The sequence below is a fragment of the Nannobrachium achirus genome (assembly GCF_963921795.1).
Source record: "Nannobrachium achirus genome assembly, chromosome: 17".
Classification (NCBI taxonomy): domain Eukaryota; kingdom Metazoa; phylum Chordata; class Actinopteri; order Myctophiformes; family Myctophidae; genus Nannobrachium; species Nannobrachium achirus.
Genome location: NC_137824.1, coordinates 9,619,921 through 9,692,009, shown reverse-complemented (window position 1 = coordinate 9,692,009; position 72,089 = coordinate 9,619,921). Strand labels below are relative to the sequence as shown.

The window sequence follows — 72,089 nt, the reverse complement described above, 5'->3', positions numbered from 1 at the left end:
GATTACACACAGACGGCGACTAACTAACTATAGATGTTGGATCGTGGTCGTGATAAACATTAGGCCTATTAGGCTACTGTCGCTATTTTCAGCTGTCGGCTATTTTTGCAGTTGTCTGCTATTTTCACAACGCAGCGCGACGCGTTGTGAGCTTGTAGATCGGCTATTTTCACAACCCACCGCGACGCGTTGTGAGCTTGTTGATCGGCTATTTTCACAACGCAACGCGACGCGTTGTGAGCTTGTAGATCGGCTATTTTCACAACACACCGCGAGCTTGTAGATCGGCTATTTTCACAATGCACCGCGACGCGTTGTGAGCCTACAGATCGGCTATTTATTTTTTCAAATAGCTACGGTATAAAATAGGGCTAAAGTTAGCAAGTAAATGTACTTAATAGTTACTTTACACCACTGAACTGATGTTTAAAAAGCAATTAAATTGTTCATTAAGGTACAGTGTGAGTATGAGCTCAAAGCCTATTATCATAGTGGCATAAAATGAAGGGGGGAAAAAAGACGATATATTCGTCAATCGGCGATTATTTGTATGACAATTAATCGTCTGGAGAAAATCCTAATCGTGACAGCCCTAATCCTAGTACAATGTAGCTTGAGGGGGGCTTTTAACGATACAGTGAGTTATAGTAAAGATTACCAAAAATGTTCATACACATTCTGTAACATTTATTTAATACAGTACATCTTGTTCACGTCTTGTTCTCATGTTTTGTAACATAGATTTGTATTTCTATTGACCAGAAATACTGAATGTTATTTAGATAGCATGTTGATTGATTGCTTGATTGCTTGATTGATTGATTGATTGAAGATTGTATTAGAAGCTTGCATAGGAAAAGATACATCAATCAATCAATCAATCAATCAACTTTATTGTCACAACACAATTACAAGTAAAGGTGAGGTGAAATGCTTGTTTATGCAGGCTTCCACATTTGCAGCTCAGAGCAAGAAGAAAAATGAAGTAAAGCAATAAGAATGTGAAGCCTAGTAAGTAAAATCAGTATATTGTAAAGGAGGACCTAAAATAAAGTGCAATCAGTATAGTGTAAAATCAGTATCATGTTAAAAAGCAAAACAGTTAAAGTGGAAGACCACCCATTTTCAATATTGAAAATGGGTGGCAGTGGATGGAACAGTCTGTGGCTGGGGTCCTTGATGTAGCTGAGCTGTGGTCAAATGGACTTCCTGTCTGACCTTGTAAAGGTGTTCTTTGCACGGATTGATTGCATGTAAAACGGCACATCATGTCTCTGTCCGTACGGCCGTGTACGCTTTTTTATGGTCTAAGGCAGGGGTCGGCAATTAGATTTGGCCTCGGGCCAATCTTTTTCGGGTCAATTAGATGGCGGGCCAGAACATTAAATGAAAAAATGAAAGGCTATTTTAAGAAGGTCATAGTTAAACAATACTGGAACTCCAAGACAGACTGCCTTATACATAGGCATCTGTGATTAAAGAATAAAAATAAAAATATATAGACCTATATGTGGAAAAACAAGCTGTTTTCCCCTCTTTCTATTTGCAAATAGGACTGATTAGTGGAGCCTATAATAATTTTAATGATTACATACTTTTATTTATGTTCATAACTATTATTCCCCTCTTCTCTGCTGCCAGTAGGCTACAACATTACATACACATATGCATGATTCATAATAAATCACTTTGCACATCTCACAACGCTGTGCAGCACGACGCCTTGTGAGTTAAATAATGTGCGCATTCTGCGCGACACCGCTGCACGTTGGATCAAACATTGGTCGTTAGTGTGAATTGAGTGCAGCTGCAACTTGCAAGCCTACTTGTGCAGAAAGACAGACAGCTAGACAACGCGAAACATTCAGCCTTATCTGCTTCTAGTTGGCAAGAGAAATGACAAATGAACACAATCCAAAGGCATGAAGAAAGAGGAGTAGGCTAAACAGTGAAAGGGGGCGTTTAAAGAGGAATACGGACAGCAAACTTTGTGTTTATCCTACCTACCTGGTCTCATCTACGCAAAGCCATTTGATAAGCACCACAGCTTTGCCGTGACAGTTTTGGCTGCTTGCAAGGATTTTAGACACAGCACCAAAGATAAAGCATGGATATGGCACCAGTTAGTTTTCACCCAAGACAGAAGCAGTTTGACCACAGGTAGCCTACAACGGTACAAGCTCACAGCAGCAGCACCACTCCCCTGCTGCTGCGTGGTGCATGACTCTGCGGACTGTGTGTGTGTGTGGGTGGGTGGGTGAGTGTGAGAGAGTGAGAGAGAGAGAGAGAGAGAGAGAGAGAGAGAGAGAGAGAGAGAGACGGTCCGCGTTTGCTCGCTCGTAGTGCTACCAATCTAGTGGGACTGTCAGTATTGTTTAAATAAAAAGTAAAATAAAAATGAATAAATCTCAAAATAATCTGAGGGGCCAGAAATAATTTCCGAGGGGCCAGTTTTGGCCCGCGGGCCGCCTATTCCCGACCCCTGGTCTAAGGGTTTGCCACTCTGACATCATGCTCTGACATCACTGTGATGTCAGGGGAACCACACTAACAGAATCCCTTTAATATATGGAGATCCGTGATGTCATCAATATTAAGCCCATATCTAACAAGACTTCATATGGGAATGCCCATATATGGAGGCCACATCGGCCACATACCACACTAACAGGATCCATATATGGCCAAGACAGATGGCCAAGACAGCTCATATCTGTGTGGATGGTTCTACAGACAGGGATTTCCATATATGGGCATAAAAGGTTTTGTATGTATGATATCAGATGTCATACAGGTAGACGCCATAGGACTTTCACGTAACGAATAACTGTTGGGGTCTCACAGCATATCTCCATAAGGAGATCTCCATAAATGGGGACCAGGGGTCTCCATATATGGGTAACTGGTCCCATATACATCACTGGCCAGATGGCCAAGACATGCTTGTCGCCCTTAGGCGTCTTACTGATATTTCTGTCCTAGTTCCAGTAAAGTGAAGCATTTCTGCATTTTTAGAGTGATTCCTCTTTCACTATTGATCACCCCATGATATGTCTGTGGTGTAGCTGAACTGTGGTCAAATGGACTCCATTCCTGTCTGAGTAAAACACTGGAAGGATGGTTGTCTCTGACGTTTAGGAGTTCAGGTAGGATTCAATGTTACAATTCATTCATCCTGGAAACTACTGTTCATTATGACTTGTCCACACTATATGTTATATAATTGGGAAGATGTCCTTTGTTAAAGGGTTGAACCAGTCAAAGTTTCAGTTTCTAGCTCTTAACATTCTTTATTTATATAAGCGTATGCAGTGGACACTTTAGTACAGGGGTCTGCAATCTATTTGACGAATGAAGTGCCATGTTTTAATTTTCTTGATAGACAGTGTGCCACATCATACAATTTGTCCATATACATAACAACCTTTATTTTATGTGTATTTTAAATCAGGATGATCAGTGGCAATAACCCACCTATCTCCCAGACTCCGTCTCCAGTCAGAGTTAGGAGTTTGAATGAATGTAGAATTATGTGCGGGATGCATTTTCATATAGATGTGAGGGGACCTAATGTAACTATTTATTTTGAACATTTCATCTTAAAAGAGGGAGAGAAAGAAAACCTCTCCCCCACACTTATGCCAGTGTGCCAATGATCACCCTCCCCTGTGCCAATGTTGGCATCCGTGCCTAAGGTCGCCTACCCCGATTTAGTAGATCCCGTCATTCACAGGCAATCATATAAAAAAAGCCACTACATAATCAAAAATTACTGTAGTGTTATCCTAGTACAATGTAGCTTGAGGAGGGCTTTTAACGATACAGTGAGTTATAGTAAAGATTACCAAAAATGTTCATACACATTCTGTAACATTTATTTAATACAGTACATCTTGTTCACGTCTTGTTCTCATGTTTTGTAACATAGATTTGTATTTCTATTGACCAGAAATACTGAATGTTATTTAGATAGCATGTTGATTGATTGCTTGCTTGCTTGCTTGCTTGCTTGCTTGATTGATTGATTGACTGAAGAATTTATTTGAAGTTTGCAATAGGAAAAAAGTAGACCGTTTCATGACAGCACAAATCACTGGTGAACTAAAGGTCAACTGAAAGGAGATCCTAGTAAGCTTTACAGCGTATTTACACAGGAACTGCTTTATGTACAGTATATCATAACATTGAAAGACAGACGGATAGAACAGAGTACTTTGTGTAGAGGGTTCAGAAAATGCCTCTATTTATAGTTTACATTAAAACAGTCACCCCCCATTTTTTAAGAGCTATTCTCAACATTATCTGACACTTTTGTATGGGATTTCCCATCTTATTAGACTTCCCAGTCAGTAGATGGCGCTCCGGCGCTGCTGTGAATGACCTAAGGAAACACTATGAAGCTTGGCTCCACGCATGCGCAGTCAGTAATAAAACGCTGCTAGCTGAGCAAAGCAACATGTTATACCTGCGTCTGTTCCTCGTCATTTACAGGTATTAATTGAACCTTTATAAACATTCACAAAGATGTTTAAAACTACTGTGAACTGTCAGTGACATGTTTGGTGACGTTTTGAGTGTACAAGAAGTGAGTTTGGACCAGTAGTTTTATTGTTTTGTGATTTGTTTGATAATGGCTGCTGCCAGGTAGAGTTCGCCACTCTACTCCTACACAGGGAGCACCTTCTTATTATAACTCTATGGGGAGCACACGTGTGTCACGTGCACATGCGCGTGCCGATGAGAACGTTGTGTTCTAATTGTTTTCACTGAGAATTTGAGCTAATGATATGAATGTAATGAAAGAGTATAGATTTGGGAACTGTATTATTGTTTTGTTTATGGAAGCTGATGACTGTAACTACAGTATTAAGTTTGTTTATGGGAGAAAGGATTCACACACACACACACACACACACACACACACACACACACACCAGGTTTATTGTTTTGCACTTTATTTTCGTTTTATGAAGAGAATGTACAAGGTTTGGGTTACTGTAATTTGGAGATATGGTGAACTTAAAGGAGCACTACCTTTTTTGCAAGTATTGTGTTTTTTTGACCAAATGTGAACTAAAAGAGTCTGTTGGACTGTTACACTGTATTTTGATATTTGGGAAACCTGAAATGACATATTATGGTGATATTATTGAGATTTTGAAATGATTATTGAATATTTTGATACCTGTTGAGTGAGTAATAAAACGCTGCTAGCTGAGCAAAGCAACACGTTATAACTGCGTCTGTTCCTCGTCATTTACAGATCCACAGTGCATCTTGCCTGTGCATCGCTTGTACCGTCCCAGATTCCCCTAGGTCTGAGGCCGGTAACATTTGCATAACATCAATTACAAAACAGAACAAACAACAACAACAGAAGGGGGCTTAAGCCCCATTCACATAGAGAGCAGCAAAGCTAATGGTAGGCTTGGTAATTCAATACTATCTCTATGCAAACCAGCTTTTAATATTTCCATTCCATGCTTTTGGGGTGGGGGGTTATTATTATTTTAAACTAGTATATAGATCAGGGGTCCTCAATAGGCGGTCCATGTCCGGACCACGGCCGGTCGCTCTACGGACCCCGGGCATTTAGTCAAATATCTCGACTCCACGTTTTCACTTCTCCATTGTTGTATTATCGTCACTGCATGCGCTGAAGAGTGTATGTGGACTGTGTGTGTGTGTGTGTGTGTACTGTGTATGTGTCGGTCGTCCGCGGCAGCTTTCACTTTTGTTTTTGCAGAAGCAACGCTGTCCGTTCGCTTGATGCTTGTGGTCGTACCGAAAATGATACGACACCGCCAAAGGGAACTCGTATAGCTCGGTGGCGTTCCCCACTACTGTCCCTTGCATTGGATTGGATGTTTATTTTGCTGCACTTTGTCCGCTCTGGCCGTGGGCAAAGGGAACGGGTCCAAAGGGACTCTGTCTCATCTGCCCAGGGACAGGAGCAGTTGTGCGGGGAGAGGCTATGAGAACGCATGAGAACTGAGTGTGTGTGCAAGGAATGTGTGTTTTTCTCACACACACACACACACACACACACACACACACACACACACACACACACACACACACACACACACACACAGCAGCAGCGACGGTGACTGTCTGGTGACAGAGCCCGTCGGCCGGTCTCCCAGGCCACAGGCAGCGGTACCGACCAAAACGTCTTGTGAAGTTATTTAACAGCTTGTTTGAATGTTCTATTATTAAGTGTGCCTGCCATGCAACGCAATGCCAAAACACTTATTGTAATCCGCCATACTTAATTAAGTGTGCCTGCCATGCAACGCAATGGCAAAACACTTATTGTAATCCGCCATACTTAAGTAATTAAGTTCCTTGCAAATTTCGGCACGTAATAACTGCCGCACGACTTACACCACCGCCGCAATATATACATCAAAACGTGCGGCTCGGCCGGGAATGGTGTGTATTACTTTTCTTTCCGATCCGCGTTACCATTGCGACGTAATTCGCAAAAAACGATGCGCAAAAACCCCATTGACTTAGAATGGGGGAAATTTCGGCACGTAATAACTACCACACGAATTACGCCACCCCCGCAATATATACATCAAAATGTGCGGCTCGGCCGGGAATGGTGTGCTATTACTTTTCTTTTCTGCGTTACCATGGCAACATAATTCGTAAAAAACGATGCGCTAAAACCCCCATTGACTTTGAATGGAGGACTCGGAAAAAAAACAGAACTCATAAACTCTGCCATACTTTTGCCTAGCAACGTGATTTAAACTTTAAAATGCACACACAACTTTGGTATTTTTCCGGCCAATAGGGATGAGCTGTAATTGATTAAGCCCCGCCCCCTCTGTATTCCTATTGGCTGGGCTTTAAACAGCCACTACTCCAGTTCACAGCATCATACCGTCTTGAAACTTGGTGTCTGGACTTAAACGGCCAATAGGGACTTAATACTTCAGCCCCGCCCCCTATTAAGCCCCGCCCCTATCTTCCTATTGGCTGAGCTTTCAACAGCTATATCTCCAGTTTGCAGCATGGTACCGTCTCGAAACTCGCTGTGTACTTACATGGTCGCTGTGTGTACTTAAATGGCCAATAGGAATTATCTGTAATTGCTTAAGCCCCGCCCCCTCTGCCTTCCTATTGGCTGGGCTTTAAAAAGTCATTTCTCCATGATGCTAATGGTAACAAATGTTAATGCTAACACATGCTAATGCTAACAAATGCTAATGCTAACACATGCTAATGCTAATGCTAACAAATGTTAATGCTAACACATGCTAATGCTAACAAATATTAATGCTAACACATGCTAATACTAACAAATGCTAATCCTAACAAATGCTAATGCTAATGTTAACAAATGCTAATGCTAACACATGCTAATGCTAACAACTGCTAACGCTAACACATGCTAATGCAAATAAATGCTAATGCTAACACATGCTAACAAATGCTAATGCTAATGTTAACACATGCTAATGCTAACAAATGCTAATGTTAATGCTAACACATGCTGATGCTAACAAATGCTAATGATAACAAATGCTAATGCTAACACATGCTAATATTAACAAATGCTAATGCTAAGATATGCTAATGCTAACAAATGCTAATGCAAACAAATGCTAATAAATGCTGATGCAAACAAATGCTAATGCTAACACATGTTAATGCTAACAAATGTTAATATGCTAATGCTAACAAATGCTAATGCTAACAAATGCTAATCCAAACAAATGCTAATGCTAACACATGTTAATGCTAACACATGCTAATGCTAACAAATGCTAATGTTAATAAAAAATGTCAATGTTAAAGGAGTCATCCAGACCAAAACACATATAGGGTTAAATCTGCCTTTTATCATACCCCTTCATACCTGCTTTAGTCGATTTTTTTCATAGCTGCCCCTGTTGCTAGATTTCGTCTGCCCCTGTTGCTAGATTTCGCAGGCTCTCTCATAACTAACACAGTGGATTGTCCTTAGGCTAGTGCGGTCATTTATTTAGCTTCAAAGTTAGTATTTTTTTATTGGATTGTGTTTACACAACGTCCTGAGACGAACCACACCGCTGTTTTGACCTCACAGGCACCCTTACTTGTCAAACGGCTTCTGCTCTGCACCAGAGCAGGGAGAGGAGAGGCTAGAAAGGGAGGGAGGGAGGGGTCTGTTTGACAAGTAAGGGTGCCTGTGAGGTCAAAACAGCGGTGTGGTTCGTCTCAGGACGTTGTGTAAACACAATCCAATAAAAAAATACCAACTTTGAAGCTCAAGAAATGACCGCACTAGCCTAAGGACAATCCACTGTGTTAGTTATGAGAGAGCCCGCGAAATCTAGCAACAGGGGCAGCCGAAATCTAGCAACAGGGGCAGCTATGAAAAAAATCGACTAAAGCAGGTATGAAGGGGTATGATAAAAGGCAGATTTAACCCTATATGTGTTTTGGTCTGGATGTCTCCTTTAAAACTAATGATAAAAATGCTTTTGTAAAAAATTCTAATAATGATGTTAATGTTAATGCAAAATGCTAACACCAACTGCTATACAAGGTTGCACACACTTAGCGAGCTGCAGGCTCTTTTCTAGTAATAATAATGATCCCACAAATTTGGAGCCGTAATAACTGCCGCATGATTTACGCCACCGCCGCAATATATGCATCAAAACATGCGGCTCGGCCGGGAATGGTTTGCTATTACTTTTCTTCCCGATACCCAAAAACCCCATTGACTTAGAATGGGGGAAATTTAGGCACGTAATAACTGCCGCACGATTTACGCCAACCCCCGCAATATATACATCAAAATGTGCGGCTCGGACGGGAATGGTGTGCTATATACATCAAAATGTGCGGCTCGGACGGGAATGGTGTGCTATTACTTATCTTTCCGATCCGCGTTACCATGGCAACGTAATTTGTAAACTAGAAAAGAACATTTCTAAGAAATTTTAAGTGTGCCTGCAGCTCGCTAAGTCTGTGCAACCTTGTGTAGCGGTTGGTGTTAGCATTAGCGTTACATTTTTTTAACATTAGCATTTTTTGCATAAGCTTTAACATTATCGTTTTCATATGACACTACCCACATGTCTGTACGACAAACGGTTCATGAGATATAAGGTCACTTCCTGTTTGGTGAGGGGCAATTCCTGTTTGGCGAAATAGAACCCAATTAAGGTTAAGGACTCTTAATCAAGTCATATGGGGCCACCCACGCGTCTGTACGACAAACGGTTCAAGAGATAAACGGTCACTTCCTGTTTGGTGAGGGGCACTTCCTGTTTGGTGAAATAGGCCCCAAATAAGGTTAAGGACTCTTAACTCATTTAATGCCACCCGTTCACCACTAGAGGGCGCCCCAGGTGCCACAGACAATCCCATAGAGATATGCTGGTATATGCAGAAGCCCTGCAGCCATGACTTGCCTAAACACTTTCCTTTGTGCATGTACAGGAAGAGGATGAAGTTAGCTTGAAGTTAGCTATTGGCTACCAAGCATTTTAAAAGCCTTATTTTCGTCAACTTAGCCATGATTAAACCTTGCACACCTCATGCATGGGAAAAAAACAGAGAAGAATGAGCTCTAAAAAATCCAATGCAATCCTGGATTGCATTGTTGTGGGTTTGTGCAGTTTGTTCACAGCTTTCAAACAAAAAAATCCGATTGGAAATCCGTTCAGGCATTCTTGAGATAATAGCCATTATGTTTTACACTGTTGTGAGCTTGGAGGTCTGCTACCTGAGTTGTATGGGGGTTGTATGGGGGTTAAACATGCAAAATCGCGATTGAAATCATGTTCACTAGTTTTGATGGGGTCCAAAAAAAAAATTTCAAAAAAATTTTTTCAAAAAAAAAAATTTTTTTTTTTTTTTTTTTTTTTTGAATCACGTGTATATACGTGATTGGCACTGTGGGATGCGCTAATATATCACGTGTATACGCGTGATTGGCACAGAATGAGTTAATCAAGTCATTTGAAGACACCCACGCTTCTGTACGACAAACGGTTCACGAGATGAAGGGTCACTTCCTGTTTGGTGAGGGGCACTTCCTGTTTGGTGAAATGGGCCCCAATTAAGGTTAAGGACTCTTAATCAAGTCATTTGATGCCAACCACGCGTCTGTACGACAAACGGTTCACGAGATATAGGGTCACTTCCTGTTTGGTGAGGGGCACTTCCTGTTTGGCGAAATAGGCCCCAATTAAGGTTAAGGACTCTTAATCAAGTCATTTGACGCCACCCACGCGTCTGTACGACAAACGGTTCACGAGTTGAAGTGTCACTTCCCGTTTGGTGAGGGGCACTTCCTGTTTGGCGAAATGGGCCCCAATTAAGGTTAAGGACTCTTAATCAAGTCATTTGACGCCAACCACGCGTCTGTACGACAAACGGTTCACGAGATATAGGGTCACTTCCTGTTTGGTGAGGGGCACTTCCTGTTACAGAGGGGGCGGGGCTTAATCAATTACAGCTCATCCCTATTGGCCGGAAAAAGACCAAAGTTGTGTGTGCATTTTGTGACGTTGCTAGGCAAAAGTATGTCAGAGTAATGTTGGGCCAAAGTTTCTGGGGTTTTTTCAGAGTCCCCCATTCAAAGTCAATGGGGTTTTTTGAGCGTAGTTTTTTACGAATTACGTTGCCATGGTAACGCGGTTCGGAAAGAAAAGTCATAGCCAACCATTCCCGGCCGAGCCGCACATTTTGATGTATATATTGCGGGGGTGGCGTAAATTGTGCGGCAGTTATTACGTGCCGAAATTTCCCCCATTCTAAGTCCATGGGGTTTTTTGGCGTCGTTTTTTGTGAATTACGTCGCAATGGTAACGCGGATCGGAAAGAAAAGTAATAGCAACCTATTCCCGGCCGAGCCGCACGTTTTGATGTATATATTGCGGCGGTGGTGTAAGTCGTGCGGCAGTTATTACGTGCAGAAATTTGCAAGAACATTACCGACCGACTTACTTAAGTATGGCGGATTACAATAAGTGTTTTGCCATTGCATTGCATGGCAGGCACACTTAAAAACTACGCTCAAAAACCCCCATTGACTTTGCATGGGGGACTCTGAAAAAAACCCAGAAACTTTGGCGCCACATAACTCTGCCATACTTTTGCCTAGCAACGTGATTTAAACTTTAAAATGCACACACAACTTTGGTCTTTTTCCGGCCAATAGGGATGAGCTGTAATTGATTAAGCCCCGCCCCCTCTGTAACAGGAAGTGTCCTTTGCCAAACAGGAAGTGCCTCTACATCTCATGAACCGTTTGTCGTACAGATGCGTGGATGGCGTCAAATGACTTGATTAAGAGTCCTTAACCTTAATTAGGGCCTATTTAGCCAAGCAGGAAGTGCCCCTAGCCAAACAGGAAGTGACCCTATATCTCATGAACCGTTTGTCGTACAGACTCGTGGGTGGCGTCAAATGACTTGATTAATAGTCCTTAACCTTAATTGGGGCCTATTTCGCCAAAAAGGAAGTGACCCTATATCTCATGAACCGTTTGTCGTACAGACTCGTGGGTGGCGTCAAATGACTTGATTAAGAGTCCTTAACCTTAATTGGGGCCTATTTCGCTAAACAGGAAGTGCCCCTTGCCAAACAGGAAGTGACCCTATATCTCGTGAACCGTTTGTCGTACAGACTTGTGGGTGGCGTCAAATGACTTGATTAAGAGTCCTTAACCTTAATTGGGGCCTATTTCGCCAAAAAGGAAGTGCCCCTAGCCAAACATGAAGTGACCCTATATCTCATGAACCGTTTGTCGTACAGACTCGTGGGTGGCGTCGAATGACTTGATTAAGAGTCCTTAACCTTAATAGGGGCCTATTTCACCAAACAGGAAGTGACCCTCGCCAAACAGGAAGTGACCCTATATCTCATGAACCGTTTGTCGTACAGACTCGTGGGTGGCGTCAAATTACTTGATTAATAGTCCTTAACCTTAATTGGGGCCTATTTCACCAAACAGGAAGTGCCCCTCGCCAAACAGGAAGTGACCCTATATCTCATGAACCGTTTGTCGTACAGACGCATGGGTGGTATCATACGACTTGATTAAGAGTCCTTAACCTTAATTGGTGCTTCCTTCGCCAAACAGGAAGTGCCCTTTGCCAAACAAGAAGTGCCTGTATATCTCATAAACCGTTTGTCGTACATTCGATAATGTTAAAGCTAATAAAAAATTGGTAATGTAAAAAAATCTAATGCTAATCTAACGCTAATGCTAACACACAAAAAAATCTAACACTAATGCTAACACCAACCGCTACACAAGGTTGCACACACTTAGCGAGCAGCAGGCACACTTAACATTTCTTAGAAATTTTCTTTTCTAGTTGTTTTTTTTATCCACTTAACTTGGAGGTGTAGTGTATCTTGTACACCAGTATTTAGTCAGGTAGATGGGTATCTTGGAGGTGTAGTGTATGTTGTACACCAGTATTTAGTCAGGTAGATGGGTATCCTGGAGGTGTAGTGTATCTTGTACACCAGTATTTAGTCAGGTATCTTGTACACCAGGCCCATTGCAAGATGCTGTACTCTGTTAGCTACTGTGAGCCACCCCACACTTATTTAGTGATAAGCGGTAAGGTGGGCCGGAGAAGGAAGACCAAGCACGACCCTGATCAGTTTATTCTGGGCTGTTTGGAGCTTCTTGGTACAAGTTCAACTAAAAGGATATATCCAAGAAAGCCTTTGGCTTGTTTCAATTGAGGTCCTTTTTTAACTCATATAAAAAGCATGTTGTTTACACAGATGCTAGGGGAATTGTTGAATAATAATGATACTACTACTACTACTACTACGACTAATAATAATAATAACTAGAAAAGAAAATTTCTAAGAAATTTTAAGTGTGCCTGCAGTTCGCTAAGTGTGTGCAACCTTGTATGTGTTAACATTAGCATATTTGTTAGCATTAGCATTTGTTAGCATTAGCATGTGTTAGCATTAGCATTTGTTAGCATTAGCATTTGTTAGCATTAGCATTAGCGGTTACGTTTTGCACGTTTGTGGTGCCCCCTATGGGTCGAAGTGGAAATGCTTTTGGGTATATGTTCAGTATAGCGCCCCCCACTTGTGGTTAAAATTTGGTGTTGACTGGATGTTTCGTTTGTGATTTATGGCTACTTCTTACAAAACGGGCTCCTCCCGCTAACTTTGGAACCCTGTTACGGAAGAACGGTATGGACTATCAAAATATCGTTTAAATATGTTTATCGCATGAGTCCATAGATTGTGTGTATCGATTTTTGTGACATTTGGAAAAAATATGTAGGAAAAGGAGCAAAAAGTGTGTTTTGAAGAAAATTCAAAATGGCGGAAAATCTATCCTGACGCAAATGGGCGTGGCCTATATGAGGAGATGCGTCATGACCCAAGGAATCCAGGGAAAAACAATTTTAATTTTCCGACCCATGGTTCAAGAGTTACAGGCCGAAAGGTAAAGTGGACTGTTATAGCGCCACCATGAGACCAACTGACGAAATTATTTTTTATTTAATCCTTGATATCATTATAAATCTCCTCTCCAAGTTTTGAAACTGTAGCCCTTATGGTTTGCGAGAAAAAAAATATTGAATGTGAGTTTTTGCGATTCCCATTATAAGTCAATGGGTAAATTTAATTCACTAATAAATTAATATCAAGGGGGTAATATCGAGGGGTGGAAAAACCCCACTAGATGCGCCCCTGAGCAAACAGAGTCCGTTTTGGTATTGCAGCTGGAGAGCTTCATTATAGCAGAGCTAGAAGAAACAAAAGGAATGGTCAGAGTGTTTGTTGAGGGTTAAAACCTGTCTAAGACTCAATTTTGAGCATATATGTATACAAAAAATAGAGTTTTAAAAGCATGGTGTAGGTCCTTTAAAGGGGAATACCGCTCATTTTAAACACTGAACCATGTCATGATATACCTTAGAGCTGTTGTGAAAATAAGAAAGAAAACTGAACTGGAATTGATTGTTGGGGTCATGTGATCACAGAAGGGGGGAGGGGGGGACTTTTTCTTATTTCCACACAACAGCTCTAACTCCTCTAAGACAGGGGTTCCCAAACCTTTTTGGCTCGGGGCACCACTATAAATATATATATTTTTTTCATCCCAGGCACCCCTACATTATATTCCTAATTTTCACTCCAGTTTGGTTGGAACTGACTGAAAATAACTTTGTACTTCAAGTTTAAAATTAAACTCAAATTATGTCACGGCACCCCAGGGTGCCCCGTCACCCACTTTGAAAACCCCTGCTCTAAGGTATGGTTCAATGCTGAAAATCAGTGGTATTCACCTTTAACTTGATGACTGTCAGTGAAGTGAAAGAGGCTGAATGGAGAAGTTGACAGAGTTCTCTACAACCTTTTGAGAGTTGAGTACAGCTTCATTTGAAAGTTAACATGTTAATGTCCAACATTTTTACATCTTGTTCAGTTATTGTAAGTGAGTCCCAAATGACAATGACATGGGACAGGTCTGTCCACAGCACATGATAACATGAGACATGTGCAGTGCACCATTTACATGTGGAGTATAGACATAGATTCTATGTAGAGTTACAGATCAAATAAAAGCTTACATGTGTACTGTAACTGTTGTACTGTTGTATCCTCTTTAGATCATCAATGCTGAACAGTGTTGTCACCAACCAGTGTCCACAGCAGAATTACTCCACCAAAAGTACCTGACAGTTGACCCTGAAGACAGCCATGATGCTACAGACAGGAAGCTGCCATTGTTTCCCCTTCTTATTTCTGTTGTTCTCGCTTCATCTTAATCCCATACTGGCTTACTTCATGAAAGACTGCTCTATTCTTTACTCTGACAATGTCTCTGCTGGTGTTTCAGTGGAATGTGGGGGTTGTGGACTCGTTAGCATACCAGAAGACATTCCCAGAGACGTTATATCATTAGACCTAGGGGTCAATCACATCCAAAAGATAAACGGTACAGATTTTTACCATCTGTCAAATCTCACATATTTGGAGCTGAGTTGTAATTTAATAACTCATGTAGATGACAGGGCTTTTGTCAATTTGGTGCAACTTAAAGAGCTCTATATGGACAATAACATACTAACAACATTGACAGACAACATGTTTCAGGGACTGTCTAACCTCTTGATACTGAACTTGGATTATAACAATATCACATCTATCAAACCTGCTGCCTTCCAGTCACTCACCAGCTTACAGGAACTAAGTCTTGTAAACTGGTGGGGTTGGTCCGGCCACATTCATCAAATGACAGATATCATTACTGTCTTACAACTACCACGCTTAAAGCAGCTGAACATCTCAATTCATGAGTTAGAGTCTTTTCAGTCAAAAGATCTGCCATTAAACATGTCCTCTGAGCTCAGGGTGTTGGACATCATTTCAGGATCAATAAAAAGGTTTAGCATCACAACAGCTGTATTTCCACATCTTAAGACAATCAATCTGGGCTTCATGGATAATGATGGATGGGAGTGGGACATACCAGACAAGTATGTTCTAAGGAACATAACTACTGTGTCTTTGAGGGGTAATTACATGTCTCATGAATCCATCACAAAGGTTCTACAGAGCCTTGATTCACTGGAGAGCTTACAGGTGTATTTTAAGGATGTGTGGATTAGGGCTTTCACTTCAAGCATTTTTTACAGATCGACTAGTTGAAAGGGCTTGTAGTCGACTAGTCGACTAGTCGTTAACATATTATGTAATTAAAAAAAGACGCAGAGAGAAGAGTTTCAGGCAACAATGACAATTTGTATTTTTTAAACAGCAGCAATTCAAGCATTACATACATCTCTCACACACAATGTAGTAGTAAAGCCTCTGAACATAAAACCAAACAAAAAATAAATAAAATAAAACCTTTATATAGTACAGTAGTACAGTACACGCCGCTCTGACTGGGGCACATTTACAGCTGGCTGGCTGCTGCAGCTGCTACGCAGCTAGGTTGTCATGACAACATATAAACAACCGCACGTGTGTGACTGAATAGAACGCGCACAAACCAACAACAGGCTCAGAATTCCACAATCAACATCAATTTTAAGCTGCTACAACAATAAATGAAAAGTGCATGGACTCACCAAGATGTCTTGAATGTCTCCTCATGAAACAAAAAATAAACAACAATACATCCAACTGCTGCCTGTATAACACAAGACTGTAGGCTACTCGCTCTCACTGTCAGTGTCAGATTCATAGTCCTCCTCGTTTATTGTGTCCACCTTCCCTTCTCTTTGGTTCGCGTTCAGAAAGACCAGTTTGTCAACGTGGTCAGGGTGCAAACTTGACCGCTGTCGGCTGACCGTGTTCCCGGCCAGGGAAAAGACACGTTCACTCGGGGTGCTGGTGGCTGGAACAGCCAGGTAGCTTTTCGCAAGCTTGGCAAGACGGGGGAAACGCTCCTCATTTTTAGCCCACCACGCCAGGGGGTTTTCCATTGTAGGTAATGGGGGTAGTTGTGTGTAATCCCGCAGCTCATCTGCAGCAGTCGTGGCTCTCTTTTTGTCGGTGCTCTCGAAACTAGGTCCAAACAACTCCTCAAATTCACTCTCCATTCTAGTTTTCCCACGGGGAGTCACCCGCTCCGTTCCAACGCTGTCCTCGGTGTCATCATCATCTATATGGTGAAAATTAAGACACATTAATGGCGTTGTTTTTCTATTCTATTCAACTAGTATAATCATAGCCAAATCTACAAGCTCACACAACGTGACGCGCTGTTTCGCACGGCAAAATGAGCTTGTGGATCGGCTACAATTATTTAGTGAGCCAATATACGGGATTTACATTGTTATTCACAATATTATAGGGTTATTTATAATAGTTAAATTAAGTTAATGTTAATGGTTAGCACCTGTAGCTGTTGCTCCTGGTTGTTCCTCCTCGCCTCCGTCTTCCACCAGCTGTGTCAAGTGCGCCCAGGCCTCCGCTCTGGAACTTTCTGGGAGGCATTTTAGCTGCTTAAAGCGGGGATCCAGCAAGCATGCCGTGATGGGGATGGATTCAGCCAAACGATCACTATCCAACTTGAAGCGTGTTGTAAGCGCTGTCCTCACGGTGTCCTTGAACTTGCGGGTAGCAACCATATCAGACTCACTGGCTCTCAGCGTGTTGTTAACCAGGTTCAGTATTACGGGATAGATAAACGACAGCCCGACATGTGCCTGTCCACACATGATTTTTGTTGCCAAGGCTAGCGGCCTCAGTAAAGGGATCAGCTGCTCCATTAAATCCCACTGGCCGTTTTTAAGGGAGAGGGCCTTTTTCTGGGACGGCTTCGTTGTCTCCTCGTCGTTGAGAACTGCCAGCACCGGGATGCGCTGCTCATGCAGTCGTTCCAGCATGGTGAATGTGGAATTCCAGCGGGTCACGCAATCGTTCTGGAGCTTCTTTTTCTTCATGCCCAGGTTTTTCTGGCATTTCTTCAAAGCACAGTGTCCAACAGAGGACTTGCGGAAAAAGCTGACAAGACGCCTAGCAGCTGCTGTGGTCTTCTCAATCTCAGGTAAGTCTAACCCCGATTTTATGGCTAGTTGAAGGGTGTGCCCTGTGCACCCCAGGTCGTTGGGAAACTCCTCACAAAGCTCCATTGCCAGATTCATGTTGCTTGCATTGTCATGCACGGTGCAAAACACATGCAAGTTCCACGCCTCGATCGTTTCTGTCAGCCTTCGGGCAATATTTACAGCAGTGTGTCTCTCTGGCATGATGCTTGTTCGCAGCACTCTTGCTATTATCTTCCAGCCGTCTGTAATGAAGTGAGCGGTCACTGTAATATACGGATCCATAGTGCAAGACGTCCACAAGTCGGTAGTGAAAGAGACACTTTTATCTTTCATCTCAATGGTGATTTTGGCTCTCAGAGAATTGTACTGCAATGTGATTGTCTTCCAAGCTGTAGCATGGCACGGGATCGTATAGTTTGGCTCGAAGAATGTAATCAATTCCTTGAAGCCTTCTCCAGAAATGGCAGCGAGTGGCCGAACATCTTTGACAACCACGTTGAGAATTAATTCTGTTATCTTCTTTCGTCTTTGCTCTGTGAATGGGCGTGGGGCATAGTCTCCAATTGTTGTCTGCCGCTTTGCAACCTGTTTCCCGGCGGGGGCCTCGGCGGCGCTGCTGTCTGTTGGAAGCGGGTGTTTGCTAGCCAGATGGTTACTCATAGTAGACGTATTGCTGTTGAATTTAAGGGTAGTCTTACACAGTTTACACTCCACTGTTTTCTTCTCCACATCTTCTGTGAAATACTCCCATACAGCTGAGCGGCGAGCCCGTTTAGCTGGCGCTGGGCCACTTGTTGATGCTGCGTTGTTCGCAGCCATGCTTGTTTACTGACTGTCAGTGTGGGGGAAGCAGCGGTGTGTACCGGGTGATTAGGTATTGTGGGTAATCTGATTTATTGTATTTATAATTGTAAAAGGAAAACGTACAGTTATGATTAGTTGAGATTATAGCTTGTTATCTTTTAAGCAAAAAAAAAAAAAAAAGGGGAAAGGAAAAAAACTTTTTTTATAGACTTTTCGACTAGTAACTACGAGATCGACTAGTGGTTATACTAGTCGACTAGTCAATTAGTCGACTAGTCGGTGAAAGCCCTAGTGTGGATAGACAGAGATCTCTTAAATAATATCTGCAAAATACCCACACTGAGGACACTCACACTGAGGGGGGCTAACATCAATGACAGCCTTGGTAAAACACTGTCACCTTGTACTCAGCTTACCAACCTGGATCTATCACATAATGACCTGACTGAACTGTCTAAGGATTCAATAAAACAAATGAAACAACTGAGTCAGCTTAACCTCGCCGAGAACTACATTTCCAGAGTGCCAGATGATGTTAAGTATCTCTCCATGCTTCAAATCCTCGACCTGAGTAAGAATCATATTACTGATTTAAGCTGCTCAGACTTCTTACATTTATCCAGACTCACAGACCTTCATCTAGATCGCAACTACATCACTGAACTCAAACCATGTGTTTTTCAACATCTTAATGAGTTAAAGGTTCTAACTCTGAATGCAAATGCCATTGAGACGCTCAGCAAAGGGGTATTCAGTCTGAAATCACTCAAGCAATTAGACATGGAATATTTTGGTTTGATATGGAGAAACTACTTTTTGGAAGGACTTGATGAACTTGAAACACTCTATATTTTTATCATAGCACCGTTAAAATTACATCTTCACCTCCTCATGAGTTACAATGGCAAAACTATAATACCACATTACTGCAGAACCTGAAGAGTTTAACAGTACAGTACAGTACAGAACAGTTCATAGAACCATCTCATCCAGGTTATACATTTAGTGTATGGGACATACTCCCAGATATGACACATTTGGAACACGTGTCCATTGAACATAGTGAACAACCAGACCCAGACTCATTTAAACATGTACCACAGCTGAAGACTCTTTCCTTAATAAACTGTAATCTGACGTCCCTGGATTTCCTGGCACAGGCCAATCTGACTAGACTCTCCCGGCTGGACCTGAGACAGAATGAGTTGACAGTGATCAATGTCTCTGTGTTCAGTTTTCTCCCTGCTCTCAAGTATATTATCATGAATAAAAACCCTTTTGATTGTTGTGAATTGTCTAATGTTGGCTTTCTGCAGTGGATGCAGAACAACAACCAAACACAGGTAGTTTATGCTCACCGCTACACTTGTGCCTATCCTCTGGCTAAAAAGGGAACCAGGTTTCTGGACTTTGACTATCAATCCTGTTTTGTGGACACTAGCTTCATCTGCTTCATTTCCTCCACTTGTGTGATTGTGCTGACTCTGCTCACATCCTTCACCTACCACTTCCTGAGCTTGCATCTTCTCTATGCCTACTACCTCTTCCTGGCCTTCCTTTATGATGCCAAGCAAAGAAAGAGGGGGTCTCCTGAGCGCTACGATGCCTTCATCTCCTACAACGTTCACGATGAGCTCTGGGTTTGCAGAGAAATGCTTCCAGTGCTGGAGGGAGAGCAGGGCTGGAGACTCTGTCTGCACCACCGAGACTCCCTACCAGGTACAAACCTCTCTCTGTCTCTATAAATACTGTATTTATATAAATATGTCTCTTTGTGTCACTAACGGTTGTAAGCAGTTAGGGACCTCTCCTCTCTCTATCTCTCTCTTTCTCTCTCTCAAGAATTGTATGTTTAAATGTGTTTCCAGGTAAACCCATCATAGAGAACATTGCAGATGCCATCTATGGCAGCAGAAAGACCATCTGTGTGATCAGCCATCATTACCTGGAGAGTGAATGGCGCTCTAGAGAGTTCCAGATGGCCAGGTGGGGGCGCCATTTCTCTGATGTTTCACTGTAAATTCCATGAAAACATAATGAGGGACATTTGTATTTTTTATTATTTTTTTTTATTTTTTTAGGAAATATACCCTTTCAGACATTTATGTGGCAGTGTCACACTATAAACTTTATGTAAATATAGCATTAATTAATACATTAATAGAGCATTAATATATCATTATTTACAAAAAATTAAGTGAATGTTTTTTTTTTCTTTTTTTTATGCAAGTAGTTTGTCTCACTGTAAATACGTATACATGGTAACTGTCCTGTGGTCTCCTGTGTGCAGCTACCGTCTGTTTGATGAACAGAAGGACGTATTGATCCTGGTGTTTCTGGAGGACATTCCAGCCCACCAGTTGTCTCCCTACTATCACATGAGGAGGCTGGTGAAGAGACACACCTACCTGAGCTGGTCCCAGGCTGGACAGCACCCTGGACTGTTCTGGCAGAACCTACGCAGAGCTCTGGACACACCTGAGAATGAAACACAAAATTTGTGAATGATAAAGAATCTGGAGGGGATTTATTATTGTATTATTATATTAACAGACAGTGCTAGCGTTAGTTGTTACCTGCTGGTATATTTTATTCAAAGCACTTCGTAAGGCTCACCTCTTTAAAGCTGTTACCGTATGTCGTGCCCCAAAGTTTTACATTGTGATACAGTGTGTCACGTGGTCTCTCTGTAAACGCTCTGAAACAGTCAGAGAGTAGAGAGAGAGCAACGCCTCTTGGCTGACTCGGCTCGCACTGACCAGGAAATTGAGGAAGTGGCCTCAACATAAAATCTATTTTAATTATAATTCTGTGCATATACAATATAATATACCCGTTCGAATATCTTAGTTACATCGATATTGTTCATGTGAACTAGTTTGTTGAAGCGTTATCATTATAACTATCAAAATTGTGTCTGTCTTTAGCTCCCTCCTCTAGCCTTCAACCGCCCAGCGGTGGTAATCCACCAAACTCCATAGCGATTATTATCATTTCAACAAATAAGCTAAACAAACTACTTTACATGAACATTGTTTCTAAAACTAAGATATATGATAGGTAATATAAATGTTGTATCCACAGATTTAGTAATAAAATACATTTTCCCCTAAGGCGACTTCCTGGTTGTCATAGTGTGGGCAGGGGGAGACGGACCGGCCAGGCCCACAGACAGTGAAGTACAATGAGCAGTGGCGCGGGGTGACGTCATCAATAATATTAGCTAATTAGATAGCCTGATTTATTCTTGCGTGTCATAACAGCTTTTTTTCATTACTTAAACCTGTTTTTATTATTCTAATTCGATATTATGTTTTTAATTCACTTTATATTTGACGTTCTATTGGATTTTATAATTGTGTTTTATTTTGTAATTAATTTAAGTTAACTTTCATTTCCTGCATTTCTATATTTAGTAGGAATCATTTAGAATTCAAACAAGTTATTACAAATTATACATTACAGTCAATAGAGGCTGGTGAGATCATGACAGTGTGTAACCAATGTTTGGTGTAAATGGTGAAGGTGGAAGATGTGTTTTTATTGATTTATCAGAAAAAGTGGATTTAGTTCAAAGGTTGTTCTCCTGAATACAACCTCTCACTGAGGCTCTATTCTCCATAACTTTACATTTACGTCTTTCTTCATTGCTCATTACCATATTAATCAGCTTTGATATATGCATGCATTATATAGAATCTAGCTTAATAAATGGTATTCTACCACTTTTTCGAGTCACGTGTTCAAATACTGGATTCTGATTGGCTAAATTCCGGAGGTTATGAGAGGACAACTGCCGCAAAGTTGTGTGTCCGAGATCAATGCGCCTCAGTGTACATCCGGGGACTTCAGGAGGTAGTTCCCCCAACCAACAAATGAAGGTCGCAGCGGTCCTATGTTTACTAACGTGCGTACTATCGTCGCCGATTTATTTGGATCCAATGCAATCCGCCAACTTTAAAGCCCCTTTTCTCTGAACCTATGCCTTTCTGGAAGCGAACAGCCTCTATTTACGGCCGGAACGGTGCTTTTAACTGATGTTAGCTTAGCTGTAAGCTAGACGCATGGATTACTATGGAGTTGGCGCCATCTGTTGGTGAGTAGAAGATGTTGTTTGTGGAACTATCTGCTGTCTCGCGGAAGTTGTATAGGCAATAATGATTGTAACTTAAGATCCTTGCAAGTTACAACTATGTGTTTTCTTTCATGTATACGGGAAAAAGTGGTAGAAAAGCTATTTACCACTCGGGGTCGGACATTATGCTCTCATAATGTCCTGAGTGCGGGTGTTATCGGACTCGGCTGGCGCCTCGTCCGATAACACCCGCACTGCGGACATTATGAGAGCATAATGTCCTCTCACTCGGGGTAAATTGCTTACTTATTTGCTAATTTAAAACATTCATTTACATACAAGCTGCCATTGTGTCCCCATTGCCATTGTGTTCTTATTTATGTTGTTCACGTTTCAACTTAATCCCATGCTGATTTACTTCTTGAAATGCTGCACTGCACTTTACTCTGACAATGTCTCTGCTGGTGTTTCAGTGGATTGTTATCATTGTAATCTTGATAGCGTACCAGAAGACATTCCCAGAGACGTTATATCATTAACACCCAAGGGGCCAAACTCGTTCAGTAACGAGATAAGGCCACTAGAGGTCGCTCTGCCAAAAGGAGTTGTCTCATTCCTCAACGAGACAACAAAGGGTTAACTGTGCAGTGTGCTGCGCGCATGTTGTGTTCCCTGTGAATGACCCTAGTCCATACGTCACACCGTGGCTCGCAGAGAGAGAAAATGGCGCGACTACGCTGCATTGATTTCCATTCTACTGTAGGCTGAAACATAAAAAGGGCTTTATCTATGAATGAGGTGCAAAGAACACCAGGGAAGCAGAGATCTGATTGTTTTCACGGCGACACTTTACCGCGATGGTCGGCCCCAGTTTGGATTTTAGTTTCGCGAGCGTTTGTAAACAAATGGATTTTCTTCCTCAAAACAAAAGAGATCATCGTTGACTTTAGGAAGTCTTAAGTCAATCACAGTCCCTTAACCATAAATGGTTCACCTGTAGACATAGTGGACAGTTTCAAATTCCTGGGTGTTCACATAACAAACTCACTCACATGGTCTCTAAACAGCAAAGGTATCCTAAAGAAAGCGCAGCAGCGATTGTACTTTCTGAGGCGCCTCAGGAGATTTGGCCTGAGCACCAAGGCTCTTGTAAATTTCTATCGCTGTACCATAGAAAGTGTTTTGACAGGATGCATCACAGTGTGGTTTGGTAACGTGACTGTTCAAGACAGTAAACAGTTACAGAGAATTGTGAAGAGAGCTGCCAAAATCATTGGCACAGAATTACCACAGCTACACACAATCTATAACACACGCTGTAAGAAAAAGACAGAGAACATCTTAAAGGACAGCAGTCATCCCGCCCATTCCCTGTTCTATCTCCTCCCATCCAAAAAACGTTACCAGAGCATCTCATCGCACACCACCCGTCTCAGTAATAGTTTTTATGCTCAAGCAATCAGGTTGCTTAACGAAGAGATGAATGCGAGACGTAGGTAGTCATGTGCACTGTACGCAGTTTTTAAACTGTACACTGTTACACTGTATGGTTTTTGTTGTTTCTGGGTTGTCTTGGGTGACTTGTTGTTGTCTTGTTGTTGTGGGTTGATGTTTCTGTGTGTAATAAGGCACAAGCATTTCATTGTATGTCTGTACCTGTATGGATATGCATGTGACTAATAAACCTGAACCTGAACCTGAAGACAACATGTTTCAGGCCCTGTCTAACCTCATGGGGTTGGATGATAACATTATCAAATTCATCAACCCTGCTGCTTTCCAGTTACTCACCAGTTTACAGGAACTAAGTCTGACGTCCAATCAAATTACATATTATTATCACTGTCTTACAATTACCAAGTTTACAGGAGCTGGACAACTGATGAGTTAGAGTCTTTTCAGTCAAAAGATCTGTCATTAAACAAGTCCTCTGAGCTCAGGCAGTTGAGAGTGATTCCAGAGTCGATGAAAATGGTCAGCATCACAACAGCTGTATTTCCACATCTTAAGACAACGACCTGTCAAACTGTGTTTTTTAAAATGATTATATATACATTTTATTCCACAGATTTTGCACATAGTTATACATTTGCACATATTGATTACATTATACCTTAGACATTTACTTTTTTTTTTTATTACATGGATTGACTTTCTTAAATTGTCAAGGTCGGTCCATTAGGTTTTGTTTTTTTCTAATGACATCAGGTCCCGCAGCCAGGAAGTATTCGAAGGGGGTTGATGTTTTTTCCACAAGAGGAGGATTCGACGACGAGCAATTAAAGAGGCAAATATTCTTTGTCTGGTATTGATTCTGGTTCCCTCTTCAGGGACACCAAAAATGGCAATACGAGGTGATGGATCCACATTTAGTGCTATTATTTCTGAAGTTACCTTGAAAAAAGATCTCCAATATTCCGCCAGGCTTGGGCATGACCAAAACAAATGAGTCAGATCTTGAGAGCATCTATCACAGGTGTCAGAGAGATCTGAATATATTCGCAATAAGCTAGCTTAACTATAATGTATACTATGAAGTACTTTGAATTGAATGAGACCAAGTCTCTCACAGGATGATGAAGAGTTAACAGCACTTGATGCAGCGTTGCAAACTTGTCTGACATATAGTGATGCCCAGTTTGGTTTCCCACCCTACTTTCATCTTCAACAAATGCAGGAGGAGTCGCTGTCGATAATAGATTATATAGAAAAGAAATATGGCCTATTGACAGTTGCTTAACTGGTAAGATAAGGTCAATGCCCGAAGCCAGTGGAATCTGTGGAAATGATAAGGTATTATGTCTAGCAAAGTTAAGTCCAAATAAGTCGAAGTGTTTATGTCTAGGCTAACTGTGTGAAGCTGGCAAACGTGCTGTCTATGTAGAGGTCTCCCAGACAAGACAAAACTTGTGTCGACCAGATGAAAAATCTTCCATCTGTTTGGCTAGTTATTGGTTGTTAAATAACGGTATAGCTTGAGACCAGGATGTCCATCCAAAGTGTTGTCTAATTTGTTGCCAAATATTTAAAGAGGAAAATAAATAACAAGAGGACTAGAAGAACGTTGCCTAGAGGTTTGAGTGGGAGACTGACTGCCACATGCTAACGCTTTTAAGGACGAAGAGTGACAGGAGTTAGATTCCAATTGAACCCAGCTGTCCTCGGCCTCTGAGAGCCAGAGTGCAATTTTAAACATATTTGCTGCCCAATAATAACAGCATCACAGGTAAACCAAGTCCACCCTTTGATCTTTCCCTCTGAAGTAAAGGTTTACATATTCTTGGTGTTTTTTCCATATACATTTTTTAATTATTTAATTTAATTGTCGAAAGAATTGATTTGGTAGGAAGATAGGTAAGAATTGAAACAAATATAGGTATCTAGGGAGTATATTAATGTTGATGGCTGCTTGCAAGGGAAAGAGGTAATGTGTTCAATCGGTGCAGGTAGTTTTTCACCTTTGCTGTTAAAGCTGTAAGGTTTCCTTCATAAAGAGAAGGAATTGACCTATAGTGACAATAATTCCTAAATCAAATGTCAAACTGTCTTAATGATAATGGCTGGGTTTCCCAAAGCGATTTTAGCCCTTTGTAGCTCACACATGGTCGTAGAGAGTACTAGAGACCTAGCAGGTTTACATGGGTTTGGGCAGAGCGACTTATTTAGCCCTAAACCAACTACACAAACGTTCAGATTTCACAAACAAAGTGCTTAATAAAGTCTCACACCTGTCTAAATACGGTACAGCATTCTATAATTACCCGTATCCTCCGTTTTCTTTAATAAGAAGCCTTTTTCAATAATTCATATGGTGTTGGCCTGTAGGGTGTTGTTTACACTGTAGAATGATTATCATCCTGTTCATCCGCGCGGGAAGGGGGGGGGGGCTATGGGGGCTGGCGCCCACCCTGGTAGCGTCCCAGCCCCCCCTGGGCCGGGGGGGTGGGATTTTTGTTTTATAGAATAGAGTTATAGAATAGTAAATCTTCGTCCCCGCGACTTTCGGCACCTCCGTGCGGTCCAAGAGGATACAGTCAAGCGCTCCCAACCTCCTTGCCCACTGGCCCCCACCATTGTGCCTACGTTCCTCCCGGCCGGAAACAGTCTCCCAGTTTCAATGCAGAACCGCAAGGCTGCATGTAAACAACATTGCATTATGGTGGACTGTGTGTTTTGCTTCATTAATTTGCAACAAAGCACTTACCAAGGGATTATTGCATGACATCACGGACAGGCGCCCTGCGCCGGCCTCTATACCTCCGTGATGGAGGAAGTGCCCACTTTAGGCACTGACTAACAGTACAAGGCAGGGGGTCCCTGGAACCTCCAGAGCTCCAGGGACCACCCTCCACCCCTCAAGCCCGACTCGGGACACCCTCCCCCTTGGGATAATAAAGGTATCTATCTATCTAGTTTATTCGCTATCGGATAAAGGGAGGTTTTAACAAAGTAAGATTTACTTTATAGTGTACTTTATCTCTCTCTCCTTCCCCCTTTGAGAAATACATTTATTATAATGCTGCCGCTGTGAATGCAAAAAGTTTGACTTATTTGCAAAACTGTCTGCCGCCGTGCAGTTAATAATAGCCTATTGAATCTAACGTGGGAACAGAACAATCTTTTTAGTGTATGTGTGTGTGTGTGTGTGTGTGTGACGTGCGTGTGCGCTGTGTGCTAAAATAACTATTAACTGTGCAGCTGTTTGCTCCTTGCTATACCGTTGTGTGGGGAAAGATCACCCAAAACCCCCTTAAAACCGCAATAAAACCCAGGTTAAAACATTTTTTAAAAACCGCAAAATTTCGGGCGCGCGCATGGACTCCACGCGCGTGCGTGTCTCCCAAGCTCAGCCCCCCCTGGGATTTCATACTTCCCGCGTCACTGATCTGTTTCTATTGAAGTGAAGTAATTCCACATTTGCACAGAGCATGGTTTTGCACTTCTCTCCTCTATTGTCATTGAAGTGAAGTATTTCTGCATTGATAGTGTTTGGTTTTACACTTCTCTCCTCTATTGTGATCTGAGGTGCAGCTGAGCTGTGGTCAAAAGGACTTCCATGTCAGATGAACTCTAAAACGATCCTTCATTCTCCTCTGATCAACTCACTGGAAGGATGATCGTCACTGAGTTTTAGGAGTTCAGGTAGGATTCAATCTTTCAATTCCTTCCTCCTGCATGGAAACTACTTGTGGCTTTTCTGTTTTGTACACAGTATTGTTAGTTGTTTAAAAATAATGAATTCCTAGTTTCTTTCAGACACTATATACTGTACTAGTCACTATATAATAGTCTCTCTCTACAATCTATCAATCTATGTATGTGACTTAGAGTTCTCAAATTCTGCCCGAGCCCGAACCTACCCAACACGGCCCGACGTTGTCGGGTAGGGCCGAGCCTAAAATAAATGCTAATTGGTCGGGTCGGGCAGAGCCCCGGGCTCTGTTGCTCAGGCAATAGAGAACAGGCCATATTCCTGTCTGTCTGTCTGCTCCACGGCACTGAGGCCAGAGCAATGAATGGATCAAGGATAATCGGTGACGCAAAATTATGGAAGTAGAGCCTACTAGCAGACTGGTTGTAACTTGTTGGGATGACCTCACAAACATAACCTTTGGATATTCAGCCTCGTCAGTCAGAGTGTAGCAGCTCCGTGGTGGAGCAGCTGAAATGAAAGTTTTTATCTGCGAGATGTTAATTAAAAAGACAACATGCAGTTTCACACGTTTGTAAAAAGTTATAAATCCAAGAAAAGTATATTCATAGTGGAAAAAACCTGGATATTTTGACAAGGACTTGAGGAGGATTGTATTGCATCAACTTCAACATAAAAACACCACACGTTGACAACCTTACCTTATAGAGACAATCAGCTCGTCTGGTAAGATAAAATTAATTCCATAGGCATTCTGGTTAATGAAGTGTCCCTGTGATGCTGTGTGCATTTATATTACTAAAGGGTTTACAGCCGCGGCGGCCGAGACTCACTGAAGGCAGACGAGTCTGATTTGTATTGCATGTTGAAGCATGGCGGTGTCGCGCAACAAAACTAACAGATCTGCAAGCTCACAATGCAAGCCAAATTAACACGTTTTGGGTTTATATATCTGCTGTGTTTGGTGCATCACCATTGATTGCTTTGAAGGACAAAATATAAATCCTCCTCATGGAAACTACTTGTGACTTTTCTGTTTTGTATTGTTAATTTGTTTAGAAATAATGAATTCCTAGTTTCTTTCAGATACTATACACTGTTCTGAGTGTTCTCTCTCTGCACTCTACTTACAGTATGTGACTATTGACTGTTTGTTGACTAGACTTCATGCTTTCTCTGATTATTCCAATTTATATTGTGTACAGTAAATTGCTCAGGATAAGAGTCTTCAATGTTTTTTAATCCAAGGACCCCTTAGTTGAGAGAGAGATGAACTCCTCCTTGTGATAGTAGGACTCCCCACTCCATATTGTATACCATTATGTTGTAGATTTAACTTTTTCATAGATTTCATAGAATTGTTTTACAGCACTATCATCAGTGTTGTGTAAATTAAACATAATTACACATTATCTTTTCTATTAATATGTTGGATTCATGTTAAAGGGATATTTCACTTTTCAAAACAGACAGCACTGAATAACACCAAAAGTAGTACTTGCACGCCACTGGCACACAAGTAGGCCACTTAAGTGCACAAGACAGTGCACAAGTTGTATTTCTTGTACTTATTGGTAGTAATATTGCAGTTTCATAATAATACAGTAGATGCTGTTTCATAGCAATATAAAACCAACGCATCTCGCTTCAACATGTTGATAAAATGGCGCAGCAGCACTGCACTGAACATGTGCGCTTTCTCTATCTACATGTGTGTGTGTGTGTGTGTGTGTGTGTGTGTGTGTGTGTGTGTGTGTGTGTGTGTGTGTGTGTGTGTGTGTGTGTGTGTGTGTGTGTGTGCGCACACGTGCGTGCCGTGCATGCACGTGTGGTGAGAGATACAATTATTAGTGTCCTGCCTCACTATCATGCACATATGAATTAGAATACAAACAATATCCATGTTGTCTATGTAGTATATGTATTGGGTCTGGATAACATCCTGGTATATCTGGCGGCGATCAATCTTAATAGTGTGAAAACCACAACAATATGACAGCCGATTTCAAGAAAAACACTCTTATAATGTGAAATACTTTAATGATCTGACGAGTCGCTGACACTAAAGATCAAATAAAAGGTCACATGTGTACTGTAACTGTTTTACTGTTGTGTCCTCTTTAGATCATCAATGCTGAACAGTGTTGTCACCAACCAGTGTCCACAGCAGAATTACTCCACCAAAAGTACCTGACAGTTGACCCTGAAGACAGCCATGATGCTACAGACAGGAAGCTGCCATTGTTTCCCCTTCTTATTTCTGTTGTTCTCGCTTCATCTTAGTCCAATACTGGCTTACTTTGAGAAAGACTGTGCTGTTCTTTACTCAATGGACAATGTCTCTGCTGGTGTTTCAGTGGACTGTAGTTCATGTGATCTCTTTACCGTACCACATGACATTCCCAGAGACGTTATATCATTAACACTAAAAATCAATCAGATTCAAAAGATCCACAGGACAGATTTTTACCATCTGTCAAATCTCACAGAGTTAGAACTGAGTGATAATTCAATAACTCATGTAGATGACAGGGCTTTTTTTCCATTTGGTGCAACTTAAAGTGCTCCATATGGACCGTAACAAACTAACAACACTGACAGACAACATGTTTCAGGGACTGTCTAACCTCTTGATACTGAGCTTGTCTTATAATAATATCACACCCATCAACCCTGCTGCCTTCCAGTTACTCACCAGCCTACAGGAACTACATGTGGATTGTAATCAAATGACAGATATTATCCCAGTCTTAAAACTACCAAGCTTACAGGTGCTGAACATCACAGCTAATGAGTTAGAGTCTTTTCAGTCAAAAGATCTGCCATTAAACATGTCCTCTGAGCTCAGGCAGTTGGGTGTGATGTCAGGGTCTATAAAAAGGTTTAGCTTCACAACAGCTGTGTTTCCACATCTTAAGACAATCATTCTGGACTTCTGGGATAATGATGGATGGGAGTGGGACATACCAGACAAGCATTTTCTGAAGAATATAACTACTGTGTTTTTGGGGGGTTGTTGTCTTACTCCATCAGAAATGCTCTACAGAGCCTTGAATCAGTGGAGAATCTACGGCTGGAATGGTTTAATGTGTGGATAGACAGAGATATCTTAAATAATATCTGCAAAATACCCACACTGAGAACAATCTCTGTGCATGGTAACTTTAATTACAGCATTAGCAAAGCCATGTCACCTTGTACTCAGCTTACCAACCTGGATCTATCATGGAATGACCTGACTGAACTGTCCAAGGATTCAATAAAACAAATGAATCAACTGAGTCACCTGAACCTCGCCAATAACAAGCTTTCCAAAGTGCCAGACGATGTTAACAATCTCTCCATGCTTCAAATCCTTGACCTGCATCACAATCGTATTAAGGTTTTAAGCTGCTCAGACTTCTTACATTTAACCAGACTCACACACCTTTATCTACATAACAACAACATTCCTGGACTCAAACAGTGTGTTTTTCAACATCTTAGTCAGTTAAAGGTTCTAACTCTGAATACAAATATAATTGAGATAATCAGCAAAGGGGAATTCATGAGTCTGAAATCACTCAAGCAATTAGACATGGAATATTATGATAATTATCAATGGAACAGCAACTATTTGGAAGGACTAGATAAACTTGAAATATTTGGTCTACATTTTTATAATGACCCCTTAAAAAGGACATCTGCACCTCCTCATGAGTTACAAAGGCAAAACTATAATACCACCTTACTGCAGAACCTGAAGAGCTTAACAGTACAATTCAATCTAGAATACTCTTATCAATTTAATATCCATATCGTATGGGACATGCTCTCAGATATGAAACATTTGGAACACGTGTACGTTGAACATAGTTTACAACCAGACGGAGACTCATTTAAACATGTACCACAGCTGAAGACTCTTTCCTTAATAAACTGTAATCTGACATCCCTGGATTTCCTGGCACAAGCAAACCTGACTAGACTCTCCTGGTTGGACCTGAGCCACAATGAGCTGGCAGTGATCAATGTCTCTGTGTTCAGTTTTCTCCCTGCTCTCAAATATGTTAACATGGCTGGCAACGCTTTCACTTGTGATTGCTCTAATTATGACTTCCTGCAGTGGATGCTGAACAATAATCAGACACAGGTTGTTTTTGGTCACCGCTACACTTGTGCCTATCCTCTGGCTAAAAAAAGGAACCAGGTTTCTGGACTTTGACTATCATTCCTGTTTTGTGGACACTAGCTTCATCTGCTTCATTTCCTCCACTTGTGTGATTGTGCTGACTCTGCTCACATCCTTCACCTACCACTTCCTGAGCTTGCATCTTCTCTATGCCTACTACCTCTTCCTGGCCTTCCTTTATGATGCCAAGCAAAGAAAGAGGGGGTCTCCTGAGCGCTACGATGCCTTCATCTCCTACAACGTTCACGATGAGCTCTGGGTTTGCAGAGAAACTTCCAGTGCTGGAGGGAGAGCAGGGCTGGAGACTCTGTCTGCACCACCGAGACTTCCTACCAGGTACAAACCTCTCTCTGTCTCTAAATAATACTGTATTTATATAAATATGTCTCTTTGTGTCACTAATTAACGATTGTGAGCAGGTAGGGACCTCTTTCTGTCTAGGGATCATCTATCAGTCTCTCAAGAAGTGAAATAGTTTGAAACGTGGTTTGAATAATGTCTGTATGTTTTGTTTCCAGGTAAACCCATCATAGAGAACATTGCAGATGCCATCTATGGCAGCAGAAAGACCATCTGTGTGATCAGCCATCATTACCTGGAGAGTGAATGGTGCTCTAGAGAGTTCCAGATGGCCAGGTGGGGGCGCCATTTCTCTGATGTTTCACTGTAAATTCCATGAAAACATAACGAGGGACACATTTACAGAACAATGTATGTATTGTGCAAAATTGACTTACATCTGTATTTATTTTTCTATTTAATGTTTTGGCATGGAAAGGAAATATACCCTTTCACTTTTATGGGGCAGTGTCACACTATAAACTATGTAAATATAGAATTAATTAATACATTAATAGAGCATTAATTTAAAAAAAATGAAGTGATTTCTTTTTTTATGCAAGTAGTTTGTCTCACTGTAAATACGTATACATGGTAAATGTCCTGTGGTCTCCTGTGTGCAGCTACCGTCTGTTTGATGAACAGAAGGACGTATTGATCCTGGTGTTTCTGGAGGACATTCCAGCCCACCAGTTGTCTCCCTACTATCACATGAGGAGGCTGATGAAGAGACACACCTACCTGAGCTGGTCCCAGGCTGGACAGCACCCTGGACTGTTCTGGCAGAACCTACGCAGAGCTCTGGACACACCTCACACTGACCTGGACTTGAATCAATAATCTGCTGTTTCATGTAATTGTGTTATGGTGAATGTGAATGAAGGGAATCTGGTGGGGAATTTGTATTCATTTTAAAGGGGATGTATTATATTTGCATTATAATAACACTTAACTTCCCTTTCATTTCATGTATTGTTTATTTAGCAGGGATCAGGTAACAATTAAAGTAACAGAGGCTGGTGAGATCATGACAGTGATTTATTTTAAAGGTTGTTCTCCTGAATACAACCTCTCACTGAGGCTCTATTCTCTTTAACTTTACAGATACATTTATGTATGTATGCATGCATAATATATAGCTTTATTAATGCAAATATTTGCTCATTTAAACCATCGGTTGTTTTCATTATACTATACTACTTAGTTACTACTATATCTTACTTACTACTATATTTACTTATCATGTTGCTTCTTTACTCTACAAATTATATTGAATATATTACTTTGGTAATTAATGTCTTTGCTAAGATGGATGAACCCTTTATTTTTATTGTATTGATAACTTCTAATATTGTCAAAATACATATTTCACAAGCATGTGAGTACCGTAAGACTCATGATTCCTATTGATTTGCTAAGAGTGAATTTTAATCATTGGATTAATTGACTCCTATTAAAGTTATGCTTTAAGGCTGCATCTTCATCTGATGGCAAGACTTGTAGGCTATTAGTGTTCATGTGATTAATTATAGTTTAATTAATTATTTTGGTTAATAAATGAACTATTATAGTGATCAACACGTTTCATTAATTATTTAGGTTAATAACATGTCAATGTAAACAACATGAAAAACCTCATGGAGCAGCTCACATCACTGATTCAACAGACCACAGAGACTAGAAATGTTGGTGTCTACAGGATGTGTAGATCTGCTATATCTTTCAGAGATATATAATGAACAAAGTGGTTTCAACCTACAGCTTTAGTTTCAGTTTGCAGTTTACAGGTAAATGGTGCATTTATATAGCGCTTTATATAGTGCTTTTATCCAAGGTGCTTTACATACATGTGCATTACATTCACCCATTCACACAAACACGGCAGAGGAAACCATGCAAGGCACCAACCTGCTCATCGGGAGCAACTAGGGGTTCAGTCTTGCTCAAGGACTCTGCAGCCCGGGATCGAACTGGGAACCCTCCGGGTTCTATTGATGGTTTCTCTACCCCTGAACCACTGCTGCCCCGACGGGCTGTTTTTGGAGCGGTGAAAGCGCTCCCAATAGACAGGTATGTCCGTGGGTATGTGGCTGGGTGGCTGGCTGGGTGGCTGGCTGGGTGACTGGCTGGCCGTGTCCGTAGCCTGGCAATACCTTGAGTGGCCACACACAACACACTAGTTAAAGGAGGGGCGCTGTTTTGTGCAGGCCAGGCACACTCACCACTCACTCACAGGCACAGTTTACAGTTTACAGTTTAGGCATTTAGCAAGCTGCTCAGATTCACCGCTCCACTTCGAACCGAGGTTTGATTTTTTCTATTAGCTTAGAATCCCCACTGATGATGTCACTGGTACAGTAGGCATGTTCCTGAAGTCTCTGCCATCTGAATAATGAGAATTAGTAAGGACCATGTATAACATAAGGTTGAAACGTGCTCCTTTAACTGTTAGTGTCTTAATTGGAGTTGACATTTTGATGGTATCCCTACCCTCCTTTAAAACCACTCTGACAAGTCACTTACAGGTGGCTTCAACTCCAAACTGGTAAAAGAAAGTCAGAGCATATTCATACCTCCCCTGGCATGTTTTGCATATTTCACAATTTCCTGAAATTTCACCAAATAAAATCTATTGAAAAATCTGCATTGCTGAAAGTTATCAATCCTGTACAACTCTGTAGATGTGAGGCAGATCTGCCTCAGCCTAGTGCTACCGTTGTCACAAGCTACCACAATAACCACAGGTTTCCCAGTGAGCTTACAGGGGTAAAGGGTGTGTGTTAATGTGTGCTCCACTTCCTCCACACAGCTGATTCAAATCACTTAACAAAGCACCATGTAATCAGCATGCAGATATGCAGGTGTAACAGCCACACACCCACAGCCACAACACCAGAGGGAGCGCACACAACGATCTGATGATACAATTCCATATAACAAATATGCGTAAATTCTCCTTCTACAACACTGCCACCCAGGTGTGGAATTCCTTGACTACCTCCCTTAATACATGTAGTTCGCTGGCCTCCTTCAAAACTGCCCTCACCTTTCAGGAGGCCAGAGGTGGAGGTAGTTATCACTTTTACCACAGACAGGCGAGAAGTGAGCACCCCCCCCCCCCCCCCCTTACCTTAGCCCACCCCTTGTTTCCCTATACCCTTTATGTGTTTTTATAACTGCAATGATTTTTTAATGTTATTTTTGATTTTTTGTTATGTCCATGAATTTAATACCAAGAACTTCCGACGTAAACAAGACCGTGAAAGGACTTATTTGGGATGTTCCTTTTAGGCAGGGTGTTTAACTGTACTTGTACTGTACTACATGTTTTATTGTATTGACTATACTTGTACTGTTCTCCATTTTTGTCTAATAAAATACTCAATCAATCAAACAGGCTCCCAGCAGCAGCAGCAACCAGTCAGAATGAAACAGCTAAGCTAAGCTTGTGGATAGCCTGCGGATACACCGCAACCATGACAACACAGCCCATGAGCGTAGAGTGATAGACTATCAGCTCTGGGTCATCTGCATCACCAGGCCAGAGGGCAGCTTCCACATGATCCCATAGGCCGGTATGGAGACTGTCATGGTGACAACAGACTCTGTGGCCACTGGTGCACAGTAATGATGATAACTCTGCCCATAGAGTTAAACAGAGTTTCCAATGAAAGGCTAATAAACAGCTTGAATTTGGACAAAGTGAAAAAACTGGCTACCTCACAGAATAATGCTATTGGTCAATGCCTTGTGCAAGTTGAGATCAATTGCGCAAGCCAGAGGGGAGAGAAATGCGGAACAGAGAGTATGACGCAAGAGTGTGAGGGACACATGCTACTGTAGGTTTTGCCATACAGCCTAAACACAACAGTGGGGGCGCGGCAGAGAAAACATGGACAGAGACATATAGTTGATAGTTGCGCCGTCTCAGGCGACCTTGATCCACGGGAGACAGCGCCAAGCATGCAGTAGCGAGCAAGTCGCCATGTCGACTGTTGCGAAGGTCGCATGAGCCGACTCGATGATAGGTCACGATAGACAGAATAGTAAATCTTCGTCCCCCCGACTTCCGGACCCCCACCGTTGTGTTTATTTCTTTTGGCAAACGCCTGGTCATGTGAATAGTTCTCCTCTAATGTCTGTAAGATAGAGCCCTATATTTAAAAAAAATCCATTGTTATTTATAAAAGGTTAAATCCCCCCGTCTGTTCTCATTAGATTTCTGACGATTCTGGCCGCCTCCTCCCCTCATTGATTTCTGATCACCGCTCCCTCGATCGCACATGCATGGTGTATTATTTGTGAGGAGTTGTTGCTCACAGTTAGATAGAAAGGAATGTGCCACTGGAGTCACTTGTATATCATATATAGGCTATAGGCCTAATAAAATATAGGCCGATGTGTGGCTCTCTCGCCCTTGCTGGCGCGCGCGCTCTCTGTGCCAAATCATGTCCAAATGGAGACGCTTAACGCTGTTATGCGCGGAGCGCAGAGGGAGCCAGCGGAGGGCAAGAGACAAGAGAGAGAGAGAGAGACGTTGACGTCCTCCTCTTCGTAGATATTCATATCTTGCAATTAAAAGTATTTGCTGTCTGGTTTATTGCTGATAGATTTTGGGAGTCCCTCCGCCCTCCGCTGGTTTTATTTTGTGATCGCTCGTTGACGACCTTCGACCGCAGATAAATCGGCTAACGCCTGCGCGGCAAATTTTGCAGGGGTCCTGTGGTTACATTCATACATTGTGAGTTGAACTTGAAGAATTAATAAACACAGGGAGATGGAGGGGGCATTATTATGCAGCTTGGATATACTGTATGTCCCGTGGACAGACGTGGACTCAGTGATTCCTTGTTTCGGATGATAATGTGCAGTGTGAGGGCAAACGTATCAATTAAATATGCAAGAATGTGGCAACTTCACCCCTCCCATTCGCACGACTAAACCGAATTATATTATGAGAATGTGGCCTTAGTCAGGTAAACACATCAAATGCATAGAGACAGTGTAGTGTCTCAGTAGGATGAGGTAAACCAAGAACCAAGAATCTAAAAAGTTTAACAAAAAAAAGCAGGTCAAGTAAGTGCTATGGAGCAAAGTGGAGTCTTGTTGTTTGCACAGATTGATATTTTTGTCCTAGTTCCACTAAAGTGAAGCGTTTCTGCATTTTTAGGGTTCTTCCTCTTTCACTATTCGTCACCCCATGATGTTTCTGAGGTGTAGCTGAGCTGTGGTCAAATGGACTTCATTGTTGTCTGACCTTGTAAACGTGATGTTTGAACGGATTGATAGTTCTGTCCTAGTTCCACTAGACTGAAGCCTTTCTGTATGTTTAGGGTGCTTCCTCTTTCACAACTTGTCACCTCATGATATTTCTGAGGTATAACTGAGCTGTGGTCAAATGGACTTCATTCCTGTCTGAGTAAAACACTGGAAGGATGGTTGTCTCTGACGTTTAGGAGTTCAGGTAGGATTCAATGTTACAATTCATTCATCCTGGAAACTACTGATCATGATGACTTTTCACGCTATATATATGTTATATAATTGGGAAGATGTCCTTTGCTAAAGGGTGTACCAGTGAAAGTTTTAGCTTCTAGCTCTTGACATTCTGTGTGTGTATATACTGTAACTGTATGCAGTGGATACTTTAGCACGGGGGGCTGCAACCTATTTGACATGAAGTGTTTTCATTTTCTTGTTTCATGTTGGTTGATTGATTGATTGATTAATTGATTGATTGATTGATTGATTGAAGACTTTATTAGAAGTCTGCATATAGGAAAAGGTACATGACAGTACAGTTCACTGGTACAAGGTCAACTTAAAGGATAAACCCAAGAAAGCCTTTGGCTTGTTTCAATTGCGGCCATTTTTTTATATAATTTAAAAACATGTTGTTTACATATAGTGTTGCATTGCTGATTGAATATTTGGGGGTACGCAATTTCAGGACATCACGCACACGCTGCTTACCACTTATCTATTGATCTTGATATTGACAGGTCTATTGATATGCATACAGACTTGTTTTTTTTTTGTTGCTAAAACACTGTTGAGTTATGCTCTTATATTGTTATCTTTATTTGTATCTTTATTATTTACTAAATGGACAATGACACTGGGCAATTTAATGTGGACTGATTGATGTAATGATGTGATGATGACTTGATCTGAGCCACCTGTGAGTGGGCGTGTACTAATTTGGGTGTGTCAATAAAAAGCCTCACAGCAGTGAGGGCAGCTTCCTCCTAGTGAAGGCTGTGTGAACAGAAGTCATGCTGTCTGTAACCATGTTTGTTTTAATTCCCCCGTAAGTTTTATTGTTGTCGGTGCTATTTGTGTTTTAGTTTTTGAGGTGTGAAATTGGGGGTTGTTTAGCATCAATGTATGTCTGTGTCCCTTTTCTTAATTCCACACAGCTCTAACTTCTCTAAGGGATATTGTTTAATGTTGAAAATCTGTGGTATTCCCCTTTAACTTGATGACTGTCAGTGAAGTGAAAGAGGCTGAATGGAGAAGTTGACAGAGTTCTCTCTTACCTTTTGAGAGTTCATCTGTGTACAGCTTCATTTGAAAGTTAACATGTGAATGTCCAACATCTTTACATCTTGTTCAGTTATCGTAGGTGAGTCCCAGATGACAATGACATGGGACAAGGCTGTCCACACATTATGCTATAGTGTATAGTCCTTTAAAGGGAACATGAGACATGTGGAATATAGACGTAGAATCTATGTAGTTACAGATCAAATATAAGCTTACATGTGTACTGTAACTGTTTTACTGTTGTGTCCTCTTTAGATCATCAATGCTGAACAGTGTTGTCACCAACCAGTGTCCACAGCAGAATTACTCCACCAAAAGTACCTGACAGTTGACCCTGAAGACAGCCATGATGCTACAGACAGGAAGCTGCCATTGTTTCTTCTTATTTCTGTTGTTCTCGCTTTATCTTAATCCTATACTGGCTTACTTCCTGAAAAACCAGTAGGAGCGAGATCATTTAGCGACCTACAACCGGGTCGCGACGTGGTCGGTAGTTTTCAGCGACCGGGTCGCTAAATCGAGCGACCGGGTCGCTAAATCACCGACCGCGCCGCTAAATCGACCGACCCGGTCGCTAAATCTACCGACCTGCCTGCAGTTTTAGGTCGGTAGATTTAGCGACCCGGTCGGAAGATTTTGCGCCCCAGTCGGTCGATTTAGCGACCCGGTCGCTCGCTTTAGCGACGCGGTCGGTGATTTAGCGACGCGGTCGGTGATTTAGCGACCCGGTCGGGAGGTTGCGTGGCAGGTTAGCCTAACTGAGGTAACGGTCGGGAGGTTGCGTGGCAGGTTAGCCTAACTGAGGTAAGGTTACTGAGGTTAGGGTTAGGGTTAGGGTTAGGGTTAGGGTTAGTAGGTCGGTGGAAGCGACCACCGGTCGGTGGATTTACCTACCCGGTCGCTGGATTAGCGCCCCAGTCGGTGGAATTAGCGTCCCGGTCGATGGAATTAGCGTCCCAGTCGGTCGATTTAGCGACCCGGTCGCTCGCTTTAGTGCCGCGGTCGGTGATTTAGCGACCCGGTCGCTCCATTTAGCGACCCGGTCGCTCGCTTTAGTGCCGCGGTCGGTGATTTAGCGACCCGGTTGCTCCATTTAGCGACCCGGTCGCTCGATTTTGCGACCCGGTCGCTGAAAACTACCGACCACGTCGCGACCCGGTTGTAGGTCGCTAAATGATCTCGCCCTCTCTCTGAAAAACTGCACTATTCTTTACTCTGACAATGTCTCTGCTGGTGTTTCAGTGAAATGTCAGTGGCTTCAACTCCATAGCATACCAGACGACATTCCGAGAGACGTTATATCGTTAGACCTAAGTTTCAATAACATCCAAAAGGTAAACAGGACAGATTTTTACCATATTTCAAATCTCACAGATTTGGATCTGGGAAATAATTTGATAGCTCATGTAGATGACGGGGCTTTTGTCCCTTGGTGCAACTTAAAGAGCTCCATATGGCCTTTAACAGACTAACAACACTGACAGACAACATGTTTCAGGGACTGTCTAACCTCCGGACACTGACCTTGGACATGAATAATATCACATCCATCAACCCTGCTGCCTTCCAGTCACTCACCAGCTTACAGGAACCGAGTCTGATGTCCAACCACATATCATCATTGTCTTACAACTGCCAAGCTTACGGGGGCTGGATATCACAATTGAGTTAGAGTGTTTTCAGTCAAAAGATCTGCCATTAAACATGTCCTCTGAGCTCAGGGAGTTGACAGTGAGGTCAGAGTCGATAAAAAAGTTTAGCATCACAACAGCTGTATTTCCACATCTTAAGACGATTGACCTGTCAGACTGTTGTAATCATAATGGATGGGAGTGGGACATAGCAGAGAAGTACTTTCTAAGCAATATAACTACTGTGTCTTTGTGGGGTTTTAGGCATCACATGTCTTACTCCATCAGAAAAGTGCTACAGAGCCTTGATTCACTGGAGAACCTACTATTGGGATTTGACGATGTGTGGACAGACAGAGACCTCTTAAATATTATTTGCAAAATACCCACACTGAGGACACTCAGATTGCAGGGTCCCATCAATGCAACCCTAGGTGAAGCACTGTCACATTGTTCTCAGCTTACCATCCTGGATCTAACAGGTAATGATTTGACTGAACGGTCTAACTGTTTAAAACAAATGAATCAACTGATACATCTGAAACTTGCCAAAAACCATCTTTCCAAAGTGCCAGACGATGTTAGCAAAATACATTGATTCAATGTTGAATTTTGGTCAGATTGGTTATTTTTGGTTGAGGTTGAAAAGGCTATGTTGATTCAATGTTTAATTACAGATACCATTTCAACAATTGAAAAAAATGTGTTGAAACAATGTAGTATAAATGGTGATTTTTCAATGTTGAAATGCCCTACATTGAATTGACATTGTTTCAATGTGTGTGGTGCTGATCACTGCCCCCCCTCCTCCTGATCCTCCCACTCCCCTCCTCTCCCTCTTGTGAGATCTCGCGAGACCCACAAGATCTCACGTGACTTGAGTTTTTCAAATTTCAAACAGTTGCAGTAGCACCAGTGTGGCTTGTCCTTCTGTTGTGAGAAGAACTGGTAAGTTCTTGAGAATATAATTTATTTTGCTGTTCAGATAGCATCACCTGGCTGACATTGTTTGACTAAATGTTATATTTAGTCCGGAGTTTGAAGCTTGCCTTATTGGCATAATAGCATTAAATGCTTGCCATTTTGTTAGCCTGTTTCGGGATCCTAATCCTTTGAAAACAGCAGATCTGCAAAATCACAATGCGACACATTGCGACACATTGTGAGCCTGTAGATCTGCTGTTTTCAAATTGCTGAAATGTATATAGGGTTGACATGTTTAATGTATGTTTTGTAATAATGATCAATCTACAAAGCAGTAACTAAAGTTTTCAAATGGCATTGACAAAATCTAATTGCATGAGAGCTTTAATATACAAACACTTAGTTCCTTTGTCAATACAATGCAAACATATCAGTCTTGTGATATGAGTTCAAAAGTTATAGCATCCAATATTCACGTTATGTTCCCCTCTAGCCTCTGGAGGAAGCTGCTCTGAGGATGTTCAGTCATTTAACCAGCCTAATAATGGTATGTGAAGCCCTCCCCATTACTGCCTCAGGGTGGACATACTGTATTGTAAATGTTCTTTGTCTGAGTTATAGCATAGTTCATGTTTTTGTTCTCTCATTGTAGGCTTTTTGGAAGCTACTTGGCAGTGTTGGAGTTTGCAAAGATGGTTAGTAGACTAATATGTTTCATATAATTATGTATCTCTTATTGTGTCTCATGTCTGTTTCAATAGGTGGTGGTTGGATTAGGAGACCTTATGCTGATGGAAATGTTAAACTGGTTTAAATGTCGATTGTATATAGGCTACAGTAGCTTCTTCAGTGTCACTATTTTGCATGGAGCTGCATGTTAATGTTGGCATGATATCATTTGACAAAAACATCTTTTAAGTAAGGAATGGTGTGTTGTCCCTTTGTCAACAAGAGCCTTTTATACTCAACAGTTGCTGTGGCTATTGCACCAACTTATTAAAGACTTATTATTATATTTTATTTATTTATTTATCTTAACACCAGACACGCGCTAGGTACATGGAACAACTTTAAGGGTGCTAAATTGCCTTATTTTGTAAATTCTGTCCGTATTTCTTTAGAATGATCTCCAGCAATGCCAATAAATCCACACTGTGCCATCAGAACAAGCAAGGAATGGTATGTATTTCTCTTATTTCTCTCTCATATTCATTAGTATTATTATTATTTTTGCAAAATTCACCATTCATGTTCAATATAAACTTGCTTTTAGACGTCAATGACAGCTACAGTACGCACATGTCTCCAGATCAGCTGACTTCAGATCACCTGGCCCGGGTAAAGATGCCTATATTTCCATTCACCCCCTAGCTCCCACATACACCGTGACCAAAATGTATGTGCAATGCTGATGATGTTGGTTTCTTAAAGGTTCAGCTACTGAAACGCCACAGGGAAGATTCCATGGAGGGGTGCCCAGTCAAATGTTGCAAGGCAAGTTATCATTTTCTGATACATTCCTTAAACTTACTGATGCCCTCTGCATTAAAAAAAACTTTACAGTCTTTGTCATGTTTTTTCATGTAATTTGTAACTGTGTTGGTTAGGCTTAAAAGTTAAGTACTTAATGGTTACTAAAAGTTAGGGGCGCAAACGCTATCAGTGAGTTGTATAGTGTTATTCTAAATTGAAAATGTAATGTAAACCCAATAATTTTTTTCTTCAAGACATTGCTGCCAACAAAAACACCAGGATTTTTACAGAGCTACTCGTGGAGGTGAAGCAAATGTCACACTAACCATTTCTTAGAGGTAATAAAAAGTTCATAAAATTCATTACATTTACACTTAAAATACTGTCCAATTGACAGGGCACACAGTACACTTTAGCTCACTAACCATTTTCTATCTAATCTGTTACTGTAAGTCGGAGGGATCAACTCAAGAAAGTATGATCAGGCAAATGCTGTCTACGATGACCAACACACAGTCAGGCCTGCATCTTAAACTGGGCGAGGAAGGGACCGAAGAGGGCCTTCGAGGACACACGCCTGCATGTTGGTGAGTCTGCACCTAAAAATACTAGGTTTACTACTTTACAACGGAATTAACAATTTGACAGAAATTGCAAGTGTGGTTGCTGTGATTCAAGGCACACTTGCAAATGAATTACGTCTTAATTTCCCCATTCAATTGAATGGTGAGAATTCACTAATAAATGAATGGACATAATGGAGATCTCTGATCTCTCATTTTACGAGCATTAGTGTGAGATGGGGTTGTCTTACGTGCTGCCTGAAAATCTAATACACTAAATAGGACACACTGGACATTTTATGTCACTTTGGAATGGAACATGCCCACACTGCTGCTTTATAACCTGTGCATGTGTATGGGTGTTTGTTTTTAAATTTGTGGTAACAGATTACATTAAACAGAGTACATTGCCTTGAGACATTCAGGGGACCTAGGCGACCTATTTGCCGATTGGCTGTCGCATGTCACATGGTATCCAAGCTAGTTTCATGATTGGGAGCGGCCAGAGCAGTATAATCAGAGAGTGGTGTCACCGCGGACACGCAACTCTCCATTCTAGGGCTCTGGGAGCGGCCTTGCGCTGTTCTTCTTCTCGAGTTTGGAAAAAAAGGATCCGTTCCGTTTGTCACATTGTCATGATCGTAAAACTATCTAGTTTTAACGTTCAGAACGTTTTCTTTTTGAACAATAAAAACATTGACAGCCAGGGGGAAAAAATCCATGAAGTACAAGGAATGCAATCGTTCACTCGCCGTTGGAAAATTGACTTATATTAGACTATTCTGGATGTGTGGCTAACGGCTAACGCTAACGTTAGCTAGCGCTAGCTGCAGGCTAACGCTAGCTAGCGCTAGCTGCAGGCTAACGCACGAGTCACGGTGTGTAATAAATTCACTTCAACCTCGTGTTGAGCAGTTAAACCTATTTGCTACGTACGTCTACAAAAACGTTCATATTTCAAAGATAAAGTGCTTATAGTCCAGTCATTTTAGGCCAAAATTAGGCCAAACCTAGAACAAATTGCAATAGTAGCAAACTCAACTGATTTTGTATCCTCAATATGTCCTTAGTGAGGGAAAAAAAGTCCCAAGGAATCCCACCGGGGCAAAGTTTTGAAAACGACCTATCTACCTTCACTTACTATACACTACAATATAAAGGAAAAAATGACTGAAAAAAAATCTGCTTTAAGTGGGATGTGAGGGGTCAAACTAGGGGTTTCTCATCATGCTGAATCCATTGCAGGCATTTGTTTTGCACAAAAAACTTTCTGTGGGCTAGAAATGGCCTTAGAAAACAATACACGTATGGGTGCGTTTTCATGTTAGTCGGAGGCCTTAGGGTTTTTTGTTTCTCGTGCTAATCAGTCTAAAAGTTCAAAATTTTGCACAGATGTAGCTCAGGGCATGCTCTAATGATTTAGCTAGGGCGCCCGAGTCTGCGACCTTCGGGGTCGCCACAGCACCAACAAAACTCTGAAAAGTGATGACTCATTACTTTTCATCACTAAAGTCGATGGGAGCCCAACTTGATTTGGCCGCTGTGGCGACCCCGAATGTTGCAGACTCGGGCGCCCTAGCTAAATCATTAGAGCATGCCCTGGGCTACATCTGTGCAAAATTTTGAACTTTTAGACTGATTAGCACGAGAAAAAAAACCCTAAGGCCTCCGACTAACATGAAAACGCACCCATACGTGTATTGTTTTCTAAGGCCATTTCTAGCCCACAGAATGTTTTTTGTGCAAAACAAATGCCTGCAATGGATTCAGCATGATGACAAACCCCTAGTTAGACCCCTCACATCCCACTTAAAGCAGATTTTTTTCAGTCATTTTTTCCTTTATATTGTAGTGTATAGTAAGTGAAGGTAGATAGGTTGTTTTCAAAACTTTGCCCCGGTGGGATTCCTTGGGACTTTTTTTCCCTCACTAAGGACATAATGAGGATACAAAATCAGTTGAGTTTGCTACTATTGCAATTTGTTCTAGGTCTAACCCTAAAATGACTGGACTATTACTGAAGTCTCACAGATGTCACAGTATGGTACGCTCAAGCAGAATTACCTGTATCTTTCGTATTGTTTAATAAACAGCATTTTAATCCGATCAGACGTCATTTTCTGTTGTTTTTCAGCCATGCGACCCCATCGGTTGCGAGGTGTACTGCACTTAGATACATTAATACCTTTTGAAGGAAACGACGACCGAACGGATTAAAATGCTCCTCTTAAAATAATACGATCATTACGGGACATTCTGCTGGAGCGTACCCTATGGTGACATCCGTGAGCCTTCACTAAGCAATTTATCTTTGTAATCTGACCGTTTGTGTAGACGTACGGAGCAAATTGTGTTGAATTCACGGTTGGCGCAGCGTAGCGTCTTTACATTTAGCCCAATAATGCTAATCTACATCAATAACTAAAGTTTAAAACATACATAAACAGCCGCAGACTTTTTGAAGAAGAACCAGGGGCAGAACGAGGGGACATCGCCTTCAACTTCGACCGCATCGGTTTGAGAAGGGACTGTAGAAGTACATTGTACTGGCTTGCTTGGCCAGCTAACACATGCTAACATGCTATATATCCTCCAGTAATTGTTTATTTATTTTTCTACTTTTTTATTTTTATACACACATATATGGTCGATCTCTCGTACTCCACAGTTGATACTACAGTATTAAGTAAATGTTTAGATGGGGTTGACTTGTGTTATTTGCTACGCCACTTTTTATTTATTTGTATTGTTTTACAGTAGCTTGTGGAATGGTCGATAGTGTGTGGGGTTGGCTAGCTAGCTAGTACATGCTAACAGGGGGGTTTTTCTTTCTTTAATTTTCCTATTTCCTTTTCTAACGTAAATATGCAACCTTTTTCTGACTGACATTATATGATCAAACGGCGTATGTAGACATGTCCGTTCCAACGGTTAATGCGAACCACTTGTTTACTCAATTAGGTATTTTGTTTACGGCAAATTCTATTGTGCCTGTGGTATGCTAATATGCGCTGTTTCTTTCTCTCCGTACATGACGATTACGTTACGGCGGTTTAGTTAAGCGTTAGAGAGCGATCGAATGCTTTGCACTTTATGATGACATGATTGTAGTCGAGACTTCTCGACATGTTTTCGTTGTTTTTATACTTCATCTTCCTACTATGTGGCTTTAATATGCTGATAGCCTGAGTTGGTTGTTTGTTTTTGGTCAGTGGCCGCCATTGTGGCGCCTCTGACAGGATGGACCAAACTGTGAACTCTGAACTCTGAACCTCGCTCGACAATGGCTCTACACTGCCTCTGCCGGTTGGGAGGTGGTATCACTACTACTTTTGTTACTTTTTCTTTTTGGTTATAACAGCAGCCTCTCTCTATTTTACAACTGACTCATGGACATTATTATTATTTCTTTTAACCTTTTGGATAGATATGTCGACACATAGCACCTTCCCTCTGGGATTATATAACCTATTATGTTTATGTGTTTTTTTTTTTCTTTTAATTTCTGATGTCTGGGGGCTGCCTTTTGGGACCCGGTGGCAGTCCAGTATTGGGGCGTCTGGGTGGTGTGATAGATTTCTAAATAAATGTAACTACTAATTTGTTTCTAAAGTAACCAGAAGAGTCATGTCATTCACATAGTGGCGTGTCAGGATTTATATTCTAAGCTTCAGGCCAACCATGGAGTGAGGCACTCCCTCACCTGTCACCAGAATGTCGTGTCCTGTCATCTAACTGTTCCTGACTAAAGCCTTATATGGATGTCTCTGATTTACCCCTGCTATTCCTGTATTCCTGTATTCCTGTCAGTGTATATAATGGGACCATGCCTGAGAAACAGGAGGCAACACTCTGCACGGGTGTTGTCTCAGAGCTCTTGAATATATTGTTAATAAATGTTGTATTTCATTGCACTCCACCCTCTCAGAATTCAATTTATTATATTATTATTAGTATAAGTATGATGCTTAAAGAATTCTATTACAGTGGCGACTCTGGTGGGACCGGCATAATCTGTCTGTCAGCTTTTCTCTTTTTCTGTACAGGACACACTGGCTATTGATTCAGAGCAGCTGACGGACAGGGATCGCCGGTCGAACTTAACCGAGGGTGAGAAGTGTCGTGATATGCAATATTTTAAAAGGCCAGACGTGGTCATGGGCATTGCATGTAGGCCTACCCAGGGACGGTCAAGACATTTAAAATGCGGCTGTCATACTTGCATGAACAAAATTTAATAGAGAGATGCCTTGCATGTATAGAAGGTATCTACCGTATCTCGGAAGAATACTGTTTGAACGTACAGTACCCGTGTAATTCGGGGTGAAAGCTACTATATAGCTTAAGAGTTCTGTTTAAGGGAAAAAAACAGTAACTCAGGGGACGAATGATTATCGATTGGGGAATCGCCTTTCGGCAATAATCATCTCGGTATAGAATATTGCATGACGAAATATTCTCTAGGACGCCGCACGTGGGCGAGTGAATCTTCGTGAAAGACAAGACGTTAAAAGACGTAAATAAGATGTAACCAGACGTGTAATGTTTAACTATGAAAGCCAGACTTGGTTGTTAAATAACTATGTTGTAAGTTCAATGTGTTGTGAGCATCTTTCTGGATATGCCTACTGTATTTTGGGGTGACTTCGAACATCCATAGGCAATCCTGTGATAGCTGCTCACAAAAGGGGGATAATATAATATGAATTTAATATATTACATGGTAATGATATTATAGTAGGAATTGAATATATTACATGGTAATGATATTAATTATGCATTTATGATAATCAACTAGAAGTGGGTAGTTGAAACCAGAACCAAAATAGGAATCGGTATTATCTTTTCTTTTCTCTCGCTGGGTTAAAATGGCCTGGGAGAAGGTCTTATGTCATTAAGACATTGGGTAGACTAAATATAGGTTTTGACCTTAAATTTTTTGTGAAAGCATAAGTCTCGAGCTGCTGGGGGTGTGAATGTGAGGCCGTGAATGTAAGGAAATGCATTTTCGGCCTATATCAAATACCAGGCGGACGGGAGAGTCCGTTACCTTGTATAACTAGTCAGTCGTGGTCGAGCGATCAATATATCTGAAATAAAGAAACTGTTCCGTTGATTGGTAATAAAGAATCCACGACCACCATGGTCAGCTGGGAAAAGAAAGATTTTAGGCTATAATTTAAGCCTATAAAACTACAAATTACACATTATTATTTGTCTAAAGTGGTAAAGCTACAACAATACCTAATTAATTGAGGTCTATGACCTGTCAAACTCTTGTGAGTCTGTCTGACACGGCAGCTGTCTGCTTCTGTTACGTTCTATTCTCGCCGTACAACAGTTACGCGCGGTGGGGGGGTGACAGAGCGCCTATGTGAAATGAGCAGAAATAGCGTTAGCAGAAATAAGGCTTCCGGCGCTGGTCTCTTAAGAATAAGAGTATCCCTAAAGCCGGCTATAATATACATTATGTACTGCACCTTTAGTTTGAAGGCTGGAGCCTGGCATATTTCTGCCGTCTCTCAGACCGGAAACGTTCTTTCTGCTCACTTCACTTCACGGACCCGTCGGAGCTACAAGCTGACAGCACGGTGAAATGCGCTGCGCTATGGGCTTGTAGGTCTGCTATTTTTAAATGAGATACAGGGTCACAGCAGGCAAGGGTTCCTTTGCTGGCTATTTTAGTAGCGTTGGCGATACGAAGAAGCGTATAGGCCTACATTGAGGAGACGATTGTTCTCGTGCGTCAACGCTTGCATAATCATACAGCAAAGGAAACCTCGGCACAATTAAATAGACATTATTTGATTTAAATCTAAAACCCAGGGACACGTTGGGGTCAGGGAAAACCCATGAGAGTAGACCATTGTAAACTTGTGAGTCTGTTCTAGCAGAACGGTAGATCAGCTGTTTTCAAGGCATGTTGGAGAACATTGATTGGAATGGTTACAAAGGCTTAATTTTGTCTTAATATTTAAGTAGAACATAGTGAATGTATACTGTAGCTGCAGTGATTGGAAACTAGGCTATAGTTGTGACAGAGTAATCCCATTGTTTGGTAAACAGTGATGTTTAAAAGTTAAGGGATGTATTTATATTTATGTGAGGATCAGATGAGTCTGGGTTGACCTCTAGAGTTTAACTTAGAGTTAAATGCTTGTTGGTTGGTATGACTTTACCAGGGTTAAATTAAGGTTGGGTAGCAACCTATTCTTAATTGTTAGTATAATCGGTTGGCATTGCTTTGTGGAAGGAATTAAGGGCTGAATTTGTGGGTAAGAATCACACTACAGACATGTTTTGAAGTAGAGTTTAATAGTTCATTGTAAAACAGCTTAGGCTGTGATTGTCATTATGCTATTTTTGTCTACGATCTTTCGGCTTGTAGGACAGTGTAGAATAAAGGAACATTTAGGAACAGGTGCCATACTTTAACAGTAGTGACAGTTAGGGGCTGTGGGAAACGATGTCGGTATAGGGAAAAGGGACGTCTTATATTTTCCTTGTTTTTGTACACTCATTGGGAAAGATTGTATTTCAGCCAGTGAACTGAAGGAAAGCTTGTCAAAGCATGAATGCTTTAATCTACAGTTTAGCTGTTATGTTGTCAAGAAGATAAAAATGACTGTATAAACTAATGAACATTTATAATAGGCTATTGTCAGCTTGTTGTCAGGTTATTATTTTTGTAGATCGGAGAAGGATTAAGGGGTCAGGACTTATGGGCAAAATATAAACAGTCAGTACAAAATATATATAGTTGGCTAAAACTTTTATTCATTTTATTAAAAAAAAAAAAAAAAAAAGAAAACAAAATGTTCATCTGATTCAATCTTAACTCAAGCAAAGTGGTGGTGTGATCTATACTCTAGCTTATGCAAGGTGCCACATACGAGAAGTTAAATGGTTCAGTGAAATTTTTCCTAATATAGAATAGAATAGAAAAAAAAAAGAGTTGCCAATCTGTCAGTGTATTTTCGCATCTCTGCTTCAGCTTGTGTAAAGAGCAGTGCTCGGAGAGCTGGTTTATTTTGTAGTCTAAGCAGTGACATGACAATTTATTTGAGAAAGGATAAACTAACTGATTGTTTATAGGCCTAGTTCCAAGTATCACCCATGTGTTTAATACTAGAGGTAACATAAAAATGTATCTAAGGAGAATAAACTGACAGACAACGCTATAATAGGATTAAATGCATGAAGTTTATATTGTTCAATGTAAAGTGAAAATTATCCAATATATTTGGGTTTTCCCATGTGCAAATATACAGATAAGTACAGTTAATATTGTGAAGTTAAGATATCCAATATACATTGGGTTTTCCCATATGCAAATAGACATAATATTATCTACTTTTGTGCCTGTCATTAATGGGACAGATACACAACGGCAGTGTCCGCAAAGCACAGATAAGAAACTTAAAAGGGAGAAGTAAGAATTGAATTCAAGGATTTGAGAAAACTTTACAGTGGGCCTATGCGGAAGAACCTAAAGAATAGGTGTAACAATTATCTCACAGCAACTGTTCGGGTGAACACTATCTGTTCATGGCAAAAGTATTGACAGAATTGCTTTAAGGAAGATTCTGTGTAACTGTAAAGTACTTGTAAGAATGCATGACATTTACTACTTATGCATTATCATTGAAATTATAATTAAATACCGGAATACTGATGATAATGATGATCGTAGCATTAGTGTAAAGACATTGTGTGGTTGTCTTGTTTTATCATATTGGGAGAAGCCAGGTTTTCAAACATAGACCTAGGGGAAATCCTTTACTCTGCTTACTGCATGTCCATCAGAGGTTCACCGGTCGCTTGGGGCTATACTGGGAGAGGGCAAATGCAATCACATTGACAAGTCTGGTCATCAATATGGACTAGTTCCGCATCGGGGGAACACGTGTTGGACTGGGGACAACATGACACTGAGAATGTTACTCAAATGACATTTTGGGACTGCAAGAATTCCAATGACTGAATGATGGTGATACTCAACGGAGTTTCCAAAAAAGATAAATAAGGAAAAATATATAAATAGAGTGAAATATTTATATTATACTACAGGTAGTACTTCTGACCAAGTATTTTATGAAATGGTACTTGGCGTAAAAAGTTTGAGAACCACTGGTCTAAAATATGACATGGGATTAAGAAAACAACAGGGATATCTGAGTCAGATTGTTTGTTGCCAATATATTCTGAATAAGAGAGCAGGGCCTACATTTTAACTTGTGTTTAAAATAAGCCAATAACATATTCTCCTGTTCTCTTCCAACTCTAAAAAAAAAAAAAAAAAGAGACATTTCTAAAATAATCCAAAGACCTATACGTAAGCATAACCTAGGAGTGATGCAGGCGTGAGGAACTATAGGAGTTCAATGGACATTTGGCATCTTTCTAGTTTAACTTGGGACTAATGACTAAAATAGAAAAAAATAATGGTGTTTTTAAGTGTATTGACATGCGTACTCGAGCAAAGTTTAAAGCTGTTTTAGTTAACCTACTAGTGTGTGGATACTGTCTAACTCTGTGGTAGCCAAAAATACAGGCAGGCAGCAAAAATAGTGTTTTATTTTTGGGTTAAATCACAACAGGTGTGGCCACTGACCGTTAAGGTCTGAGGGGGTTCAGTTCAGCAGTTCAAGCTTGTGTCACACAAGGGTAAACGAGAATAGCTGGATAGGAACAGTGTCGTCTTCAAGTAACATTAGTGGACAAGGTCGAAATAATGTCTGTAATTTAGGATTCGAGATTGAAAGGGGATTGTACAGGGAGTTGAGTTTGGAGGTACTAAATCCACTCATAGGATATCTATAGGAGTAATGTTGAAACTTGTTAAAATAGTACAGTACATTGCAAAAGCAGATAGGCAATATTGAATTGTACCAATTTCCTACATAAAATAAGGGGAGAGTCCTGTGCCTAGGAAAATAATATATGATGCTAGGGTGAAATATATGTTTATGTACATAAGGAGGGTATATGATTCTAGGAAAAAATATGTGTTTCTATAAAAAAATATATGTCTCTATACATAGGAAAGTCAGTGTGGAGTTTAGTATTTATGTTGTTAAGTCAATTGCGGGCTTAAACCAGTGAACTGGTTGTTGTCTACTTCTATTTTAGTTAATAGGGAATAAATAACGGTGGTTTCTAAGGACGGAAATAATCAGTGTTGAGGGGATAGCGTTTTGTTAGCAAATTGGACCCTCTTATTTAACTAATAAGCACTATCCATGTAGTTCCTGGGAGTTTAATGAATGGAGCCCGCGACAAATGGGTCAATGCGGTTGCATTCGGTTTCTGATACACTGCTACTACACCAGTCTTGCGTCACAGTTGACGTGGCAGTCAGCTGATCATTGCCTGCTCAGTTATCTATTCCTCCTTCCTTCTGCCTGCAGTAGCCTCATGGGGGGGGGGGTGTTTATATGTATTTGTATCTCCCTGCTCCAACAGGTTGTTGCTGTTGTGAGCTTTACTGTAGGTCATGCTCAGTTAGAAAGACCAATTCGTATAAGAAGAATTCGTTTTTTAGGATTGGGTAATATGGATTTTAAAAGAAGTATAAGATTTAAAAGAAGTATAAGAAGAATTCGTATAAGAAGAATTCGTTTTTTAGGATTATTAGGCTAGGCTATTAGTAGTTCAGAATTGTTGTCTCTAGTAGTTTTCTCTAGTAGATATATTTATAAGATTGGCTAGTACAATTTCAGGTTCAGTTTCTAGAGGAACCCCTGCTGGGTTTATAGTGCCAGAGGAACATGACCAGTTGACATGCATTGGAAATACAGTATGGAAAACTACAAGCCTGAACCACCAAAGAGTGTAAGTCTAATATGATTGTTTGATACCCGGGTATATAATAATATGTATGGGAATGAATGGGACAGTGTTTTTTGAGAATCACTGGTCTGTTGGGAAATAATGGTGAATGCACTATAGGGACCTATATTTAAACATGTGATGGCTGTCACCTTTGAAGGTGAAAGAAAAGTCATGCTAACTATACTTTTGATTTCTCTATAGGGATCCTGAGTTTCATCGCATTTTGGACGGAAATGAAATATATTATTGGATTTGTCTAACGAAAGATTTTCTCCCACGAATCATTTAGTGAATGTTTTAACAGATTTATTCTTTCTTCCCAACATACTGTATGTGTGGTTAACACAAACTAACTAACTAACTAAACCCATAACAACATGTCTATGCTATGGAATGTCGTTGGGAAGATGAAATGTAATTACAGGAGATGTCAAAATGTTTCCAAAAACATTGAGTCAATATGGTAAAGGAACACTCCTAACAATGGAAAAAATGGAAGGAAAGATATGTCAAATATATCTAAACCCTATGGTAAGAAAATACTTCCACACATTAAGGTATGTAAAAATATAAGATATCATTCATTATTGAACTATTTATGACCATTTTGTACTACAAATTGATAAATGCTCCCCATTGCCATGTTGGAAAATACAGAATGTTGATGGCTGTATAGATTAAAAAAAATATTCTAGTATAGGACGTCATAACCCTTGGTGCTGAGCTTTCTATTTCAAGTTTGTGAAATCCAATAAATTAAACCATACATGAAAGATGAGACGGAGCCATAAAAATGAGATGTATGGAAACCAAAAAGATGTCTGGGAAATCACCATGGAATTGCCGCCTTGCATCCCAACCAGATGAGATGATGGAACTGTGCAAGGGACATACCCTAACTGCCTTGCATCCCATCCACTATGAAGGACGCTGTCAAACAAACTGCTATGAGGAAGGGACTCAGTCATTCAAGTGGAGAAGAGTGCAGGAGAAACACATACACAAACAAAATGCTGGCTTTACGAAGTGATCGCTCAAAAGACTGAGGGTCGTAGGATGGAATTTTACCAAGAAAGTGGTTTTCGCCCCTACCAGATGAAAATGTGTTTCAAAACTGATTTTCGATCCTCCTGCAGATGGAAAACAAATCTCATTACATTTAAGGAGGGAATGTGATAGATTTCTAAATAAATGTAACTACTAATTTGTTTCTAAAGTAACCAGAAGAGTCATGTCATTCACATAGTGGCGTGTCAGGATTTATATTCTAAGCTTCAGGCCAACCATGGAGTGAGGCACTCCCTCACCTGTCACCAGAATGTCGTGTCCTGTCATCTAACTGTTCCTGACTAAAGCCTTATATGGATGTCTCTGATTTACCCCTGCTATTCCTGTATTCCTGTATTCCTGTCAGTGTATATAATGGGACCATGCCTGAGAAACAGGAGGCAACACTCTGCACGGGTGTTGTCTCAGAGCTCTTGAATATATTGTTAATAAATGTTGTATTTCATTGCACTCCACCCTCTCAGAATTCAATTTATTATATTATTATTAGTATAAGTATGATGCTTAAAGAATTATATTACAGTGGGCAGGTTAAACTTCCTGTCCACCACCATGGAACGCTACTTTCATGGTGCATTCGGCTTGGCCAGGCGCTCCAACGAACACAATTGGCTGTGTTCGTGGGAGGGAAGTCGATTGGGGAGGAGAGACGGATTTTGTCTCTGCATTAACGGTTCCCACAGTGGTCAGGGCGCCTGTTCAGAGAGGGGTGGAACCGGGGAGGATAGCGTGTACCTCCACATGCGTTACGCCCCCCTGGTGAAGCTCCTTAATGTCAGGTGAAAAGAAGATGGTGGCATGACGGATCGGGTATCGGAGGAGACCCGTTGTTGTCTTCACCCTCCCAATGGCTACTGTGGGGATTAGCAGGGATAGGTCAAAAGTAGAGTATGGGGATGGGGGAATTGGCTTGACACTAAATTGGGTATATGGGGAGAAAATGTTTTCTTTTATTATCTCTTATGGGCAGGGTTTCTCTTCCTTACAACTGAATGTGTACGTACCGTGATCGCCTCAGATCCTGTGCTATTTTGTACCAATGATTGTTGTGATTGGAATGTGATTTGGGGTGCCATCACTATACCTGCCTCATTGTGACATTGTACCTTAATAAAAAAAGATTTGAAAAGAAAACATACATAAACCACTTTAGCCCTATGTTATACCAAGGCTATTTGAAAATAGCCGATCTACAAGCTCACAACGCATTGCGGTGCGACGCGTTGTGAGCTTGTAGATCTGCTATTTTCAAACATTTTGTACTTTTACTTTTGGTACTTTAAGTACATTTGGATACCAATACTTTTGTACTTTTACTCAAGTACATTTTTAATTCTGGACTTTTACTTGTAACAGAGTGATTCTACATTGCAGAATTGAATTGATACTTTTACTTAATTATAAAAATGTAGGTACTTTTTCCACCACTGTGTAAACGTTTGTGTTCTCATGCCAATAAAGCTTCTTTGAATTGAAGATTGAATTGAAGATTGCTCCCCATGTGGCGGAGTACACAATAATGGTAAATAAAGTAGCTTACTCTAAAATAATCCATCCATCCATCCATCCATCTTCAACCGCTTATCCAGCATCGGGTCACTGGGGTAACAGTTCCAACTGAGATTTTTAGAGTTCCTTAATAATAATAATTAAAATAAACAATACTAATGATTATAATTGCGACCGTCAGGTCGCAGTTACTATGAAAACCTCCACCGCCTGTCTGTCTGTCAGTCTGTCTGTCACGTCACGTCACATCACACTTTTTTGCCCCTATCCATGTGAAATTTTCCATACACAATCCTTGTCTGCCAATCCACAACCTCCACCCTTCCAGGGACCCCCGCAGCTCCAGGGACCCCCGCCAATTTTTTTAAAACACATTTTTGAATACTGCTCCTACAGTTTTTGCCCTAAAATCACACAAATCGCTACACAGTATGTCTACACTTATCTCATCGACATGGATCTGTCCCATATAGCGCCACCATCAGGTCGATTTTTTAACACATTTTTGGACCTAAACTTTTTTTTTCTATTTTTTTTTTTCAATTTTTTTTTTTTTTTCAAAAAAAATTTTTTTCAAACTTTTTTTACACTAACGTCAACACACCAATCCACAGATTTTATATTGACTGTGTGTCAATTCTTGTTTCTTCTTTTTCCCCAGCGGCTGTTCGTAAATTTGAATGCAAGTTGACTGAACTGCAATACCAGGATGCACTGCAGAAGTAGCTGTGTTACGCACCAGAGAGGAATGGCGGGGTAGAAGGAAAGAAAGGCCAAAGGACAAATGGTTTGGAGTTTGAGGCCAGTGGGTTTCATGGGAGTTGGATCATTTGAAAACTGTGAGTTTCGGTCATGTTGATTGAAGGCAGGAAAAAATATTGTTGTGCTAAAATGTGAAATCTTGAATAAATGACTGAATGAATACTTTGTCTGTTTGTTTTGTTCATAGAGAATGCAGTAAAGCAGTTGTTCTCAACCTTGGTTTCTTAAAAGGATTATGTTTCCAAATAGCTGATCTGCAAGTTCCCATCATATTTGAATATTCACCTTTAATCGCATAATAATAATCAAGTTTGGGGTCCCCAAAAGTGTTCCTATAAAGTGGGGTCTTTGTATAAAAAGGTTGAGAACCACTGCAGTAAGCATACTTAATGAACCATTTCAGCATTTTTTAACCTTCTGTTTTTAATATGCCTCATTTAAGCCACACATAATCACTTGACTATTTGGTGTTGAAGTTCTGCAGGGGTAAACTTGGTCGTCCATCAGTGACATCACTACCATTCAGGCATATGGCATGATGTCACTAGATGGGCTTTGGGATTCTCCCTGTGGAACTTCATAAAATACATATTAAAGTGATTATTTTGGCATTATTTGAGGCATATTAAAGGAGTAGTTCACCCCCAATATGACTTTTTTTCTATTGATTACTCATGCCATGGGGACTTGAGTTCAATAATATTTTTTGTGTTTTTTTGTCGCATTCCTAGGACAAAAAGAATATAGTAAATGTATCCCCATTGATTCTAGATGCATCCAGAATCAATCAATATTTATTGTAATCAAATTATTGTCTTAGGAATGCGACAAAAACTCAAAGATATTATTGAACTCAAGTCTCCATGGCATGAGTAATCAATAGAAAATGTCATTTTGGGGGTGAACTACTCCTTTAAGAACATACAGAGGAAGGTTGAAAAAAGTGCTGAAATGGCCCTTTTAATAACATTGTTTCAATGTATAATGCAACGTTGAATCAACGTTGATAATTCAACATTATTTCAATGTTGATCATATCATAGTTGAATCAACATTGATTCATTGTCTAGATTAATTGAAATTTCAACATTATTTCGATGTTGATCATAATGAGCACCATGATGTCTGTTAAATGTCGGACATCAATGTTGATTCAATCTTGAGCCTCGACCAAAAACACAACATTGTTTCAATTATGTTTTGCTATCTGGGGTATCTCCATGCTTCAAACCCTTGTCCTGAGATCCAATCATATTAATGATTTAAACTGCTCAGACTTCTTAAATTTAACCAGACTCACACACCTTAATCTAGATAAGAACTACATACATGTACTCAAACCGTGTGTTTTTCAGCATCTTAAAGAGTTAAAGGTTCTAACTCTGAAGGGAAATTACATTGAGACACTCAACAAAGGGGTATTCATGAGTCTGAAATCACTCAAGCACTTCGATATGGCATTCAGTTACAAGTCTGCCTATCATCTATGGGACAGCAACTATTTTGAGGGACTAGATGAACTTGAAACACTTAGTTTACATTTTAATAAAAAACACTTAGAAATGACATCTTCACCTCCCCCTGAGTTACAATGGCAAAACTATAATGGCACCTTACTGCAGAACCTGAGGAGTTTAACAGTACAATTTGATATAGAATACAATGATCCATTTCATATCGTATGGGAAAAGCCCCAGATATGAAACATTTGGAACAAATGCATGTTGCCTATGGTGCACAACCAGACCCAGACTCATTCAAGCATGTACCACAGCTGAAGACTCTTTCCTTAATAAACTGTAATGTGACATCCCTGGATTTCCTGGCACAAGCCAATCTGCCTAGACTCTCCAGCTAGTGGGAGTGTTTCAGGCAAAGATCGTGCACTTTATGAAAGAAGCATGAAATTTGGCACACAGTTAGAACATGCCATATGGAACATTTTTGGCTATAGGGGCATCGCAGATTTGTCTTGGGAAACTTGTGGGAGCCAATCAAAGTTGGGCTCTCATAGACTTTACTATAGAGTAAAATGATACAAAAAATAAATATGCTTTAAGTAGCATGTGAGGGGTCAAACCAGGTGTTTTTCGGGATTCTGAATCCAATGCAAGCATTTGTTTTGCACGAAAAACATTCCTTTCCGAGAAACGGCCACCACAGAACTGTTGAAAAGTGATGACTCATCACTAAACCATACTTTTATCACTTATATGGTGTCCGTTTTTAGCCCAAGGAATGGTTTTCCTGCAAAATAAATGTTTGCATTGGATTCAGAATCCCGAAAAACACCTAGTTTGACCCCTCACATGCTACTTAAAGCATATTTATTTTTTGTATTATTTTACTCTATAGTAAAGTCTATGAGAGCCCAACTTTGATTGGCTCCCACAAGTTTCCCAAGACAAATCTGCGATGCCCCTATAGCCAAAAATGTTCCATATGGCATGTTCTAACTGTGTGCCAAATGTCATGCTTCTTTCATAAAGTGCACGATTCCATCAAAATACTGCCCGAAACGCCTGCACTAAGCCTGGACCTGAGTGACAATATGTTATCGATGTCTCTGTGTTCAGTTTTCTGCCTGCTCTCAGGTATATTAACATAAATGGCAACTTTCTTAATTGCCTATCTAATATCTGATTCATTGAAAACAGACCACTAGGGGCGAGCCCAACTTGTTTGCGATGGTTTTTGAAAACCTTATTCCCATACCTAACACCATACCAAAAATCTAAAACTCTTCACCAAGTGCAGATTTTTTATGAATTTTTACACATTAAAACCCAGTTTATAAGCATTTTCAGCTCCCGGCAGCCATCGTGGACGCCATCTTGAAAATGTTGCCTTTCCGGTAGTTATTTTTTCTTGAATTTTTAGTATGTTGTTTATCATACCCAATAGTAACAGAATCCATTTTTTTGTATCGATAACTTCTAATATTGTCAAAATACATATTTCACTCATGATTCCTATTAATTTGCTCATTTTATGATTTATTGATAAAAATACATTAATGACTGAATTTTAATCATTGGATTAATTGACTCCTATTAACGTTATGCTTGAATTCCCATTGGGAAGGTGAACAATAGTGTATTATAATCCAGGCTGCATCTTCATCTGATGGCAAGACTTGTAGGCTATTTTCATGTGATCAATTATAGTTTAATTAATTATTTAGATTAATAAATGAACTATTATAGTGATCAAAAGTTTCTTTATTATTTAGGTTAATAAATTAATGAACTATTATAGTGATCAACAAGTTTAATTTATTATTTAGGTTAATAACATGTCGGTGTAGACAACATGAAAAGCCTCATGCAGCAGCTCATGTCACTGATTCAACAGACCACAGAGACTATAAATGTTGGTGTCTACAGGATGTGTAGATCTGCTTTATCTTTCAGAGATACATAACCAACAAAGTGGTTTCAACCTGCAGCTTTAGTTTCAGTTTGCAGTTTACAGGTAAATGATGCATTTATATAGTGATTTATATAGTGCTTTTATCCAAGGTGCTTTACATAGATTGTGCATTATTCACCCATTCACACACACACACATGGCAGAGGAAACCATGCAAGGCACCAACCTGCTCATCAGAGTCTTGCTCGAGGACTCTTCCACATGAACTCTGGGGGAGCCCGGGATCGAACTGGGAACCCTCTGTGTTCTATTGACGGTTTCTCTACCCCTGAACCACTGCCGCCCCTACATGCTGTTTTCTTTTTTTTTCTTTTTTTTCTATTAGCTTGGAATCCCCACTGATGATGTCACTGTCTGGTAGGCAAGTTTCTGAAGTTTCAGCCATCTTATATAATGAGAAATAGTAAAGACCATGTGTAAGATAAGGTTGAAACGTGCTCCTTTAACAGACACTATTTATCCAGTAAGCCAGGTAAACACATACATCAGATAAATAGAGACAGTAGAGTGTCTCAGTAGGATGAGGTAAACCAAGAACCTTGCATTAATCTAAACAGTTTAATACATTAAAAGGTAATTGAGGTCTAAATAACCTAATATAAATTACATTTTAACCTTACCTACATAAAACTGCATGTTGTTCGAGGCTACAGTAGGTCAAGTAAGGTGGTGTCTTGTTGTTTACACCAATTGATAGTTTCTGTCATAGTTCCAGTAAAGTGAAGTGAAGTGAAGTGAAGCGTTTCTGCATTTTTAGGGTGCTTCCTCTTCCACTACTTATATTTCATTTTATATGTATATATTTCATGTGATGTCTGAGGTGTATCTGAGCTGTGGTCAAATGGACTTCATTCCTGTCTGAGTAAAACACTGGAGGGATGCTTGTCTCTGACGTTTAGGAGTTCAGGTAGGATTCACTGTTATAATTCATTCATCCTGGAAAGTTATATAATAAAAGTCTAAGATTTAACTTCTAGCTCTTAACATTCTTTGTGTGTATATAAGTGTATGCAGTGGATTTTAAGTACAGAGGTCTGCAACCTATTGATGAAGTGCCATATTTTCATTTTCTTGATAGTCACTAGCCAAGTTTCCATAAACTTATTCGAATTAGGGAAGCGAATTATCAGAAATACGCATTAAGACAAAGCGAATTTAGCATGTTTCCATTTGCGGGTGTCATTCGAATTAGCGACGCTCGCATGAGTTTTCAGACCGAACCTGAGCACTGCACGTCTAACTGCTTTGACTCGGTCGCTGTCTAGTAGTGGGAAGAAGGCGTTAGCAATCATCATGGCCCCAAAAAACTTTTCAAGATCTTACAATTGGCGACGAGTCTCTTACGAAATTGGCAAGAGTTCCTCTCAATACATAAAGCTGTATAACCTCTCCATCATGGTGTGTTCCCCCACCCTTGCGCTCAGGTTCACCAGGAAAACCACGGCCGCGTCGCTGCACAGTGCTCATCCTGCAAGTTTCAGCGTCCTCTGGAAGGTGGCCGATCTGCAAGCTCACAACGCGGCGCGGAGACGCGGATGCGAGCTGCTGTGAGCTTGTAGATCGGCCACTTTTGGCACACAACACTGTGTGATGAGGAAGGGTTAGCCACGGATGGCTAACCCTTGGTGAAAACGGGAGGAATTTACACACGGTCCATGTCACTCCGTGTGTAACAAACAACCAGTTTGTTTTGTGGGCTATAAACGCTATACAATGGACGTTAAGCGGCAGGGGAAAGTGTTAAGTTGGAGGACGATATGGACCCAGAACGTCATAATGTATTCGCATTTATTGTCTGACCCGTTTCCATTCACAAATGCGCATTTAGTTTATTCGATAAAGCCTCAAAATCCGACCCCTCCAAGCGGATAATAATTTTTGCGGATTATAAAAGTTTATTCGCATTTTGAAGTGTTTCCATAAAAAGATTTTTGCGAATATGCCGTTAATGCGCATTTAGAGGCTTTATGGAAACGCCACTACTGTGCCACATCATACCATTTTGACCGCATACATAACAACCTTTATTTTATCTCAGGATATAATGATCAGTAGCAATAACCCACCTATCTCCCAGACTCCCTCCCCAGTCAGAGTTAGGAGTTTGAATGATTGTAGAATTATGTGCAGGATGTATTTGTATATATAGATGTGAGGGGACTTAATTTAACTGAACTAATGTTTTGAACATTTCATTTTAAAGAGTGAGAGAGAGAGAGAGAGAGAGAGAGAGAGAGAGAGAGAGAGAGGAACGGTAGGGTACGGTACAGTACGGTATGGTACGGTAGAACGGGAGTGGCGCGACTCCCTCTAATACAAGGCTCTGGGCGGTCCAGCTACAGCGCCACTCGGTCAAAGTGGGTCAAAGTTCTTACTAATAGGAACATAGGGACAGACAGACAAAGTCATTTGTTGGGAGCCGGCTTCACCGCTCCAAAAAAAGTGAAAGCCACAACGTAATCAAAAACGACTGTAGTGTTACCCTAGTACATTGAGGAGGGCTTTAAACGATACAGTGAGTTATAGAGAACGTTATCAAAAATGTTCATAGACATTCTATAACATTTATTTTATACAGATACATCTTGGTCACTTGTTTTCATGTTTTTGTTACTTTGTAAGGAAGTTTTTTTGGAAAAAAATAGACCTATTCAATCCGAAAATTAATTGATCTGTTTATTTATTGGAATTATGTATAGCCACCAAACTGAGCACATTTCAATCTATTAGGACAAATCTCATTTGAAAAAAATATCAAGAGTATATGAAAGCCTTTTAAAAATGTTTATACTGCTCCAAAATAAGTCATTACATCAGCCAGCAAAAGTGCAAATCTACTGTAGGTTAAATACCAATTAACTCCAGCACACTGCAGCTGGACAGGCTCTGGACTCTGAAGCTTATGAAAAAATCTTCCTCCTAGTATATTCATAATAGTATATAATCATGTTATATGGGGGGGGGGGGGGGGGGGGATCATGGCACCCCATATTTAACAGAGGGAGCAGCAGACTGCTTGCCTGGTACCGGCGAGCGCGGTGCGTCGCGACATGCTGTGAGCTTGGAGATTTGCTGTTTTCAGCGCACCACTGCCATGCAACATAAATTACCAGTTAAGTTAAATAAATAGCAAATAATACCAAACAACCAAACAAAGATAAAATAAATGGCAAATAATGGCCCGGGCTCTTACATGAAACCAAATCAGGATAATATTAATTGCAAATAATGGACCAGGCGCTTAAATGAACCTGGCGTTTATTTGAGACAGGCGTTTATTTTGTGCAAAATGGGGTCAGACCCCCGGTGGATATATGAGACCCGGTGGAAATAATTGGTACTTTAACCACCACTGCAGGGTTCTCTATAACCTTTTAAATTAATCTGTGTAGTGTACGGCTTTGGTGGAAAGTTAACATTCGAATAACCAACAATTTTAAATCTTGTTCAGTTATGAACAAGATGGTGAGTCCCAAATGACAATGACATGGGACAAGTCTGTCCACACATGATGTGGATGATCCTTTAAAGCAAACATGAGACATGTTGGATATAGATGTAGAATCTATGTAGAGTTACAGATCAAATAAAAGCTTACATGTGTACTGTAACTGTTTTACTGTTGTATCCTCTTTAGATCATCAATGCTGAACAGTGTTGTCACCAACCAGTGTCCACAGCAGAATTACTCCACCAAAAGTACCTGACAGTTGACCCTGAAGACAGCCATGATGCTACAGACAGGAAGCTGCCATTGTTTCTCCTTCTTATTTCTGTTGTTCTTGCTTCATCTTAATCCCATACTGGCTTACTTCATGAAAGACTGCACTATTCTTTACTCTGACAATGTCTCTGCTGGTGTTTCAGTGGATTGTAGATATGGTCGTCTGGTAAGCGTACCAGATGACATTCCCAGAGACATTAAATCATTAGACCTAGGGTTCAATAATATCCAAAAAATACACAGAACAGATTTTTACCATCTAACAAATCTCACAGATTTGGCTCTGTTTGTTAATGCAATAACTCATGTAGATGACGGGGCTTTTGTGCCTTTGGTGCAACTTAAAGAGCTTAATATGGAGTCTAACAAACTAACAACACTGACAGACAACATGTTTCAGGGACTCTCTAACCTCTTGATACTGAGATTGGATGATAATAATATTACATCCATCAACCCTGCTGCCTTCCAGTCACTCACCAGTTTACAGGAAATAAGTCTGATGTCCAATAAAATTATAGATATTATCACCGTCTTAAAACTACGAAGCTTACAGGTGCTGAACATCCAAACTGATGAGTTAGAGTCTTTTCAGTCAAAAGATCTGCCATTAAACATGTCCTCTGAGCTCAGGGAGTTGAGAATTGAATCGTCCACGTTAAAAAAGTTTAGCATCACAACAGATGTGTTTCCACATCTTAGAACAATCTATTTAAATTTGGGTAGTGATGCTGGGTTGAAGTTGGATATAGAAGACAAGTATTTTCTAAGGAATATAACTAATGTGTCTTTGTGGGCTTCTCACATGTCTTATAACTCCGCCACAAAGGCTATACAGAGCTTTGATTCACTGGAGAACCTAGAGATGGGGTTGATAGACAGAGATATCTTAAATATTGTCTGCAAAATACCCACACTGAGGACACTTATGCTGCAGGGTAGCTTCAAAGCCAAACTGTCACCTTGTACTCAGCTTACCAGCCTGGTTCTATCAGGTAATGACCTGGATGAAGAACTGTCAATAAAACAAATGAAACAACTGAGTCAGCTGACCCTCCTTAACAACCACCTTTCCAAAGTGCCAGATGATGTTAAGTATCTCTCCATGCTTCAAATCCTTTACCTGGTTGAGAATCATATTAAGGATTTAAGCTGCTCAGACTTCTTACATTTAACCAGACTCACACACCTTTATCTAGATGGGAACAACATAGCTGAACTCAAACCGTGTGTTTTTCAACATCTTAATGAATTAAAGGTTCTAACTCTGATTGGAAATGCCATTGAGACGCTCAGCGAAGGGGAATTCATGAGTCTGAAATCACTCAAGCACTTAGAATTGGAATATTATGGTATTAATCCATGGAACAGAAACTATTTGGAAGGACTCGATGAACTTGAAACACTTGTTCTACATTTTTATTATAACCCCTTAAAAATGACATCTTCACCTCCCCATGAGTTACAATGTCAAAACTATAATACCACCTTCCTGCAGAGCCTGAAGAGCTTAACAATATTTTTCAGATCACACTACCCTTATCAATTTAGAAACCCTATCGTATGGGACATGATCTCAGATATGAAACATTTGGAAAACATGGCTGTTCTCTATGGTAAACTGACGTCTCTGGATTTCCTGGTACAAGCCAATCTGACTAGACTCTCCTGGTTGGACCTGAGCCAGAATGAGTTAACAGTGATCAATGTCTCTGCGTTCAGTTTTCTCCCTGCTCTCAGGTATATTAACATGAATAACAACCCTCTAGCTTGTGATTGTTCTAATGCTGACTTTCTGCAATGGATGCAGAACAACAATCAAACACTGGTAGTTGATGCTCACAGCTACACTTGTGGCTTTCCTCTGGCTAAAAAGGGAACCAGGTTTCTGGACTTTGACTATCATTCCTGTTTTGTGGACACTAGCTTCATCTGCTACATTTCCTCCACTTGTGTGATTGTGCTGACTCTGCTCACATCCTTCACCTACCACTTCCTGAGGTTGCATCTTCTCTATGCCTACTACCTCTTCCTGGCCTTCCTTTATGATGCCAAGAAAAGAAAGAGGGGGTCTCCTGAGCGCTACGATGCCTTCATCTCCTACAACGTTCACGATGAGCTCTGGGTTTGCAGAGAAATGCTTCCAGTGCTGGAGGGAGAGCAGGGCTGGAGACTCTGTCTGCACCACCGAGACTTCCTACCAGGTACAAACCTCTCTCTGTCTCTAAATAATACTGTATTTATATAAATATGTCTCTTTGTGTCACTAACAAAAAGTTGTTGTCTGTAGTGGCATTAACACATTGGCCGCCATTTTAACATTGACTGTATGGCTCTCTGTATGGCTCTCCTGCTCTCCTGTTAAAATTTATATATTTAAGTGTGCCTGCCATGCAATGGCAAAACACTTATTGTAATCCGCCATACTTAAGTCATTAAGTTCCTTGCAAATTTGGTGCGCTAATAACTGCCGCACAATTTACGCCACCGCCGCAATATATACATCAAAACGTGCGGCTCGGCCGGGAATGGTGTGCTATTACTTTTCTAAGAGAAAAGTTGTATCGTTTAATTGATATTAATTTATTAGTGAATTAATTTTACCCATTGACTTATAATGGGAATCGCAAAAACTCACATTCAAATTTTTTTTTCTCGCAAACCATAGGGGCTACAGTTTCAAAACTTGGAGAAGAGATTTATAAAGATATCAAGGATTAAATAAATAATAATTTCGTCAGTTGGCCTCATGGTGGCGCTATAACAATCAACGTTACCTTTCGGCCTGTAACTCTTGAACCGTGGGTCGGAAAATTAAAATTCCCTTTTCCCTGGATTCCTTGGGTCATGACGCATCTCCTCATATAGGCCACGCCCATTTGCGTCAGGATAGATTTTCCGCCATTTTGAATTTTCTTCAAAACACACTTTTTTCTCCTTTTCCTACATATTTTCTCCAAATGTCACAATGTGTGTATCACAAAATCGATACACACGATCTATGGACTCATGCGATAAACATATTTAAACGATATTTTGATAGTCCATACCGTTCTTCCGTAACAGGGTTCCAAAGTTAGCGGGAGGAGCCCGTTTTGTAAGAAGTAGCCATAAATCACAAACGAAACATCCAGTCCACACCAAATTTTAACCACAAGTGGGGGGCGCTATACTGAACATATACCCAAAAGCATTTCCACTTCGACCCATAGGGGGCACCACAAACGCGCAAAACGTAACCGCTAATGCTAATGCTAACAAATGCTAATGCTAACAAATGCTAATGCTAACACATGCTAATGCTAACAAATGCTAATGCTAACAAATATGCTAATGTTAACACATACAAGGTTGCACACACTTAGCGAGCTGCAGGCACACTTAAAATTTCTTAGAAATTTTATTTTCTAGTTTTTTTATATTGACATTTTTCCTAAATTCTATATTTTTTCGACAATATCATACAGTACCTGAAATGAAACAGGACAACCTCTAGTCTCACATAAAAAAATAAAATAAATAAATAAAAAGCTTTTTTTTCTATAGTTGCAGCCATCTCAAAATAGCCATTTTTGACCAAAATCCAGCTATAATTGAAAAAACTGGGATATTGACCTTTTTGTGATCGATCGCTTTTCAAGTGGATAACTCACTTGATATTTGTCTTTATGGCTTCAGACATTATCAGATAAGTGTACTAATGTAATTATGTAATAGGATTTCTTTTTTTTTCTTTTTTTTTCTGTTTAGAAAAATGTAGAGAAACATATTTTTATTGGTTATGTCTGACCATACACTCAGCAATTTCACCACATACTATATTGCAGTATTTATGTGAGTATTTATGTGAGCCCCCACTTGGGGGCGCTTTCTCTCTGTCTCTATGTGTCTGCCTGGTCTCGGATGGTTTTTGATCTGTACAGGTGCACACACACAAATAGACATCAAAGGTGGCATGAGTCTTTTTTCTAACATGTCCTAGAATGTGAAAATAGCAGATCTACAAGCTCTACAAGCTCAACACATCGCTCTGTGACACATTGAGAGATTGTAGAGCTTGTAGATCTGCTATTTACACATTCTAGGACATGTTAGAAAAATGTCTCCCCCTGCCCCTAAAAAGATCCTCTGCACTGCCCTGCTAAACAACTCTGCTCAGTCTGCTGCGTCTTTCTTTGCTAATGAGGCTTATCGACACTACTTGATCACTTGCTTTTTGGGGGGAGCGGTTGGTCCACGGACCACCTAGTTCCCTGAGAAGTGTTGGCTGGAGTACAGGGTAGTGAGAGGAGGGACCCCCTTCCAGGGACCACTTCACTTGTCTCTGACACAGCTGGATCATGTCGTGTGAACTTTATGTAATCGGGCGGTTTTATTGATTGATTTTACAACGTTGTGTAAGAGTTGATTATCGTGTTCCCACTGCTCTGCGGAGCGAAGCGTTGGGCCCGCGGACCCCCTATTGGTTCCGTTAGAAAGGCGACCAGGGACCCCCCCTTTGCAAAGGACCGCCTGGCGCCCATTGCCTGCTTGGACTAACATTACAAAACGATATATTATAGTCTGGATATATCCTACATATAATTTTAGAGATGAGGTCAGTCACTCAGTCACTCAGTCACAAAATGCATTATACTGCAGTGACCAATACAGCCCAGTAGAGGGCGGAATCATTCCACAAAACGGGTAAGGTCTAGTGGATTATAAACCATGGATTCTAATCAATAGGGGTGTAACGATATAGTAACTGTATCGAAATATCGTTTTTAACTTAAAAAATCGAAGTATATCGAAATGAAAACAGCTAAAATCGAATCGTATCGTTTTATTTTGTATCGTATCGAATCGGAAGTTCAAAGAATCGATTGTATCGATACTACCTACTTGTGCATTGTATTTAGAATTTTTAAGAAGAAAAAATGAAAAGGAGGGGTTTAATTACTTTTCCTTTCCATAGTTACACTGGTCTATCGAAAAATTTGTGAAATCTCTGCGTTCATGTCAAGGTGCAGGTGTGTCAATATACAATGTCCAGGTATTTGGCAGATAATCACTGTGTTTACTTATTTATATCCATAATAATTCATGTTTCCCTTAAAAACCTGCACTATCCACACCTTTCAAACAGATTTAATTTCTTTGCTAAATAGTTACTTTATCGATTTTAAATCAATGAATCGAATCGTATCGTATCGCCATGAATGAACCAATATCGTCCATGTATCGTATCGTCAACCATGTATCGTGATATGTATCGAATCGCTATTAAAATGTATCGTTACACCCCTACTAATCAACCATCAGCATTCTCAGGTATGTTTTAGAAGCATTTATATGGCGAATTGGCGATATTTTTTTTGTGTCTTGAGAGAGAGAGAGAGAGAGAGAGAGAGAGAGAGAGAGAGAGAGAGAGAGAGAGAGAGAGAGAGAGAGAGAGGCAGATCTCTGATAGCACTTCTTTATGGGACTGTGTGCTGATCAGGACAGGGGGACCACTGAAACAGACAGAACAAACAGCCAGCTAAGAGATGTGCACACACACACACACACACACACACACACACACACACACACACACACACACACACACACACACACACACACACACACACACACACACACACAGCTGTTCTAACACTTTTTTTCTTATTTTTTTTTTTCGGCTGCCAGCCTTGTGTGCTCAAATGCGTCACTTTGCCAGTTCACTGTGCGTTATGGGGAGATTTATACATTTGTATTGCAATTTATACATTATTACAGTCTTTTTTTCAAACACACTTACTTTGATGTGTGATATTTTTGGTTCCCTTTAAGACAGAAGGCTCAAACTTTGTCACTGGCTGGGGAAGAGTGTAATTAAACATTACATTATATAAAAGCTAATTCTCGGGACTATCGGGCCTGGCGGGGAACGACATTGGGATTTTCTCGGGACTATCGGGGGAGACAGGGAATGAGTTAATATTACAGTATGTGATGCTATATCTCAACTCTCAAGAAGTGAAATAGTTTTAAACGTGGTGTGAATAATGTTTGTATATTTTGTTTCCAGGTAAACCCATCATAGAGAACATTGCAGATGCCATCTATGGCAGCAGAAAGACCATCTGTGTGATCAGCCATCATTACCTGGAGAGTGAATGGTGCTCTAGAGAGTTCCAGATGGCCAGGTGGGGGCGCCATTTCTCTGATGTTTCACTGTAAATTCCATGAAAACATAATGAGGGACACATTTACAGAACAATTGTGTATTATGCAGAATTGACTTACATTTGTATTGTTTTTGTTTAGTTTTTTTGGCATGGAGAGGAAATATACCCTTTCAGACATTTATGGGGCAGTGTCACACTATAAACTTTATGTAAATATAGCATTAATTCATACATTAATATAGTATTAATTACAAAAAATACGTTTTTTTAGTAGTATTTTGTCTCACCGTAAATAAGTGTAAATGAAACTAGACTGAGTGTAAGTGTCCTGTGGTCTCCTGTGTGCAGCTACCGTCTGTTTGATGAACAGAAGGACGTATTGATCCTGGTGTTTCTGGAGGACATTCCAGCCCACCAGTTGTCTCCCTACTATCACATGAGGAGGCTGATGAAGAGACACACCTACCTGAGCTGGTCCCAGGCTGGACAGCACCCTGGACTGTTCTGGCAGAACCTACGCAGAGCTCTAGACACACCTGAGAATGAAACACAAAATTTGTGAATGAAAGAGAATCTGGAGGGGAATTGTATTGATCTAGAAGGGGGAAATCGTCCTGTTGGGGAAGGAGGAGAGTTTGTTTCGTTGTTTGCTGTTAACATTAACAGACAGTGCTGGCGTTAGTTGTTACCTGCTGGTATATTTTATTCAAAGCACCTCGTAAGACTCACCTCTTTAAAGCTGTTACCGTATGTCTTGCCCCAAAGTTTTACATTGTGATACAGTAGGTCACGTGGTCTCTCTGTAAACGCTCTGAAACAGTCAGAGAGTAGAGAGAGAGCAACGCCTCTTGGCTGACTCGGCTCACACTGACCAGGAAAGTGAGGAAGTGGCCAACATAAAATGTATTTTAATTGTAATTCTGTGTGTGCATATACAATATGCGTACGCAGCGTACCCATTCAAATATCTTAGTTACATCGATATTGTTCATGTGAACTAGTTTGTTCAAAGCCTATTCATAATGATCAAAATCGCTATGAGAGCAACAAACCGCTTCGCATTTGTCACGGTCAGCGAGCACCACCATTATGTGTCCGTCTTTAGCTCCCTCCTCCCCTGGCTGGAATCCAGCCTTTAACTGCCCAGCAGCGGGGGCAGTAATCCACCAAACTCCATAGCGATTATTATCATTTCAACAAATAAGCTGAACTAACTACTTGACATGAACATTGTTGCTAAAACTAAGATATATGATAGGTAATATCATTTTTGTATCCACAGATTTAGTAATAAAATACATTTTCCCCTAAGGCGACTTCCTGGTTTTCAAAGTGTGGGCAGGGGGAGACCAAGCCCCCAGAACCCAGGGTTAGATTTGAAGCAACCCCGATGGTGGCCAAAGTTGGAACTGCAGCCTAAACGCGCATTTTGGCCCCGCCCCTCCACTCCAGACAATCCTAACTGTGAGCGGAGAGCAGCGTGACGTCATTTGTGGTCTCTAAATAGTGGCCAATTTCCCCCAGAATGCACCTGGATTAGCTACATGCTAGCACGTAGCCGTTGCTTCAAAACGCCACTGAGCACTTGCATTGAAATGATAGTGGGGGCGGGGCTCGTCCGCTCTCTATTTTATATATACTCTATGGGGGAGACGGACCGGCCAGGCCCACAGACAGTGAAGTACAATGAGCAGAGGAGCGGGGTGATGTCATCAATAATATTAGCTAATTAGATGTCATAACAGCTTCAAGTTTTTTTTTTTCATTACTTAAACCTGTTTTTATTATTCTAATTCGATATTATGTTTTTAATTCACTTTATATTTGACGTTCTATTGGAATTTATAATTGCGTTTTATTTTGTAATTAATTTAAGTTAACTTTCATTTCCTGCATGTTTTTATTTAGTAGGTGTCATTCAGAATTCAAACAAGTTATTACAAATAATACATTACAGGTAATAGACGGGTTTCTGGTCCACGTCACGTTTGATTCGGTACCAAAATTAGCCAATGAAACCAGCGCTCCCCAAAACAACAGGTTTGGGGATTGGACGGACTGATTACATGATGCAGTCACCTGTGCATTTAGTCTCAATGTTTGTAAACAAGAAACCCGTCTATAGAGGCTGGTGAGATCATGACAGTGTGGTTTTAAACCTGTGTTTGGTGTAAATGGTGAAGGTAGAAGATGTGTTTTTATTGATTTATCAGAAAAAGTGGATTTAGTTCAAAGGTTGTTCTCCTGAATGCAACCTCTCACTGAGGCTCTATTCTCTTTAACTTGACATTTACATTCATGTCTTTCTTCATTACTCATTACCATTTTAATCAGCTTTGATATATGCATGCATTATATAGAATCTAGCTTAATACATTGTATTATTTGCTAATTTAAAACATTCATGTACATACAAGCTGCCA

General features: G+C 40.6%; 1 protein-coding gene across 1 annotated transcript; it reads left to right on the top strand.

Annotated features, from left to right (window-relative positions):
- Nucleotides 1–17,709: 17,709 nt before the first annotated feature.
- Nucleotides 17,710–41,926, top strand: LOC308301884 (toll-like receptor 13; the record flags this gene model as incomplete). The annotated part of the gene is made up of 5 exons (XM_080746034.1): nt 17,710–17,751; nt 19,883–20,030; nt 20,180–20,238; nt 20,612–20,727; nt 41,911–41,926. 5 exons carry the CDS (start codon nt 17,710–17,712, stop codon nt 41,924–41,926), a joined length of 381 nt encoding a protein of 126 aa, XP_080602160.1.
- Between the last annotated feature and the right edge of the window lie 30,163 nt (nt 41,927–72,089).